We start from the raw sequence: 71,353 nt of genomic DNA on the forward strand, positions 1-71,353 counted from the left end.
AGCTGGTGTAGACATGGGGTAGCTATTTCTGGTATCCCAAAATAGCCGTGCAGTGTAAACATACCCTAATTGATCAAGTTTCTTTTTAATTCAAAGTGCTTGCAACCCCTCCCATTTTGGTGTCATCTGCAAATTTGATGCGTACAATCTCCACACTATTATCTGAGTCATTACTGAATAATTCTGAACCCAGGAGAGACCCTTGCAGGATGTGAACTATTGAGAGCTACTCTTTGAGTACAATCTTTCAATCAGTTGTGAGCTCACCTTATAATAATTTAATCCGGGCCATATGTCACTGGTTTGTCTATCAGTATGTTACATTGAACTACATCAAACTCCCTAGTAAAATCAAAGTATATTACATTTATAGTGTCTTCCCTACCCACTAGGCCAGTAACTGTTAAAGAAAAAATGTGGTTGTTTTGGCTTGATTTATTTTTAGCAAATTCATGCTGACTATTACTTATTAATTTGTTATCCTCTACATGCTTAGGTCATAGCTGTACTTATCCACACTTTGAAGGTCAATCTTCTGGCATTCGATTTAGCTGGTCTAGTAAGGACCCGCTAAATCGAATGCTGAAAGTGCCCCTGTCAACACTATTCCTATTCCTCGTGAGGAATAAGGGAAGTCGACGGGAGTGTTTCTCCAGTTGACTTCCCACTGTGGGGACAGCATCAAAGTTCAAATTAAGGTACATTGACTCCAGCCATGCAATTAACATAACTGGAGTTGCGTATCTTAATTCTAATTTATCCCCTAGTGTAGACCTAGCCTTACATATTGGTTATTAAACAATTTGTTCCAACATTGTCCCAGGTATCCAAGTTAGACTGACAGGTCTATAATGCCGACGGTCTTCTTTGCTAACCTTTTTAAGGATAAGTACTGTGTTCACCCATCTCTAGTATTCTGACACTTTGCCCATCCTCTGTGACTTCTTGCAGATAATTGCTAATGGTTTCAAGAATGCTTCATCTAGTGCTTTTAAGTACCCTAGAACAAATTTAATCAAGTTCTGCTGACTTAGATATACTGTATCTAAATATTTTTAGCCTATCATTTCCCTTTTCTGACTTGTGTTCCTTCCTGCATTGTTTCTAATATTAATTGTGTAAAGTCACCGTTACATTAATTGTGTAAAGGGTCGCCTAGCTTAACTAAGTGATTGGGCAGCAAAATGGCAAATGAAATGTAATGTTGATAAATGTAAAGTAATGCACATTGGAAAAAATAATCCCAACTATACATGCAATGTCATAGGGACTAAGTTAACTACAATGACTCAAGACAGAGATCTTGGAGGCATTGTGGATAGTTCTCTGAAAACATCCACTCAGAGGGCAGCAGCAGTCAAAAAAGCAAATAGAATGTTAGGAATCATTAAAAAGGGATAAAGAATAAGACAGAAAATATTATATTGCCTCTATATAAATCCATGGTACACCCGCTTCTTGAATACTGCATACAGATGTGGTTGCCTCATCTCAAAAAAGATCTCTTGGCATTCAAAAAGATTCAGGAAAGGGCAACAAAAATGAGTAAAGGTTTGGAATGGATCCCATATGAAGAGAGATTAAAAAGACTTGGACTTTTCAGCTTAGAAAAGAGAAGACCAAGGGGGGATATGATAGAGGTCTATAAAATCATGACTGGTGTGGAAAAAGTGAATAAGGAAAAGTTATTTACTTGTTTCCACAATATAAGAAGTAGGGGTCACCAAATGAAATGAATAGGCAGCAGGTTTTAAACAAACAAAATGAAGTTTTTCTTCACTCAGCGCACAGTCAACCTGTGGAACTCCTTGCCAGAGGATGTGATGAAGGCTAGGATTTTAACAAAGTTCAAAAAGGAGCTAGATAGATTCAGGGAGGTTAGGTCCATCAATGGTTATTAGCCAGGATGGGTAGGAATGGTGACCCTAGCCTCTGTATGTCTGGAAGTGGGTGATAGGGGAGGAATCACATGAGGACTACCTGTTGTGTTCCCTCCCTCTGGGGCATCTGGCATTGGCCACTGTCAGCAGACACGATACTGGGCTAGATGGACCTTTGGTCTGACCCAGTGTAGCCATTCTTATGTTCTTTCAGTGAAGACGGAAGCAAAATAGGCATTAAACACTTCCGCTTTTTTTATATCATCCTATTAGCTCTCTTTCCCCACTAAACAGTGGATGTACATTTTCCTTCATCTTTTCTTGCTTCTGATATATTTATAGAAAGTCTTGTTGCCTTCTATGTCTCTTGCTTGATATAATTTATTTTGTGTCTTTGCATTTCTGATATTGTCTATATATGCTTGTGCCGTGCTTTTATATCCATCCTTAGCAAAATGTTGTTCTCATAAATAATGCCTAGTACAAGACTTTCTTTCTTTCTTTCTTTCTTTCTTTCTTTCTATAAAAATGGCTAAGTTGATTCCATGACATGTCCCATATATTTTATTCTGAAGATGGTAAGATCGGTAGCAATTCTGATCTCTGATGAAGAATTCCATAGCCATTAAGAATGCTCAGTCCCCTGAACTTGTGAACTGATCCCGGTTCAGTCAACTCCTGCTCCTAGCTTAGACCAACTCCCACAAGTTGTCCAACATTTTGGCAGTGTGAACTGACTCTGCCAGTCGAGCTAGGTCTGATGGGTTTAGTGGGGACTGATGACTTACAAAGTAAAAGTGTTTTTATTTTAAATGGACACAAGTTAAAAAAACCTAGAGATAGATAGATAGAGTGTGTGGGAATAGATAGATAGATAGATACAGAGTGTGTATGGGGATAGATAGATAGAGGGGGTGGATGGGGATAGATAGATCTTTCTCCCCGCTCTCAGAATAAGACTGAGATGATTAAATGCATAAACTCTGAAAGATCTAATCTATCTTTGCTCGTGTTGGTCAATGAGTTTGTCCCACAGAGTTTCACTTTTACATAAAGTTACTTTCTGGATCTCCATATTAGCCCAAGGCTCTTGTATTCACAACAGCAACCGAGGGGACGGGGTTGGCTTCTGTGCATTTTTGCTTTTAACCTGGGAGCGACTGACTAGCCGACACCGGGAAGGAACACCCTACATTTTGGAGGCTCCTGTTGAGCGGGCAGCATCTCTGTGACGCCGCATTGTAGTCTGTTGCAGTCACCACGCTACGGGCTGATCCTTCCAGAATCTGCAGAGCCTTGTGGGTGTGAGATTCATAACAGCAGCTGTGGTCAGCTTTCTCTTTGCGATTTCTCCTTTTTCATTATGACTTTCTGGCCGCGCGCCGTTCCAGCCTTGCTAGCTTTGGGGAGCAGGCTGAGCCAAATGACACATACAAATAGGCTCTTACCAGCTTTGGTTTTCAAAAGGCCAAACCCACGGGGTTGCAAAAGAGCGCTACCAAAAGGGGAAGGGAAGTCACGTCTGTTTTAGAAAGGGTCCAGAAGCAGAATCGGGCTCCTGGGGTTCAGCAGGAAAGCGCTGGGAGGGAAGAAATCAAACAAGGTAACCATGGATGTACTACCAGGCTCAGATCTGGGCTGATTTAAAAAAAAAATTAAGTACAGTAGGAATGGCCTACTGCAGACCTAGCTATGATGTGCCCAGAGACGTACTGCCGGACAAAAATACCTAATGCAGCATTTGCCGGGCACAAAAATGAAAATACACCTCAAGTTCAACGTCTCAGACCTTCATCTTCAAGGAAGCCAGTGGTCTGAGCTTGGGATGTTTTAAATAGCCTAAAACTCAAGGATGAGGAGCATGTTTGGCAACACGGCTCCTCCAACAACAGGGGTCTTCTACAGCCAGAGTAAAGCTCGTGTGTGTGTTGGGGGTGGGGGGTGAATTTTCTTGGAGGCCAGTCCCAGACCGCGTAATCAATCATCATCAAGGCAGTTCGGAACGGGACGTAGCCCTTGGCAGATCCAGGTCACCCGTTTCAGCCTGTAGCTCCATCAGGAGGAGACGGTGGAAAAGAACTCCCACTTCTCCAGCCTGCCTCCACTCATATAAACACAGAGCCGCACGTCCATAAGAAATCAACAGCCGAAACGAACCAAAATAAACGCTCCCCTGCTTGCATAACCCTCGGGAGAGGGTGAGAAGAAGGATCGAGTCATGGATGGCAGGTGTGAGTCATGTTGCATAAGGCCTGGTCGGATGGGGCCCAGATACTACGGTGATGAGCACAGGGCAAGAAGAGCGGAGTCCCCCATATTTGAGACAGTTTGTCTGTCTGTGAGTCTGCCTGTCTGTCTCGGTTCAAGAACTCCTCCCAAATGGCAAGCGATAGGGTTGCCAAATGCGGTAGGCAGCTTCCTCTTACGATAACTTCAACCAAGGCCGGTGTTTGGTTGTGCCAGTGCAATGGGAGGGGCCTGGAATGGGATTGGTTCTCATAAAACCAGACAGAAAAGAAACAGGCAGGTGAAAAGGGCCGGCTAGGCCTGCGCCCCACCAGGACTGCTCCAGCCCCGAGGCTCCCAGCCCTCAGGTCTGTTTATGGAGGGCATGGAGAGGTTGAAGCTCCCCTCTGCCCCCGTTTCGTACAGGGACATTGCTGGTTGTTCCCCCTCATCAGGGAGCAAGGGGAAAGTGCCCAGTTTTCTGCATTCCTCACTCTGGCTGGGGAGCAAAGGAGACAGATAAACATGGACCTGTCCCAGCTGGGGAACATGCACCTCTCCCCCAGCTGTGCCTGCTGGAGCTGCAGTGGTCAGGGAGAGGTGCTTCTCACCTGGCCCCAGGCTGCTGTGCTGAGAGAGGGCCGGGGTTGTCCTCTCTCCTGGGGCAGCCTGTACCCTGAACCCCACTTCCCCAGCCCACCCCAGAGCAGTGACTGAAGTGAAGCCTGGACACTTTCATTTTATTTCCCCCAAACCCAAAAATGAATGGAGTGAAGGACCTGAGCACCACCAGGTAAATCTTCTAGCTCTGCCTACAGAGAAGTGATTTTCTGAAGGTCACCTACCACGCCAGCAGCAGGACTCAGAACTCCCGAGCCCCACTCTAATGCACTAGTCACGGGGTTGTACTGCCTCATATTGGCCGGGGCTTATAAAGGGGTGTACCGCCTGTTGAGGGGCCCCTGGTGGCCCACTATTACCCTGGTCCAACTTTGCTAATAAGAACACCTCCGGGCCAGGAGGCATTGCCCTGGTGGGGCGCAGGTGAGCCGTGGGGGCCGCGTTCTGGAATTCACGTGCAAGTCCATTCTGCTGACCCTGCTTGCAGACGCAAGGCCAGATGTCGCAATCAAGATGTTGCAACCCCGATACCATGGCATTGGGATGCCTGCACCATGCAACGAGGGTAGTTTCATGCCTGCACCATGCAACGAGGGTAGGCCTCAGCTGGAGTACTGTGTCCAGTTCTGGGCGCCACATTTCAAGAAAGATGTGGAGAAATTGGAAAGGGTACAGAGAAGAGCGACAAGAATGATTAAAGGTTTAGAGAACATGACCTATGAAGCCAGGCTTCATGAACTGGGCTTGTTTAGTTTGGAAAAAAGAAGATTAAGGGGGGACATGATAGCGGTTTTCAAATATCTAAAAGGGTGTTACAAGGAGGAAGGAGAAAATTTGTTCCTCTTGGTTTCTGAGGACAGGACAAGGAGTAATGGGCTTAAAGTGCAGCAGGGGAGGTTTAGATTGGACATTAGGAAAAAATTCCTACCTGTCAGGGTGGTCAAATATTGGAATAAATTGCCAAGGGAGGTGGTGGAATCTCCCTCTCTGGAGATATTTAAGAACAGGTTAGATAGACATCTGTCAGGGATGGTGTAGACGGAGCTTGGTCCTGCCTTGAGGGCGGGGGGCTGGACTCGATGACCTCTTGAGGTCCCTTTCAGTCCTATGATTCTATGATTCTATGATTCAGTTCGCCGTGCTTTGCACAGTCTTTTCTGCTCACTCACTTTTGTGCCCCCAGAGGTTTTGCTTTCAGCGTAGGCGTCCGACAAATCCAAGTGGAATCTACTCAGGAGCACTGCCACACACGTGGAGATGGCCCGGATAGCCTTCACGCTGGGCACACATGCTCTAGGAAACCCTCACAAAGCTTTGAAATGTAAGGCGGTGTCTCCTGCCTTTGTCAATGCCCTAAAGCAGGTGAGAGGGGAATTTGCTCCTTTCCAGCCCTTTGATAGTTTAATGCAGTGTTTCCAAATGGTGTTCCGAAGTGAAAATAAAAGTTCAGCGAGAAAATTCCATTACAATAACATATTATTTAAAAATAATAATACATATTTAAGCATTTATGAATTTTATTGAAAACAATGTTCATTTGTGTTTGCCACTATAAGTGTCCCTGTGCAATGTCAGCTTAGTCAGGCGTGCGATTGCCTGTTATATACCACCGTAGATCCCCATACTCACTCTCAGGGAGCGTGGATCACATGGGCGACTGAACACGAATATACTAGCGCCGCGTCAGGCAAAAGTCGAAGCTTCAGCTGTCAAAGCAGTTGCTTTATTTTTTGTACACATTAAATGTGATGTTTGTTTTTAAATATGTGCAAGTAAACTAAATGGTGATCTCAGGATCTTGTTTAGCATTTGTTTATTGTTATCCTTACTTATTTGTGGTCTTTTTCAGCTCCATATATAAGACTGTTCTTAGGGGTTCCGCAAAATTCTTTCGAGTTTAAAAGCGTTCCGTGGCCACATAAAATTGGGAAACCCTGGTTTAATGAGAGATTGCATATTTTAACGCATCTCAGCTACTTCATTCTTAAATCGCTTCTGAATTCCTGCACATGCCATCTGGCCCTGGGGACTTATAGCTCCTTAGGTTATCAGGCTGTTTGCAACATTTCTCCTTTTACCTTTAATCTGGCAGCTCCTCATCCTTTGACCTGTTAAAGGCAGGTATCTCCTCTGTAGTGTCCCTGGTGACAATTGAAGTGAATAATTTAGCTTCTATTGTTGTTTGGTTGGTTGTTGTTATCTCCAACTGACCTACCTCTCTTCTCACAAGTCGCCTACTTCTGAGAGTGATTCTCCAACATTCTAGTGTGGAAAATGGTGGAAATAAATTTTGACCCCAATTGTAAAGTATAACAATTAACAGGCCCTTTTGTTAGCATGGGAACTGCAACAGAACAAAACATGAATGGGAGCTTAGGTTCAAGTGATCATTGCTGAGTCACATTTATTGTGTACCAACAGAATAAAGACTAGATCAGATGCATATACTTGGTACTATAACAGGGCTAATTTCATACATTTAAAAACACTTACGAGCCAAATCATCTGGGAGGAAGAATGGAATCATAAACATGTGGAAAAGCGCGTCTAGATTGGCCACGGACGCTTTTCTGCAAAAAGTGCTTTTGCGGAGAAGCGTCCGTGCCAATCTAGACGCGATTTTCTGAAAATGCTTTTAACGGAAAACTTTTCCGTTAAAAGCATTTCCTGAAAATCATGCCAGTCTAGATGTAGCCGAGCAGCATAGTACTTCCGCAAGAAGCACTGATTTCTTACAGTAGGAAGTCAATGCTTTTGTGGAAATTCAAGCGGCCAGTGTAGACAGCTGGCAAGTTTTTCCAGAAAAGCGGCTGATTTTCCGGAAAAACTGGCCAGTCAAGACACAGCCTAACGGTATGGTTTTTCTGTAGCCATGTTGGAAGGCCTGTGCTAGGCCTGAACCAAAGCCGCCTTCTGCAGCCGGACTGAAGAGCAGCAGCCATTACCGTAAGGCCTGGAGTCACATACTCACAGTTCCATCTAAATTGTATTAAAAAGTGTCACACCAAGCTGTGAGGAGGGGACTTTGCCCTGATAGCTCCCCCACTGTCACCAGATAAAGAAACAGACCTCAAGATGGGTAAAGAAAATGTAAGTCACACCATTCTGTCTGGCAAGAAACTGCTTATCCATAGAGCATGTTGTGGAATCCTCATTCTATGATCATTGTCATTACACTTTCCTATTGTTTGTCTGTGTGATCTCTGTCTGGTTTGTAACTGTTTGTGTCTGCTGTATAATTAATTTTGCTAGGTGTAAATCAATTAAGGTGGTGGGGTATGATTGGTTAGGTCATTTTGTTATGATTTGTTAGTAAAATTATACTAAAATAATTGGTTAAGGTCTAGCTAAGCAAGACTCAGGTTTCATTATATAAACTGGGGTCCAAGAAGGAGAGCAGGAAGAAGAAGATCGGAACTAAGAGAAGCAGAAGGAAGGAAGCAAAAGGCTGGAAGAAGACCAAAGGGAGACAAGGAACCCCCAGAAGAAGAACTTTCCTCCAAAACCCAGCCTAAGATAAGAGCTGCCAGGACTCTCCTGCACAACTGAGACATGCAGCATCTAAGATCCAGAGAGACTGACCTTGCCTGGCCAACAGGGGAAGTCTGCCTGCCTTTATCAAGACTGGTGAGCATGACACTGTGTGCTTAGCATGTGTATTCTGCTTGTTTGGCAATTGTCAATCAATAGAGGATAAGGATATTACTATGTGAGGCTCTTTCAGTGGCTAAAGATCCTGCCAAACCTGCAGGAAGATGCACCCTGAACCCTAGGAATTGGGTAAGAGTGGGTGTGTAAATTCACAGGGTTGCACCTCGAGCCCTAGGAACTGGGTAAAGGTGTGTCCCTACAGTGTGGAAGGGACAGAGAAATTTGTGCAGGTAACAGAGAGCACCACGCAAGGAGGATGTTGATTACATGCAGAAGGTTCAGAGAAGAGCCATGAGAATGATGAAGGGGTTACAAATACTTGTACAAAGGAACAAATACTGGATAATGCGCTCGTCAGCCTAGCAGACAAGTGAGGTGTCGGAACTAAGGGTGTGGGGGATGCTGCTGCTGCACCCCTGGCCTCTCGGCTTTGCTCCTGGGGTCCTGGCTGCTGCTCCGTGCACCGGCTTTTCAGCTGCTGGCCCCACACGCTGGGTTCTCGGCTGCTGCCCCATGAACTAGAGGCTCTGCTGCCAGCCCCATGTGCTGGGGCCCAATGGCCACAGTCTGTAACACAGTCTTAGATTCAAGGCAGCACAGCCTAATGGATAGAAACAGTAACAAAGACGTGAGATTCAGGGTGGCACAGCCTAATGGATAGAGTCAATAACACAGATGTGAGGTTCAGGGCAGTACAGCCTAATGGATAGAGTCAATAACACAGACGCGAGGTTCAGGGTGGCACAGTCTAATGGATAGAGTCAATAACACAGACGCGAGGTTCAGGGTGGCACAGTCTAATGGATAGAGTCAGTAACACAGACGCGAGATTCAGGGTGGCACAGTCTAATGGATAGAGTCAGTAACACAGACGCGAGGTTCAGGGTGGCACAGTCTAATGGATAGAGTCAGTAACACAGACGCGAGATTCAGGGTGGCACAGTCTAATGGATAGAGTCAGTAACACAGACGCGAGATTCAGGGTGGCACAGTCTAATGGATAGAGTCAATAACACAGACGCGAGGTTCAGGGTGGCACAGTCTAATGGATAGAGTCAGTAACACAGACATGAGGTTCAGGGTGGCACAGTCTAATGGATAGAGTCAGTAACACAGAGGTGAGGTTTAGGGTGGCACAGTCTAATGGATAGAGTCAATAACACAGACGTGAGGTTCAGAGCAGCACAGCCTAATGGATAGAGTCAATAACACAGACGTGAGGTTCAGGGTGGCACAGCCTAATGGACAGAGTCAGTAACACAGACATGAGATAAAGGGAAGCACAGCCTAACGGATAGAGTCAATAACAGACGTGAGGTTCAGGGTGGCACAGCCTAATGGATAGAGTCAGTGCCTGGGGTTTCAGCTGCTGGCTCTGTGTGCCACAGCTTTGTTCTTGGTCTCAGCTGGAGATGGGGGTGGATAGTTGGGGGTGCTGATCGCCTCTACCCCTTTCTGAAATGTTCTCCCTCCACTGGCTGACACAATGCAGTGGTTAGAAGCTGCAGCTAGAAACGTTCAGGCTGGAAATAAGGCAGGCATGATTCACCATGAGTCTCATTAAGCACAGGGAGGTGGATCCCGATGAATTGTCTGTCGCTGGCAATTTACAAGTCAAGACTGGGCGGTTTTCTAGCAGACCCACTGGAGGGGCGTGTTACCACAGCTGAGACTCTGTGGCTGAGACTCAGCACTGCCCTGCAGCAATTTCTCTTGTGTTTTTATGACTTTGGGCAACGTGCTCTTCAAATTTCTTCCCCGTCCTCCTCACTTCCTTCTCACGTTTCACGGGCCACCGTGTCACTGAATCGCTACTGAGCTCGGGCTGGATTTCCTTTCTCCGAGGGACACCAGATGGATCGAGTCACCTCTCGAACCTGCCATCGAACAACAGCATGTCTGGCTTCCCCTTGCATTCTAGGAATAGGCATGTCTCTGACACTTCCTTGTGTGTGCTCGGACGCCGCAAAGCCAGGGCCACACAAGACCTAGTTCGATCGGTGTCTTCCTGCGCTGAGTCTCTGGGGCCATGTCTAGACTGTATCCTGCCGGCAGAGGGATGCAGATTAGGCAGGTCGACATTGCAAATGAGGCAGGGATTTAAATATCCCGTGCCTAATTTGCATAAAAATGGCCGCCACGTTGTGCTGACTCAGCACTTTGTCGGCAAAAGTCAGCCGTCTAGAGGGGGATCTGTCGAGAAAGAAAGCCTTTTTCGACAGATCCTGTAAATCTCCTTGCAGGAGGCATAAGGGATCTGTCGAAAAAGGCTTTCTTTCTCGACAGAGCCCCCTCGAGACTGCCGATTTTTGCCGACAAAGTGCTGAGTCGACAAAACGCGGTGGCCATTTTATGCAAATTAGGCATGGGATATTTAAATCCCTGCCTCGTTTGCAATGTCGACCTGCCTAATCTGCATCCCTCTGCCGTCAGAGGGATGCAGTCTAGACATACCCTTGGTTTTGAGAACTAGGATGGGAGCATGCTACGAACAACCACACTCTAATGCCTGTGCACAAGCCATTGTTGCGAAAGACTCTCCATAATAAGTAGCAAGAGGTTCTGATACCATTGGGTGGGAGATGAGGATTGTTGCTTTGCCTGGTACATGTGACTGTCGCGTCGTAAGTACGCCCCGTCCTGAGGCAGCGCTGCCCAGTGGTCACAGTCTGTAACACAGTCTTAGATTCAGGGCAGCCTGAATGGATAGAGTCAGTAAGCGTCAGTAATACAGCGCTAGGGTTCCTGGCAGCACAGTGTAATGGCTAGTCTCAGGGACTTGGGGCAGCAGTCCCAGTAGGCGGCCCGGGCCCACTCTACTCTACTGGGCCCCAACCCAGGGCCTTGTCAGAGGGGGATTGAACCTCCACTCGCTCAGCAGGGAATCCCACCACAACATGCTGAGCTCACTCGGGTGGGAGATACCACTTGCGTACTCTCCCGGGGTGATCCACATAGTTTCTGTGTCATCAGACTCCACAGTGCCAGCCTTCTCCTGCGGCTCCGCCAGCTCTGGCAGCTCAATATGGTCTCATGGATCTCTGGCTCCCGTCATCGGGGCTTCTGGCTGGTCCACCTCTGGTGCTCCCCGAATGGGCCCTTCCTCTCCAGCAGCAAGCCCAGACTAAGCGGAGCTGCTCCCTTTTATACTGCCCCAGACCTTGGAGCATGCCCAGTGTGGCTGGGAGGCGGGACTTCCTCCACCCACTAAGCAGTAAGCCCTCCTGGCCCAGTGCAGGGTATGCACAGTGAGCCTATAGATTTTAATTTGACTTGAAGATCTTTTTGACGTGGTGCAATCCATATTGGACAACAGTTCCACATAAGTGGGGCGGTAAGATGAAAGCACACCCACCACTTTACAGACTCCTTCCCCCAACACCCCTGCCTAGGCCACATCCCTGCTCTAGCCACATAAAGAGGCATTGTTCAGAAGGAAAACAACATGCTGCTGAGTAAGTAACACCACTTCCTGCAGTACCTGAGTCTTCCTGGAAGGTTTCCCCATCCCCATACCGGCTATGCCTTGCCCTAATTATCTGGAGAAAGTTGATAACTCATGATGACGAGGCTGCGGGTGGAGAGAGCCGGAATCTTTCATTACGATGAATCTTTAATTCCTGGAGACTTCAGGACTATCCTGGAAGGCTGGTAACCCTCGGAGGAAGAAGAAATGGAAAAGAAGATGGTCGTCAAAGGGAGCCGCAATTTGGCATCAAATAATACACTGGTTCCCGAACTTTTTTATACCGCCGACCAGCAAACCCATTCATAAACTTTTGGCAGACTGGTAACATCTTATTTACACATTTGCATATTCATTATGCAAATTAAGTCACATATTTGCATAAAGTCAAAGACCCAGCCCCCAGAGCTGCTGCAAACAGCCAGCTTCAGCTCTGGCATTCGCCGGCCATGCGCCCGGGGTATACCCCAGCCCCGGTCCTAGAGCAGCCAGCATGGGCGTGACCTGGCAGCGTGCCGCAGCCCAGCAGCCAGTGGTGCACGGCCTGGCATCGGTCTACAGAGCGGCAGTTGGGAACCACTGAAATAATAAACTCAGCCAGCAGCTGACATAGAGGATCCCTGTGCGGCGCATGGGCTGGGAAGCCTCATCCATCACTGAATGGAGCCTCCTCCGAAGGAATAATCCAGCCTATCTTCACAGCTCATGCAGCACCAGCAGCGCTGGATGAAGGGGAAAGGCCTTTGATGCCACGGGACAGGACCAGTTGTGCTCTCGATGGCAAGCAAACATATAACTCTGCACCTGGTACAACCACCTCGGGATGCTTGTTGTGCCAATCTCAATCAGAATAACGTATTCCTCTCCCTGCCACGCATGCCAACGTGATCGCCCCGTGGGGCAGACGGAGGCCATCTGGCCACTCAGTCCTCATACTGTAAAGAGCTTTGTACATTTGGGACTGGGAATAATATTTTATTTTGCTTTGCCCTCAGAAGAGCAGGGCCTGTAAAACCGCCCACGACAGACCCTACGTGGATTGCCTGCTGGAAATGGAACAAGTTCCCCCAGGATGGTAGGGCACACTGGGTGCATTGTGGTACGTGAGGGCTAAGCCTCAGCCAGCGGGCGCTCTGAGAAGAGGAAGACTCCAATAGATAAACAAATGACTTTAATCAATATGGAAACATGTTTTACTTGCTCCCATAACTTAAGAATGAAGGGTCACCAAATGAAATGATTAGGCAGCAGGTTTAGCACAAACAAAAGGAAGAACTTCTTCACGCAGCGCTTAGCCAACCTGTGGAACTCCTTGCCGGAGGATGTGGTGAAGACCAGGACTTCATAGAATCATAGAATAATAGGACTGCAAGGGACCTCGAGAGGTCATCGAGTCCAGCCCCCCGCCCTCAAGGCAGGACCAAGCTCTGTCTACACCATCCCTGACAGATGTCTATCCAACCTGTTCTTAAATATCTCCAGAGAGGGAGATTCCACCACCTCCCTTGGCAATTTATTCCAATATTTGACCACTCTGACAGTTAGGAATTTTTTCCTAATGTCCAATCTAAACCTCCCCTGCTGCACTTTAAGCCCATTACTCCTTGTCCTGTCCTCAGAAACCAAGAGGAACAAATTTTCGCCTTCCTCCTTGTGACACCCTTTTAGATATTTGAAAACCGCTATCATGTCCCCCCTTAATCTTCTTTTTTCCAAACTAAACAAGCCCAGTTCATGAAGCCTGGCTTCATAGGTCATGTTCTCTAGACCTTTAATCATTCTTGTCGCTCTTCTCTGCACCCTTTCCAATTTCTCCACATCTTTCTTGAAATGTGGCGCCCAGAACTGGACACAGTACTCCAGCTGAGGCCTAACTAGTGCAGAGTAGAGCGGCAGAATGACTTCACGAGTTTTGCTTACAACACACCTGTTGATACAACCTAGAATCATATTTGCTTTTTTTGCAACAGCATCACACTGTTGGCTCATATTCAACTTGTGGTCCACAATGACCCCTAGATCCCTTTCCGCCATGCTCCTTCCTAGACAGTCGCTTCCCATCTTGTATGTATGGAACTGATTGTTCCTTCCTAAGTGGAGCACTTTGCATTTCTCTTTATTAAACCTCAACCTGTTTACCTCTGACCATTTCTCTAACTTGCTAAGGTCATTTTGAATGATGTCCCTATCCTCCAAAGAAGTCGCAACCCCACCCAGTTTGGTATCATCTGCAAGACTTGAGCAGGGTTCAAAAAAGAACTAGATCAATTCATGGGGGATCAGTCCATCAGTGGCTATTGGGTAGGAATGGTGACCCTAGCTTCTGTTTGTCAGAGACTGGGAATGTGTGAGAGGGGTGGGATCGCTTGAGGAATCCCTGTTCTGTTCACTCCCTCTGGGGGGTCTGGCATTGGCCACTGTGGGCAGACAGGACACTGGGCCAGATGGACCTTTGGTCTGACCTATCGTGACCGTTCTGATGTTCTAACAAGACTCCTGGGCTGTGTCTAGACTGGCAAATTTTTTTGCAAAATCATTTGATTTTGCGGAAAAACTTGCCAGCTGTCTACACTGGCCGCTTGAATTTCCACAAGAACACTGACAATCTCATGTAAGATCGTCAGTGTTCTTGCGGAAATACTATGCTGCTCCCGCTCGGGCAAAAGTCTTTTTCCGAAAGACTTTTGCGCAAAAGGGCCAGTGTAGACAGCATAGTACTGTTTTCCACAAAAAAGCCCCGATCGCGAAAATGGCCATCGGGGCTTTTTTGCGGAAAACTGTGTCTAGATTGGCCACGGACGCTTTTCCGTAAAAAGTGCTCTTGCGGAAAAGCATCCTGCCAATTTAGACGTGCTTTTCCGAAAATTCTTTTAACGGAAAACTTTTCCGTTAAAAGCATTTTCGGAAAATCATGCCAGTCTAGACGTAGCCATGGTGTAGAGTGAGACAAGATGGTACCAGACACAATGACAAGACTTCGCAATGGCTCCAAGTTGCATTCTCTGGAACGCTGCTATTTACCCACATTTCTAGTGACGTTAGTGAGGGTGAAAGGTGATGGATTCCTAGGGTCTGGTGTCCCTTGTTGGTCAGGAAACTTCTCCACACAGGGCCTCAACCCAAGCCAATTCTGCGGTCAAGAAGGTTCATCAGCAGCCATGACACATAGAGTTCCTCACCTCTGTGAGGAGACTTTCCAGGCTGGGGGGAGGGGGAGGTAGTTCTAGTGATGCTGTGACCTGTCCGCGAGGAAGTGAGCTGAGAGCGCCGGCCCATGGCACATAGGCCATTCTCAACTTATGGTCTCCACTAACCTGTCTGACCTGAACCGGCACAAAAGCCTCAGATATCATTAAGAATCCCCTGGAGAAGCCAGCAGATTCAATCTAGTTGCCCGGTTCTGTGGGGAAATGAATGTCCAAGTGGTTTTTGGGGAGGATGCTTTCATAGAATCATAGAACACTAGGACTGGAAGGGACCTCAAGAGTCATCGAGTCCAGTCCCCTGCCCTCACGGCAGGACCAAGCACTGTCTAGACCATCCCTGACAGGTGTCTGTCCAACCTGCTCTTCAATATCTCCAGAGATGGGGATTCCACAACCTCCCTGGGCAATTTATCCCAGTGTTTAACCACCCTGACAGGTAGGAACTTTTTCCTAACGTCCAACCTAAACCTCCCTTGCTGCAGTTTAAGCCCATTGCTTCTTGTTCTATCCTCAGAGGCCAAGATGAAAAAGTTTTCTCCCTCCTCCTTATGACGCCCTTTTAGATACCTGAAAACGGCTCTCCTGTCCCCCCTCAATCTTCTCTTTTCTAAACTAAACAAACCCAGTTGTTTCAGCCTTCCTGCATAGGTCATGTTCTCTAGACCTTTCATCATTCGTGTTGCTCTTCTCTGGACCCTCTCCAATTTCTCCAATTTCATTTTGCTTTGGAAAGGCAGTGACAGCCCTGAATTTTAACTTTTGCTGCTTTTTTGGGGGGAGTGGGGGAATTTGGCACCGTTCCGATTGCTCTAAGTCGCTTTTTCATGAAGTTTGCCGGATTGTGTGAAGCAGAGCTGAGAACTCTGCTAAAAGTCTAATCTATGCCCACAACGAGCGAGTGCATGAGTCATTTTAATTCTTGCTCATGTTATTTCCTGGAGGGGGATGGGAGATGGTTTAATTCACGGCAGAAGAATGTAAAGGCCCCACCGCACGGAGGAAGAAGAGGGGTGGATCAGTTGATTCCCCACTGTGAGGGGCAGTGAGTAGGAAGACACACAAAAGGCTCCTCCTTCTTTGCCGGATGCACAACCCTGGTAACATCGTGCGAGTGTACATTGAGATGCTTGGTGTCTGAGTTCCCAAGGCTGCAGCCGTGTCTCATCTCAGTACCATTGCTTTCTGTGTCTCTGTGGGCAGAGGTGAGACGAGGGGAGGAAACCACAAGTGGTCTGGGCTGCAGAAGGTCACGATTGCAATACACAGGGGTCCAGGTGCAGCCTTTCTCACACACATACATACGGCTGGAGGAAGAAGAACAGGGGTTGACGGGGTTGTCGATTTCTCTCCCTCCCCTTTGTTGTGATGTCTCTTTCTCTCATGTCCTGTCTCGGTTTGTCTCACAGCTCCCTCGCTTGTCTTATTTTCTCCGCGGGTTGTTCCCTTTGGTTAGAACCTCTTGTTAGAACCACTCATTTAGTTCTGGTGCAGACCAAGCAAAAGTTGATGCAGATTTTCCCTTGAACCCAAATGGGACCATTGCCAAGGTCCCGAATTGTTTGATTAACTTTAAGGTGATTTATTATTCAGTAACTTGGCAGTTCAGGGTTCTGGCTAGGATGAGAACCATTTAAATTGCCGTCCTCAATGCCTTGAGATAGCGTTAAGGTGGAGAGCACCTACCAGTAAAACCAGGCTGTTCTTGGGGTAACAGCTCTTTGGCCATGTCTCACAAGAGATTGAGTTTCTGGTGTTCGATTTCACGGGTCTACTTAAGACCCTCTAAATCAAATGCTGACGGCAGCTCCAGTCAGCGCTGGTACTCCTGGCAGTCGCGAGGAGTAAGGGAAACCAACGGGAGTGTTTACTCCCATTGGCCTCCCTCTTTGAAGACGGCGCCAAGAGAAGCCGACTCCAGCTACACATTTTACATAACCGGAGTTGCGTCCCTTACCCAACCTGCCACATCTCGTGTAGGCCTGGCCTCTGTCTCATCCCAGGAGCAGGAGCCATTCAGATTTTCATGAGAAAAGATTATCTAGGCAAGTTCCTGCATGATTTTGCAGGATCAAAGAGTTCAGAGGAAGTGCAGCTAAAAAAGCTGGGCCAACTTCCTCCTTGATCTATGCTCAACTGAACTCAGTGGCACTAAACTGGAGAAGAATTTGATCCAAGAACCTTTGGTTATCGCCGGTTACCGCTTGGTGACTGGTATTGCCACCATTGTCACAGTCTTTGGATGGGGGAAGAAGATTTCAGTATAGATCTGGGCATCGTGAGATTGGCTTTATTCCTATTTCTGCCGCCGTGTCTCTCTTGGCTTGTCACACAACCACTCTATGATTGAGTTTCCCCATCTTTAAAATGGGGATAATAATTAGAGGTGGCAGGGGAAACACAATTCCCGTCAAAAATGGTGGGGAAAACCAACATGTTCAGGATTGGGGGAGTTTTTTTATTTAAATGGCGAAAAAAAATCCATGTTGTCACGAAAGCCATTTGGCTGATTTGCTTTCGGTGCTTTATCCCCAGCATCTTATGCCCGAAAAAGCTGATCAGGTTGATGGGAAATTCCAGTGACAGAAGGGTTAGGTGAGCGAGGGGAGCAAAGACGATGTAGAGTGGGGTGGGGAACTTCGTTTGCTGACCCACAGAAAAATCAGTCGGGGGCCGCACACTAGTGAGAAGCAAAAAAAAAAAGTAAATCCACACTGATGGGGCCCCCGTCTGAGGAAGAAGAAAGACACCCCCACATTCCTCTCCCACACCAGAGCCTAGGGGGGCCCAGGCTAGTAGATTTTGTGGGCTCCAGCCCCATACAGGGGTTGTGGGGGGGGGGGGGCTGGAGCACCAGCATTTACTCCCCAATGCAGAGGGGGGGAGCCCTGAGACTTGGGGGTCACATCTAGGCAATCTGCCTTAGGTTTCCCACCCCTAATTAGACACGCAAGGCGGAGGAGTCTTGACTATCAGGGCCCCGTGGACTGAATACTGGATTTCTGAGCAAGGAGCCGGCTGTCTATTTAACCTCTCTGGACACACCCACCTTCGCTAGTAGGAACATTTGGGGCTTGGTTTTTAAACAGGCGTGCAACTGCCCGCATCTCTTTAACGTGCCCGTGTAACTGCCCCCAGCCAGGGAACTGTGTGTGCAGGTAACTACGTGTGCCCTTCCCAGGACGCAACAGTCACCATGCCCCATGGCACACACAGTCCTGCCCCAGCCTTGCTCAAAGATCAGGCCACTAGACCGTCCGTGTTTGGGGGGGCGGGAATATTGTGAACGATATATTCGTGCAGCGCCTTGCGCAATGCGGCCTGCGTTGCTTTGCTCTTCGAGGATGTAAATGGTAAATAGGAAGGGTGCCAATGCTGATTACACGTACTGTGTCCGACTCCATTTTCCAGAGGCAGGCATGGTAAAAGTAGGGTCCCTTCTCTGTGGGATCAGCCTACACACTATAATCTTCCCTCCCTCCCACTCCCAAACAATCACTGTCTCTTTCGCCCTTCTATCTGGACAGCTGGAGTGGTCCAGGGTGCGTCTAGACTGCAGGGGGGTTTTTCAGAAAAATGGCCGTTTTTCTGAAAAAACTTCACTTACGCCCACCTGCTATTGCGTTCTTTCAAAAGAAAATCGAAAGAACGCAGGGGTTTTTCCAACATCGGCAAACCTCATTCTACGAGGAAGAACTCTTTTTCTGAAAGAGCTCTTTTGGAAAAAAGCATGTGTGGATGCAGAAGAGGGAGATTTTTCGAAAGAAGAGGCCTCCAGGAAAAAGCATAGGTGCCCTGGTGGCCGTTTTATCCACAGTAATCACAGCTGAAATGCAAGGGAGCGTCCATTCAGTGTAGATGCTCTCTTTCAAAAAAGCAGATCACTTTTTCCATGCGCTTTGGCAGTATGGACGCTCTTTTTTGGAAGACTTTTTTAGGAAGATCTCTTCCAAAAAAGCTTCTTTCGAAAGAAGCTTGCAGTCTGGATGTACCCCCAAAGTGAACAAATTGTTCCCATCCTTTTTCCGCCCCCACTTTGCAGTGTTGTCTTCAAGTCATCATTGTCAAGTCCAAGTCAAATCTCTAGTCACTACAGTTCAAGTCTCAAGTCGAGTCTCGAGTCCCTAAAGTCACTTTTGAGTCAAGTCCCAAGACGAGTCTCAAGTCTTAATTTAAAAAATGTCAAGTCACTTTTGTACAAGCCATCAATATCGGCATTTTCGGACAATTTTTTCACCAAGTCGATTTAACAAAATTAGCAAGTCTCAAGTCACAAACTATGAACCCAAGTCGAGTCACCTCGGTGACTTAAGTCATACTCGAGTTCAAGTCGTGGGACTCGAGTTAACAACTCTTCCACTTTGTCTAGTGGTCTGTACAGACAGATTCTCTCTTGGCTTCCAGTCTAGGCTACGGTTGATGGTCTGGTTTTAGGCATCCTTTTTGCAGGAGTAGATTTGGGAGCCACCGATCAGTCCTACAATGATACGTTCATGGCACACAGGGTCCACTGGTGGATGCTAGCCACGGTAGTTGGAGACTCAGCTCCGTGCTCTATGTGTCTACAAACCTCTGGTGGCCGAGAGTGGGGACAGGCCAACAGGGGATGGATCGCTTAGTAACTGCCCTCTAACGCATCTGGCCTCGGTCACTGCTGGAAACAGGGTACGAGGCTAGAAGGACTGTTGGTTTGACCCGGTATGGCCGTGCTCTTTATCACATGACTGATGGAAGAGAGAAATCCAGAGCCAGGAGAACCCAGGCATTTCTGAGCTCAGGCAGTGGTCGGACTGGATTGTGAGATCATACTGCACCGGGCGTGCCAGCTGCCCGCAGGATGGCCTGGCTGTGTGAGCCAAAGGCAGCCTGCCAACCCTCCCTTCCCTTTGCATGCCCTTCACTTTCCCCAGCCTGCTTCCAAACCATGTGCATGCCTTTTCGGGGATGGTGATGTAGGCTTAATTCTTGGCGAAGAAGGAGCAAAACCAAACATTTGGTCTCAGGGACTGGCACCGGAAGGCTAGGAGGCCTGAATCCAGCAGGGGCTGCATGCCGCATCACCTGTGCCTCAGTTTCTCTCTCCTTCGATGAGGATAATGGTACTTTACCCACCTTCGGGAAGGGTCTCGATTACTCTCAGCAACCACGGAGATGCAACGTATTATTATTAAACTCAGTGTGCTGACAAATCTGTGATGGTCCTGAGGAACGGGCATCGCATTGTGACAGGAACGGGGCAAACACCACAGTGCCAACCCCACCTCGCACAACATGCAATCTAAAGAGAAAAGAAGGCCTATTGCCCCAATGGTTTCTCCATGCTCTCAGAGAAGGTGGGAGCATAGATGCCTCCACCGCCATATCACCTTGCCTCTCCGAAAGCATGAGGGTAAAGCAGGAAGAGGCAGGTGGATAGATCAGGTGTTATCAACATTCCCTGCTGTGGAAAGGCCGGGGTGAAACATTCCAGATCAGAATGTTATAAACCAGCCAATGTGCAGGGGAGTTTGGATGCGTTATGACATTGGCAATAGGATACTTTTGCTTTGCAGAGAGCGATGAAACCCTAGCTCCCAGCAGCAGCTACACCTCGTCTTATCCTCTGGCTTCTGGGTGGCCCAGGTGAAACCAGCTATCTTAGTCGCGTGCCCGATATCGACATTGCAATCAGCCTTCTGGCAAGCAGGCCAACAGAGAGGCCAAGAATTGACGGGACCAGGGATGGGTTGTGGTTCCTCTTCCTGGTCACAGCTGACACACATTGTTATCGTAAGTGGCTCCAGAAAGCCAGAGCCACCGGTGTGGGTGGGCTAATTAGTGAATGCAATGGCCCATCCCCTCTGGGGAGCTGGGATCAAATTCTGGCTTGCAGTGGGAGATGAAGACTTGGAGGTTTCGAAAAGTACCAGCGGGAGCTAATGCATCCCGGTATTGGCCATCGCTGGACTTCTGGAACTCAGGAGATGCCCAGGACTTGAGCGGCAGGGTATGTGGCCAAGGTGGAGGTGTATTCCTAGATACTCGCATGGGGGGAGGGATAGCTCAGTGGTTTGAGCATTGGCCTCCTAAACCCAAGGTTGTGAGCTTGATCCCTGATGAGGCTGTTTAGGGATCTGGGGTAATTTTGTCAGGGATGATACTTGGTCCTGCTGTGAAGGCAGGGGACTGTACTCAAGGTCCCTTCCAGCTCTACAGGATAGGTATCTATTATATTTGAAATCTACTCGGTGCTTCCTGCCACTAAGCCTGAATCTAACTAGAGCTGTCAGCTGCTGAACTTTAGAACAATGGCTCTTTTAAAGGTGGGAGCTCATTCATGCAAACCGGAGAGAAGAAATGGCAGGAGGCAGGGGCGGATGAGAGTTTTGCGGGGCCCAGGGCAGCACAATTTCACGCATGTGCCGCGGCCACGGCCGACAGGTAGTAGCGCGTGCGCGGGGCCTAGTGAAGCGCGGGGCCCGCCCTATATCCGCCGCTGGCAGGAGGGAACAAAGCGAACGAGGAAAAAGCTGCTCAAAGCAGTGACTTGAGCAACAAGTCAATAGACCCAGCGGCCCGGCCCAAAACTGACTCAAGCCCAGTATAAACTGGGCTCTAGTCCTCTGCGAGCTGAGTTTGCCCGATCCAGAATGCCCAGGTCCCAAATCCTCACCACGCCCTTTTCAGAAATGGCATTTCGACCTAAGGCGGGCTATGGTTTGAAGGCTAGAATGCTTTTTGTACAGGGCCAGGCGCGTTCATTGTAGAATCATGGAATCAGAGGGTTGGAAGAGACGTCAGGAGTCATTGAGTCCAGCCCCCTGCCCAAAGCAGGACCAGCCCCAGCTGAAGGCACTCAACAACAAAGGCAGGCGTAGAAAGCAGCGAGACTCACCATAGAAGTCCAGCCTCGGTGCTGACAGAGTTCTTTTAACGTAATTCGGTCTCTACATCAGCACGCTAAGCTACAGGCCAGGTTGTGAATTCCTTGCTCAAAGAGATGAGCAGTAACCCATGCGAGGAGATCTGTGGAAGTCAATGGAGTCTGGAGGTGCTCAGCTACTTCCTGGATCCAAGCCATAGTTCTGACCAGGCAGTCCTCCTCTGGCGCCGTCTGTGAAATAAAAATAGGCTGGAGAACAGGTGCTGGAAATACCAGGCCGGATCAAGGCCTGGCTGGAAGCTGCAGCTAGACAAATTCCGACTCGAAATAAGGCGTGCGGTTTTCACAATTATGTAATTGCTCTTTGGGACAATGTGCCAAGCGTCACGGTGCACTTTCCAGCACTGCAAGTTTTTCGAATCAAGACAGGATGGTTTCTAAGACATCTGCTCTAGTTTCACCAGTGCGATGGGCTTGGAAGCTGAAATTAAGTTCTAGGTCCTGTGTTGTAAAGGAGCACAAACTAGGGGATCACAGTCATCCATTGTGGCCTTAAATATCTGTGCATTTATGAAAGCACCCAGCACCCATTCTTGGCCTCCTGCAAAAAGCCAGATCACAGAGACAGGAGGAGGATTCTACAGGGAGGACAGGCCTGGCCAATCTCCGGGTGTTGAAACAGGATGGAAACATAGCAAACTTTCCCCTGCAATCTAGAGCAACAGTCACATCATCCATGGGCACTTCCCACCCTGCCATTTCCAGGAACGGAGCTGAATCACTCCCCCAACAGGCAGCTGCCAAAATCTTTAGCAACAGACCAGAATCGGCCTGATTGGGAAGCCTCCTGGCCACACTTGCATGGCTGGAGTTTTTCATTTTTTTTAAAGCCTTCTCAGTAGATTGAAAAGTGAATGCAGACAACACACTTTTCAGATATTAAGACCATGGCGAAGTAGCGTTGCCTGGTGTCTGGTTTTGAACTGAGCAGTCTGGTATTTCAGCTTTCTGTCCGGGAAGCAAACTGAGAAAATCCCGGACATAGAAATGTCCGGTATTTTCTAATTACGTTTTTATTATTATCAGGAGTATCAGTACGAAGTTGCCTATTGCCTGGCTGGTAGACACGCTCACGCTGCCAGGCAGTACCCAGCTACGCAGTACAGGAGGGGGTGGGATGGAATCCCCGGGGCCAAACACGTCTGTGAGCTCTGCCAGGACCATGTGCGGGACGGGCAGCACCCTGGGATCTGAGTGCACCCGGGCCAGCCCTGCTCCCCCCGACCCACTCCTGGCCAGCCCTGCTTCCTGCCAGCCAGTTCTGCCCCCCCAGCCCGATATCTCCCGGCCAGCCCTGCTCCCCCTGACCCACTCCTGGCCAGCCCTGCTTCCCGCTGCCAGCCCTGCTCCCCCCGACCCACTCCTGGCCAGCCCTGCTTCCTGCCAGCCGGTTCCGCCCCCCCACCCCGATATCTCCCAGCCAGCCCTGCTCCCCCTGACCCACTACTGACCAACCCTGCTTCCTGCTGGCTGGTTCCCCCCCCGATATCTCCCGGCCAGCCCTGCTCCCCCCGGCCCACTCCTGGCCAGCCCTGCTTCCTGCCAGCCGGTTCTGTCCCCCCACCCCGATATCTCCCAGCCAGCCCTGCTCCCCCTGACCCACTACTGACCAACCCTGCTTCCTGCTGGCTGGTTCCCCCCCCCCCGATATCTCCCGGCCAGCCCTGCTTCCTGCCAGCCGGTTCTGCCCCCCCACCCCGATATCTCCCAGCCAGCCCTGCTCCCCCCCTGACCAACCCTGCTTCCTGCTGGCTGGTTCTCCCCCCCACCCCCGCCCCCGCCCCCGCCCGATATCTCCCGGCCAGCCCTGCTTCCTGCCATCCGGTTCCACCCCCCTCCCCCCGATATCTCTCCGCCAGCCCCACTCCCCCCAACACTCTCCCGGCCAGCCCTGCTTACCGCTGGCCATTCCCCCCACCCCACCCACTCGATCTCCCCTGGCCAGCCCCATGCCCCCGACTCCCTCCCGGCCAACCCTGCTCCCCAATCGCCAGTTCCCCATCAGCCAGCCCCACTCCCCCCAATCCCCTCATCTGAGACCAAGTATGTCCAGTATTTTTTTTCAAACCATCTGGTAACCCTATGGCTAAATCTCAATCTCACTGCATCAACTGAAGGAGGTGACATTTTACCTCTTCTCCAGATGGGTAAATAAAGGGAGAAGTTAAGAGCCACATTTTTAAATTAGGGGAGATTGCCTCTCTTCTAGAACTGGAAGGGACCTTGAAAGGTTGAGTCCAGTCACCTGCTTTTACAGCAGGACCAAGTACCATCCTTGCCAATTTTTTTTTTTTTTTTTTTGCCCCAAATGGCCTCCACAAGGATTGAACTCACAACCCTGGGATTAGTAGGCCAATGCTCAAACCACTGAGCTATCCCTCCCCCTGTGTCTGCTCTGCACTTTTCCAATGTGTCTGCCCCGCACTGGCCCTTGAAGGGTCAAAACCCAGCCTGGGAGAGGGCTGGAGAGGTGGAGGCAGGTGGCAGCCAATCAGGGCCCAGTGGGGGCGGTATAAATAGAGCCTCCTGGGGGGGAGAGGAGTCATTGACTCACTCTCCGGCTGGGTGTGGAGCAGGAGGGACCTGGCTGCCAGGGGAGCTGGAGGCCTCCTGCCTTAGAGCAGGGCTGGGGCAGGCAGGCAGGCAGGGCTGGGGAGCTCTGGCCAGGCAAGCTCCCAGGCTTCAAGGCCTGAGGGGACTGGGGCTGTGGGGAGGCAGCCAGGGCAGGAGAAGGCAGCAGGTCCCCACCCCTGGCCGGTGGGGCGTGGCCGTGTCAGGCTGGCGTGTGCCCCTGAGGCGGGGCTGGATGGTGACTGGCCGTGGGTCACTGAGGCGAGGTGGGCCTAGGACTGGGGGTTCCCTGAGGGGGAGGACCCGGAGTGTGGGGCCCTGTGGCAGGGCAGTACCCAGAGGGGAACACGCCGCGGGCCGGGAGGGACGTGGGTCCTCACACAGAGGTGGAGGAAATGAGGTACCAGCGGGGGAGATGCCAGCCCAAAGGGGGCGCCCCAGAGCTGAAACACTACTTCCCTGCGTGTCCAGCAGGAGGCGCCCGTGGCAGGGAGGCCTGCTCTGTTTGGGTTGTCCACCTGAGAGACTGAGGGCCTGGCTTTCGGAGGTGCTGAGCTCCACTTGAGTTGGTGGGTCTTCTGCAGCACTGAGAAGTAGGCCCAGGTGTCCCAAACAGGCACCCAAAATTAGCAGGCACTTGGGCATGAATGATTTGTTGAAGGGGGTTTGTGGTGGAACCCGGGCTGGGACCTGAAGTCTTTACTCCCAATCTGCCGCTTCATCTATGTTGAATATCCAGCTTAAGCAAAAGCACACCCATCTTTTCATGTGGCTAATAGCCATTGATGGACCTAACCTCCATTAACGTATCTGGTTCTTTTTTGAACCCTATTGAAGTCCTAGCCTTCACCACTTCCTCTGGCAAGGAGTTCCACAGGTTGATTGTGCACTGCAGGAACAAAAACTTTCTTTTGTTTGTTTTCCCTCCCTCTGGGGTACCTGGCATTGGCCACTTTCAGCAGACAGGACACTGGGTAGATGGACCTTTGGTCTGACCCAGTGTGGCCGTTCTTATGTTGGCTGTTTGAGAGAGAGAAGGGAGAGAGGGCAGGGGGCTGCCAGCCAATGTACTTCTCGGGGACCATCAAGGTATTCCTCAGTACGCAGAAGGCCTTTGATCTCTGCAAAGACGACTATGCAGGGCAGTCAGGCAAGTTGGACAGCAAAACTCACGTAAACTAATATTTGCCCTTGCTAAGGTTGCAACACAAAGGCAAAGGCAGATAGATCATTTCAGGACTTGGTGTCCTAATCTCCCCCTACTCCAGCCTGTGAAATCACACAAGGAACCAGGTTCTGGGAGGTGAAAGTTTGGGGTGGAAACATGGAGAGAGATGGAGCAGCTCTGGCCGCGTGGAGCTGTGCAAAGCACCTTGCATCTGCCATGGCAGACCCAGGATGGGAGGTCTCAGAGACCAAAGATGGGAAAACTGTGCAGAAATTTTGATTCTCTCTACCAAATATTCCTTGGTATATACTGGCTGTACCTAGGTGTTTGGCTCCCTTCTTTGCCCGTCCTTCCAGCATGCAAACTCTCAAGGGAAGAGCTGAAGAATCCATGGCTATGTCTACACTGGCATGAATTTCCAGAAATGCTTAAAACAGAATAGTTTTCATTATAAGTATTTCCAGAAAAAGAGCGTCTACACGGGCAGGCTGCTTTTCCGGAAAAGCGTCTGTGGCCAATGTAGACGCGCTTTTCCGGAAAAGAGCCCCAATCGTCATTTCCGCGATCAGGGCTTTTTTCCGGAAAAGACTACTGGGCTGTCTACACTGGCCCTTTTCCGGAACAGTGTTCCGGAATAAGGACTTATGCCTGAGCGGGAGTAGAATAGTTTTTCCAGAATAGCGGCTGATTTTGTACAGATCAATGTCGTTGCTTTTCCGGAAATTCAAGGGCCAGTGTAGACAGCTCGCAGCTTATTCCAGAAAAGTGGCTGATTTTCCGGAATAAGTGGCCCAGTGTAGACACAGCCCTTGTGTTGTTTTCAGTAACCAAAGATCTGAGTATCTTAACACACACACACAAACACGAACTTGCACAGGGACGAAGGCTCCGCTGAAATCCATATGAATGGCTGTGTTTTTACCGGCAGGAAGAGTCTGAGCACAGCGAAAAATGTAGCTGACAGTCTAGGCTTCACCTGCATTTAACTGACGATTCAGGAAACAGAGCAGTGTGGAAAACCTTCTGTGCCATAGAAAGGATTGCTTGCTTTCAAGCTTTTTTAATCTCTATCCTTCCTTGGAAACTTTGGCTTTATTCAATAAAACTGAAGCATGTTTGGGAGGCAGATTTCATAGGGGATTTATCGGTCCACAGAAGAAGACAATCAGGGTACATCTACGCAGCAGCGTTATTTCAGAATCACTGACGTGATTCCAAAATAACATAGTGCGTGTCTACACTACAAGCCTTTATTTTGAAATAATGTCGAGCGGGAGGACTCCTGTAATGCTCATTTCATGAGGAATAAGGGAAGTCAAAGGAAAGGTGTTTTTCTTTCGACTTCCTGCTGTGCAGACAGCGCCAAAAGCCGAATTAAACTATTTCGACTTCAGCTCCGCAACTGATGTAGGTCAAGTTGTGTATCTTAATTTGACTTTAGCCCTGCTGTGTGAGCGCACCTCACAGAGCGTAGTAATAGGCTGGGAAAACGGCATGTAACATCAGGTCAGTGCAAAAGGTGTTTCCTGGGCACACTCGATCAAGTCAGGGTCACTTCTGCAATACAACATGTGCGAGGTTGAAACCCCTTTTGATTAAGAAAAGCAAATGCAAAGCCGGTTAAGCAAAAAGTCCGAAGACACCCACCTCACCCATGAGCAGCCTTGAGCATGAGTTGCATCTATGAAACTTGCGATTCCTTTGTCGGTCACATTCAAGTGATATCAGGGGATGGAACGTTTTGCGGAGCCAGCTTGGTTCCTAGCACAAAATGCGTTAGGTTACCTCAGGGTTGAATTTGATCGGGAGCTCCCCAGAGTGTTAACTGTGTGTAACTCTCTGTCGGTTCCATGTATGTTGCATGTCCCACACTGTGTCTGAGCCACAAATGACAGAAATGTGTTCTAGTGCTCAGCTCAGGGAATTAGCTCTTTGGTTCAAACTTCAGTGGGCTTTCGGGGAAGGCTCAGCTGGGGAAGGCGAACCCCAGCTCCACCCCCTTCCACCTGCGGCTCCGCCCCTGGAGCCAAGCCCCGCCCACCCCAGCCCAATCCTTCCTGGTCACCCAGAGGGCCAGGCTGCCATGCTGCCATCCTGGTCTCGGCCCCAGCTCCAGCCCTTCCTGGTGGGCACGGAGCAGGACTGCTGCACCGCAGCCCCAGCCTTCCCGAGGGCTGGGGTGTGTAGGCAATTTTGGGAAGGCTGTGCCTTCCTTTGCCTGCATTACCTGCTGTCCATGGGCTTTGGATCCAGCCCATACCGTGCCTTCTCGGTGGCGAAACATGGCACGGTATGCAGCAGTCAAATCTGAGGTCATAATCAAAAATGGCTTAGACTAATGACACCAAGGAAACTAAAACTGCATCATCTTTTTCATTAACACACTGCTTTGTTTACTGTATGCTGGGAGATGGGATACTGGGAAATTATATTTTGTCAGATCCCGGCCAGATTTGCATCCTTTGCAAAATTATATATTGTGTAGACAGAGGCTCCATGAAGAAAAGGTCTAAGATTAATTGCAGTGTGGAATTCCTTTACAAGTTTGACACTGTCAACCTGGACTTGAATAAGGATATTAACTGGTTAATACACTACAAAGCCAATTCCCCCTGCCTTTGACATTTGCATTTTCACATCAATAGCTATGAATGGTAGTTATCCAGCCTACTTGATTAGCTTCATTAACATGGTCTCTACAATTGACAGGTAACTGCTTTTGCAGTTTTATATATCTTGGATTCTGCTATTTCCACTCCAATTCATCTGCGGAAGTAGGTTTTACTCAGAAAAGCTCATAATTCTATATGTTCTTGTTAGTCTTTAAGGCCATGTCTACACTAGGACATTATTTTGAAATTACTAAATTTGACTTAATAATTCCTGATTTAATAAAAATCAAACTAGAACAGGTACAGCAAGTGTACAAGCACGTGAAAACGCGCGTGCACACATTAGAAACTGGACGAAAAGTTGCCATGTCATCCACTGCCACAGATGGTTTCTTCAGCATGGAAACTACCAAAACTTCCTTAAAATATGCAGGAATGTTTCCAGGTTGCAAAACCAGAATCACTCTGCCCAGACTCATTACATTCAAAGTAGGAAAATATCCCTTTGGCATAGGCTTCAAGGCCTAAAAGCCAAGCTGATCTCTAGCATAACTTCTCTGAAGTCAGGGGAAATACACCAAGGCATTAAGTTTGGCCCAGTACTGAAAACCACAGGCAAATAAAGCCGATCCCTGGGATTGAATTGATCCAATATACACAATTTGCACTTAAAACGATCAGCTTCTTATTAAATTAGATACATTAAATATTCACCTACATCATTTTAAGAGCAGGTTGGACAGACATCTATCAGGGATGATCTAGACAGTGCTTGGTCCTGCCCTGAGGGTGGGAGACGGGACTTGATGACCTCTCGAGGGCCCTTCCAATTCTCGGATTCTATGGTTCTATGACTGGAAGTTTATGGAGAGGAAACCAGTGATGATTTTCTGAGATGTCAGGATTCAGAGGTCCCCCTATCATATATATAATAGCCCAGTGTCTGAGAGTCTGTAACGCTGAAATGCTGGCTGTTCCCTCCAGGCGGCGCTGTTACTGAAATGCTGGCTGTTCCCTCCAGGTGGCGCTGTTACTGAAATGCTGGCTGTTCCCTCCAGGCAGCGCTGTTACTGAAATGCTGGCTGTTCCCTCCAGGCGGCACTATTGCTGAAATGCTGGCTGTTCCCTCTGGGGGGCGCTGTGGCTGAAATGCTGGCTGTTCCCTCCAGGCAGCGCTGTTACTGAAATGCTGGCTGTTCCCTCCAGGCAGCGCTGTTACTGAAATGCTGGCTGTTCCCTCCAGGCGGCACTATTGCTGAAATGCTGGCTGTTCCCTCTGGGGGGCGCTGTGGCTGAAATGCTGGCTGTTCCCTCCAGGCAGCGCTGTGGCTGAAATGCTGGCTGTTCCCTCCAGGCAGCGCTGTTACTGAAATGCTGGCTGTTCCCTCCAGGTGGCGCTGTTACTGAAATGCTGGCTGTTCTCTCCAGGCGGCGCTGTTACTGAAATGCTGGCTGTTCTCTCCAGGCGGCGCTGTTACTGAAATGCTGGCTGTTCCCTCCAGGCGGTGCTGTTACTGAAATGCTGGCTGTTCCCTCCAGGCGGCGCTGTTACTGAAATGCTGGCTGTTCCCTCCAGGTGGCGCTGTTACTGAAATGCTGGCTGTTCCCTCCAGGCGGCGCTGTTACTGAAATGCTGGCTGTTCCCTCTGGGTGGTCCGTGCTTCATGGGGAGTGCGGGGCCCAAACGCAGCAGCCCAGCTGAGCGGCGCAGAAGTCAGCCTAGTGCCACGGCAGGAGGCGAAGGGGGCGGGGCAGTGATGTTCACGGCCAGGGGGTGGGACCTGGAGCCGCTATCACGCTGCACATCACTGCCCCACCCCCCTTCGCCTCCTGCCGTGGCACTCAGCTGACTTCTGTGCTGCTTATCCAGGCCGCCGCGTGGGAGCAAGTGGCACAAGCGGCCGTTTGGGCTCCGTGCTCCTCATGCAGCACGGGGAAGGTGGCGCCCAAATGGCCATTTTGTCCCCCGAGTGAGAGGCAGGAGGGGGAGGAGAAGAGAAAGAGAGAGAGACAGAGAGAGAGGCAGGAGGCGGAGGAGAGCTGAGAGAGAGAGGGGGAGGCAGTAGGAGAGGGAGAGAGAGAGAGAGAGAGAAAGACGGAGCGAGTGACCGGAGGCTCAGGAGAGAAGACCGACGCGGAGGAGAGACCTGACAATCCCGTCTTATGACGGGCTAATTGGCTAGTATACTATATAACTGCCTAGATCCTTCAGCTTCGAACTTATTCATTCCTGGAGTGTTTTCCCATTCACATTTGACTTCTCACTGGAACCTGGCTTTTCTAGCTGCTCTTTGTACTGTTGCCTAGTGGTTAGGGTCACAGATAAGGATTCAGGACCACACACACACACACAGAGCTCTTTTACTAAGTGTTTCACCCTTGCTCCCATTCTAAGAGGCAGCAAGACTTTTCCTTGTGACTTCTTCCCACATAAGAGACTAGGGGTTTGTTCCTCAGTTTCCAGTTCCTGTTTCACCCCGTTACACAGTGCCTTTTTTGTTACAAATCTAGGCCAAGCATTCCTAAAGGGCCTTGTGATTTCCACACCTTTCACATCCGACCGAGCCTGTGTCTGCGAAGGCAAGCCGTCCGGCACCTTCTGGAGACCAGCACAGGCCTCAAGTGGGGCCTGTCAAATCATGAGCCACTTCTGAAAACGCAGGCCACATCTGTTACGGCCGCTAGCCGAAAAACACAAAACCGACGAGGCTGCTGCTCCCAGGCAGATGCAGGAGTAGCATGGGAATTTTGCTTTTTCCTTTCTCCACTTTTTGTCCAGGCAGAGGCTTTGAAACCCAGCCTCGAGCCTGATCTTCAAAAGGTCAGTTTTAGCCACTGTGTCTAAAAAAGGGTCCAGTGTGCTTTGTGTTATAAAAAGAAGCCACACACGCAAACGCACACACAGATTCACTGTTCTGTTGGTGTCTGGGCCAGCCACAAAAGGCCTCCTCAAAGGGATGTCCCTATGTCACTTGACTCGTGTTTCGTACGGTTCTATAAATCAATCAAAGCCGCTGGCTGCTCTAGCTCAGACAGTTAAACTCCAAAGCAACAACTTTCATCACTCAATGTGAGTGTCAGGGACCGGCTGCCCCCGCCTGTCGAGGGTCATCGCGGCTGTAGGGAAGGTGAATGCCCAGAAGTATATTGCGTTTGCTGGTCCTTTCAGTCGAGGGTCCACATAATGATCGCTGGAGTGCGGGTCTGTCATCAGCCCTCGCTGGGTAGGACTCGAACGCCCAGCCGGTTTGGCTGAGAAGGGTTGGTTCTGACTCAGACGTCTTTGCTTTTCCAGCCAGGTTGGGGACAGTCCACGAGGAGAAGAGCTGTAGCTGCTTGTTCCTATCCATGACTGAGTTTCTGTTGCCTAGGTGGCAGAGCTGACGGCCTCCACGGCCCTGAGGCAAGGTAGGCTCCGGCTCCGTGCTGCTGGAAGGGGTGTGGCCTCATGTGGAAGGGGCGGGGCCAGATCAGCCCGAATTTTTCCTGTCCCGAATCAGGCTGAAAACTCAACCTTTCAAAAACTTTTGTGAGCTGTAAAATCTGCGGGGGTTTTTTTTTTTTCCATTTTCAACTATTTTTAAAAAATAGGGGCATGATCAGTGCAGGCAGCTGAGCACCCCGGGCCTTCAAGTCCCAAGAGAGTTGTCTCCTTCCTCCCCGTCGACAAGTCTGTTCATAGGCACCAACTCCATCGTTGCTCTGGGGCTCAACCACCCACCTAAAAAAAATAGGGGATGATCAGCATTCATAGGGCCAAATGAATCTTTTGTGGACACCCAGACCTGAACCCCACTCAGCTTTCACTCTACCCTGAGGCCCTGTTCTCTTTCAGCATCTTCCTCCTAAATCCCCGCCAGCTACTCGCACGGGCAGGGGGGGATATGAAGAGGAGCCCCCCTGGCAAAACCAAAATTCAGCACCTGTGTTCTGCTGAATGAAAGGGCCGGAGCGACGGGCCTGCAGAACGAAGGAGAAGGCACCAAACGCTGGATGAAAAGGACAGGGCTGTCTTCTTGATTCCGGCACGGACAGGCATGTGCACACAGAGCTGTCTGAGAAATACCTTCCCCATCCTGTGGACATTTTTTAGATTTCTGGGAAGTTTTTCCTGTCCCGAATCAGGCTGAAAACTCAACCTTTCTAAAACTTTTGTGAAATGTAAAATCGGTGGGTTTTTTTTCCATTTTCAACTATTTTTAAAAAATAGAGGCATGATCAGTAAATAAAAAGTCATTTTCAGCCTGAAGACTTTTGGTTAAAAATGTCAACACAGGGGCACTTGGACAATGCTGAAACTTTCCCCAAGCTGTTACAAAATGACTCGAACCCACCCTTACCTCCGGAAAGCGGCTGTTTAGAGGAGCGGAGACACGGAGCGGGTGAGATCATATTTTTTATTGTACCTGCTTCTGTTGGTGAAAGTGACACGTTTCTCGAGCTTACACAGAGCTCTTCTTCAAGTCAGGGAGAGGCATTCAGACTGTCAAACAGCTAAATACAAGGAACAGATTGTTAACCAAAGCAACCAATACATGTTGCAAGAGCCCAATCAAGGTGAAGTGGGCAGATAATTCCTCTAGTGTCAAAGGAAGGTTACTAGGTTGTAGATCATTTGTCATGTCATAAATACAGTTTCTCTGCTCAATCCATGATTTTTTGCCTCTAGCAAAGTTATGAATTTAAGCTCCCCAATTCATCTTTTGAAGGGGTGGCGCACATTTCTTGTGAGGTCAAGAACTGAGAGATCACTGGGGGGGGGGGGGTGTGATGGTTTTATGAAAAGTGTTAGCGGATGGGCAACAGGGTGTTTTTGCCTCGTATCATTTTTGTGTGAGTGCATTCAAGACCCTGACAACTGTCTCTTTTCACCCGTTGGCATTACAGATGGGCGGGGGAGGGAACTTTCCATCATGGGAGATGGCTAGTAATAAGGCCCAAGAGCACTAGTGACTTCTGATGACTGATAAATGGTCCATTTAGCCTCCTTTTCTTCTTCCTTCTAGCATGGTGGCCAGCTGGAAGCTGTCTTCATTCTGCCTGTGTCAAGTGGACAAAAGTGACGTCAATGGTGGAACACTGCTGAACTCATCTGGAGGCCCACCAGGGATATATTTGCTCCGCTGTTGCTGGTTGATCAGCTATTCAAGAGAAATTAACCAATTAAAATAGCTCTTGGCCAATAGCTGCAGATTCGCTCTGTGTGCATCCCCAGGGGTATCACGCAAGAAGTGCCAACCAGAGCCACCCAGACCCCAGTTTTGATCCCATAAATACCCTCGCACACCCAGTCAGACAGTGGTGCTACATTAGTAGCAAAGGAATGAGGCCCTCACAGGGAGAGTGCTCTCGTGTTCCACGAGCGTGGTCCACCACGGTTTGGTTTCCAACTCAGTCGCAATGGACAGCTCTTCCAAAGTCCTGCAGCCCACAATGCTCCCTGGCAGGAACCGCCCACAAATTCCAGCGGTCAGGAAGTTCCGTCCTCCACATGGACCGTGTGCCTGGTTCTCTTCTCGCTTATGCTGGTGTAAATGGGGCGTAACACCACCCGAAGTCCATGAAGTGGAGCCAGGCCAGTTCACACCAGCTGAGGAACAACTGGCTTGTGTTCTAGAGCATCCTTCAAGGTGGCACCATCCCGCTCCCAGCTAAGTGTAGCACAGACCCCCCAGCTCTTCTCGGAGCCACCCCGCCCTGCCCGGAATGATGGATGTGACACCGCAATGCCCTTGTTTAAGGCAGAGCTCTGCTTATAGCTCCCTTTCCCCACACCTGGCCGTTGGCAGGGGCGCCATTTGAGATTTTGGTAGGCGAGGGCTGACCTGTGCATGCCATGATGAGGGAGGGGGAAGAGCGAGAGCATGGGTGGGAGCAGACTGAGGACAGCGACTTCAGCAGTGTTACTGAGCATGCTCAGTACAAGCCAAGCAGCAAACTGGAGGAGGACCAATTGTATTCACCCTCCCCGCCCCATATATCATAAGAACATAGGAACGGCCGTACTGGGTCAGAGCGAAGGTCCATCTAGCCTAGTATCCTGTCTGCCCACTGTGGCCAATGCCAGATGCCCCAGAGGGAGGGAACACACCAGGTAATCCTCACGTGATCCCTCTCATGTCACCCATTTCCAGACAAACAGAGGCTGGGGACACCATTCCTACCCATCCGGGCTCATAGCCATTGATGGACCTAACCTCCATGAATGTATCTAGTTCCTTTTTGAACCCTGTTAAAGTTCTGATCTTCACCACATCCTCCGGCAAGGAGTTCCCCAGGTTGACTGTGCGCTGAGTGAAGAAAAACTTCCTTTTGTTTGTTTTAAACCTTCTGCCTATTCATTTCATTTGGTGACCCCTAGTTCTTATACTGTGGGAATAAGTAAATAACTTTTCCTTATTCATTTTTTCCACACCGGTCATGATTTTATAGACCTCTAGCATATCCCCCTTTAGTCTCCTCTCTTGTAAGCTGAAAAGTCCCAGTCTTTTCATATGGGTTCCGTTCCAAACCCCTCATCATTTTTGTCACCCTTTTCTGAATCTTTTCCAATGCCAAGAGATCTTTTTTGAGATGAGGTGACCACATCTGTACACTGTATTCAAGATGTGGGTGTACCATGGTTTTATATAGAGTCACCTGTATATATCACCTCTTTCTAGGGCTACTAAAGCACTGAAAAACTACAGGGTGTGTTTTTTTTTTGGGGGGGGGGAATAAGGTTAGCTATCAGCTGACAGGAGCACTGTATCTAATTCCTATATAAAAGAAAGAAAATGTAAAAAAATATTAGATCAACTTAACTCTAATATTAACATTCTGACAACCTGTGTCAAGTCATTTAAGGGACACTGGTTAGCCTTAAAATTTGAATATATATTGGAACCCTGTTATAGTCTGGGCCTTTCCTCTATCCCCTGGCAAAGAGTTCCGCAGGTTGACTGTGAAGAAATAATTTGTTTTAAATCTGCCACCTATACATGTAATTGGGTGAGCTTCTTGTGTTATGTTAGTGAAGGAGTAAATAGCATTTCTTTATTCTGGTTTTCCACACCATTCATGATTTTCTAGACCTCTAACATATCCCCTTTTACCCGTTAGTCATTTCTTTTCCAACCTGAAAAGTCCCTGTCTTGTTAATCTCTCCTCATATGAAAGCTGTTCCTTACCCCCCATCATTTCTGTTGCCCTTTCTGTGCCTTTTCCAAATCCAATATACATTTTTTAGATGGGGTGACCAGATCTGCATACAGTATTCAAGATGTGGGCGTACCATGACTTTATATAAAGGGAATATGGTATTTTCCTTGTTATTAACTATTCATTTCCTAATGATTCCCAATATTCTGTTAGGGTATATCTACACTACCCTCCTAATTCGAACTAGGAGGGTAATGTAGGCATACCGCACTTGCAAATGAAGCCCAGGATTTGAATTTCCCGGGCTTCATTTGCATAAGCTGGGCGCCGCCATTTTTAAATCCCTGCTGGTTCGAACCCCGTGCCGCGCGGCTACACGCGGCACGAACTAGGTAGTTCGAACTAGGCTTCCTAGTTGGAACTACCGTTACTCCTCATGGAACGAAGCCTAGTTCGAACTACCTAGTTCGTGCCGCGTGTAGCCGCGCGGCACGGGGTTCGAACCAGCAGGGATTTAAAAATGGCGGCGCCCCGCTTATGCAAATGAAGCCCGGGAAATTCAAATCCCGGGCTTCATTTGCAAGTGCGGTATGCCTACATTACCCCGCTAGTTCGAATTAGTGGGGTAGTGTAGACATACCCTTAGTTTTCTAGTTTTTAGACTGCTGCTGCACACTGAGCAGATATTTTCAGGGAGCTATCCACAATGATTCCAAGATCTCTTTCTGGAATGGTAAGAGTTAATTTAGACCCCATCTTTTTTATTTGTATAGTTGGGATTCTATTTTGCCATGTTCATTACTTTATATTTATCAACCCTGAATTCCATCTGCCCTCGTGTTGCCCAGTTTTGTGCGATTCCTTTGTGACACTTTGCAGGCAGCTTTGGACTTAACTATTTTAAGTTGTTTTGTATCATGTTGCCACCTCACTGTTGGCCTATTTTTCAAGAACGTTTATGAGAAGTTTAACAGAAGTTGTCCAAATGCAAATTCCAGCAACACAACCACCTTTGCTATTCCCTTCTATTCCCCCCTCCAAGTACGTGGCCATGTTTTCATGATGATCTAATGATCCTTCAGTGACTGGAATGCCCAGCCTTTTGTTACTCTTAATCACCTGTCTCCCTTTGTTTATAAACCAACTCCCTGCCCCAAAGGCAAAGCTGCAAGCAGCTCAAACTCTGTTGCATTTAAAAGAGCCTGCAGCTTTAAGCAGACCTCAAGTATAAAATCCAGTGGTTCCAATTTGGGGGGGGGCTACTGTTCCCTCTAGCCCCCCCATAAATGCTGCCCTTGGCTGTTGGTAGCACTGTTCATTGCTATGCGGCTAAAACTAGTAGCAGGACCGTATGCAGGAATTTCTGGGGCAGGTGTTTTTTTTTTTTGTAAATGTGGACTGCAATTTTTTGAAATATAAAGAGTTCGAAATAGTCGTGCAATGAGTGTGCACAATGAAAACTTGGAGTGGAAACAATGATTGGTAAAATGGTTTTGTTATAACATATGAATATCACACTCCCCCCTCACACTCACTCCCCCACATTCACACCCTTGGTACACACACCCCTGCGTATGGGCATGAGTCCTGCAGGCATCCTGTCTGGGCTACAGCTTGTGCTCTGAGACCCAGCCTGACAGTGTGAGCCCCTCAAGGCCCAGGCTCGGAGACTTGCTGTGAAGTCTAGTGCGGATGTATCCTAAGACACTTTTGAAAATTTCACCCAGTGTTGAATTCCTCTCTGTTTTGCTGAGCAGACTGGGGGTTATGTGTCTGCTGAGATGACTGACTTCTGACACACAGAATGGGAAGTGACTGTCTAGGAAGGAGCCCTGCAGAAAGGGATCTAGGGGTCAGAGTGGACCACAAGCTAAATATGAGTCAGCAGTGTGACGCTGTTGCAAAATAAGCAACCAGGATTCTGGGAGGCATTCACAGGAGTGCTGTGAGCAAGACACGAGAAGTCATTCTTCTGCTGTACTCTGCGCTGACGAGGCCTCAACTGGAGTATTGTGTCCAGTTCAGGAAAGAGGTGGACAAATTGGAGAAAGTGTAGAGAAGAACAACAAAAACGATTAAAAGTCTAAAAAAGACTGGTGAGAGCAGACTGAAAGAATTGGGTTTATTTAGTTTACAAAAGAGAAGACGAAGAGGGGACATGATTCCAGCTTTCAAGTACGTAAGGAGGGCCTTGTTGCAAGGAGGAGGGAGAAAAATTGTTCTTGACCTCTGATGGTCGGACAAGAAGCAAAGGGCTTAATTTGCAGCAAGGGACATTGGGGTTGGACACGAGGAAAAATTTCCTAACTGTCAGGGTGGTTAAACACTGGAATAAATTGCCTTGGGACGTTGTGGAATCCGCATCTGTGGAGATATTTAAGAGCAGACACCTGTCAGGGATGATCTAGATGGTACTTTGTCCTGCGGTGAGGGCAGGGGACTGGACTGGATGACCTCACGAGGTCCCTTCCAGTTCTAGCGTTCTGTGAGTCTATGATTCTGTACAAACTTATCTGAGTTTACTGTTGGGGAGGCGTGTCAGGGACTCCCTCCCCATCCTGCACCCCTGGAGCAGCAAGAACAGACTCCGCTAGCCAGTAGAACAGAGAGGGTTTATTGCTCCTCCAGGATACAGCACGGCACAGATGTGATGTGGTTACAGAAGTCAGGGCCAGGATGCCTCAGACCCCTTGGGTTAGGGGTCCATCGCCCCTTCAGCACTCAGCTTAGTCTGTTCCCTTCATGTTGCCCAGCCAGAAACAGCCCGGCTCCTCGACCCTGCCTCCGAGCCAGGTGTTCGTCTCCGCCTCCCTCCCTTTGTCTCTCCCCTTGGGAAGAGCTTTGCTAACTGCTCAGGTTGGGGCTAGGTGTCTGGGCCAATCCACATGTGGGTTCTCTTGTTCTCTTGTTCGTTCCTCCTCCCTTCCTGTGTGGCCGTGTATTCCCCTGTTGCATGTTGTGCACATCCGAGAGCGTGGGCTTGCTGGGACAGGGCCTGCTTCTGCAGGGCTTGATCCCTAATTAGAGCCCTGAAATGTCATAACGAGGCTACCCATAGCCACAACCGTACCGAGAATCTCTTGTTGTCTTGCACGCTGCTCCGAGGCTGTGGATTTGGCTGAATGTGCTTTTTTAAGGGTACTTGTGAGGTGGAGGAATGTGCCCCACCAGGCCCTGAAGGGGATAATATGGGTGTGAGGGCCAAGGAGAGCACCTGGCTGTATCCAGAGGGAGAGCCAGGCCTAACTGAACAAGGAGCAGGAGGGAGCTGGATGAGAAGGCCAGGAAGGTTGCAGCAGAACGGGTTTGCAGCCAGGGAAAGAGTCTGCAATCACCGTCCTGGACGGGGGCAGATGACCATTTTGCAGGGCCCCGGGCAGCATAATTCTGCGGGGCCCCCCCTTTGCATGCGCGGGGCTTTCTGAAGCGCGGGGCCCGGGGCGGTCGCCCCATTCGCCCTGCCCTATATCCGCCCCTGGTCCTGGACTGAAACACCTCTAGGGATGGAGATTCCACCCCTCCCTCGGGAACCCGTCCCAGCGCTTCCCCCGCTCCTAGGGAAATCGTTTTTCCTAATCTCCAACCTAGACCTCCCCCACTGCAACTTGAGCCCATTGCTCCTTGTTCTGCCATCTGCCACCACTGAGAACAGCCTCTCCCCAGCCTCTCTGGAACCCCCCTTCAGGGAGTTGAAGGCTGCTCTCAAATCCCCCCCGCCCCCCCCCCCCCACACACTCATAGACTCATAGACTTTAAGGTCAGAAGGGACCATTCTGATCATCTAGTCTGACCCCCTGCACAGTGCAGGCCACAGAATCTCACCCACTCACTCCTGGAATAATCCTCTCACCGATAGCTCAGATATTGAAGTCCTCAAATGATGGTTTAAAGACCCCAAGATGCAGAGAATCCTCCAGCTGTGATCTGTGCCCCATGCTACAGAGGAAGGCGAAAAACCTCCAGGGCCTCTGCCAATCTGCCCTGGAGAAAAATTCCTTCCCAACCCCAAATATACACTCTTCTCTTCTGCAGACTAAACAAGCCCAAATCCCTCAGCCTCTCCTCGTATGTTTTGTGCTCCAGCCCCCGAATCATTTTGGTTGCCCTCCACTGGACCCTCTCCAATGCGCCCACATCCTTTCTGTAGTGGGGGGCCCCATTCACAAATTGGGTAATTATATTCTGCTGGCTTGAAAAAACCCACCCTTTTCTAACATCACATAGCCAGATAGTCTTCGCCTCCCATCTACAAAACTGACCCATGTTTTCCCTGGCACAGAATAGGAGCCATCTTACCCCCCAGAGGTGGCTGAATTTCAGTCATGGGCCCATGACTGGCGTGGTCAGCCCCATGCACTGCAAAAACTCCCCAGGAAGGCCCCTAAATCCATGAACCTGCCCTGAACATCGTGAGACGTTTGAAACGTCGGCAGTGGTGGCTTCTTTTTATTTGTCTTCTGTTTCTCGGGCGCCTTTCGATTGCAGTCGGGAGGCGTTTCCACACTTTCCACCCCCACGCCGGGCTAGAGACACACATGTTAACAAAAATTAAAATGGAAGCCGAGGGGACTCCAACAAACAACCCCTCACGGAGGTGGCCCCCGACTGAGGAGAAAGACCCTCCCCACATTCCCCTCACACGCCAGAGCCTAGGGGGGCCCAGCTAGTCAATTTTGTGCGGGAAAAACCTTCCAGCTGCACTTTACTGCCCCGCCGAGGGGAGGGGGAGCAGCAGCGTGTGGCGCCGCTTCCTCTCCCCGCCAGGCAGAGCCAGTGGGTCGGAGCTGGCTCCGGCCTTCCGGACTCCAGCCCACAAAGCTCAGGGCTCCTACGACAGGCAGCCGGCACTGGTGCTCCAGCCCCATAGGGAGAGCTGTGGGGGTGGGGGAGGCACAGAGCTGGAGCACCAGTGTGGGGTCCCCAATGCTGGGGGGGGGGATCCCAGAGCTTCGGGGGCCTGATCCAGGCAAGCCAGAGGCTGCATTCAGCCCCCAGGCCTTAGATTCCCCACTCCAGCTCTCCAATGTCCCCAGAAAGGTCTTGCCTGCTTGTTGTCGGGCAGTGGCTAAGTACTGAGTTGAACCAGGATGCTCTCCCACGGATAAAAACAGCAGCGTGGGGGCCGTGCAGGCTGGCTGCCCACGTACGTACCCAGAGGGGCATGAGGGATTATACTGGCACTGCGCTGCCATGGCCAGGCTGCGATTTGTAGGCACCGTTTAGGGCAGAGCTAGTGGGTGGATATCTCCCCAAGCGGAGCATGACACCTCCCGTCCGCCGTGTAGGCCCAGCGCCCACAGTCCCTCCTCTGCCGCGTGTGACCCACCACCACGATCACCGCTGTGTGCTAGCCAAGCCAGGGACACACTGTGTCAGCATACCTCTGGGGCTGCTGTAGGCATCGATCATTTCTCATAGATGGGCAACAGGAGGGGCAGCGTCTCGTAAGGGACAGAGGATGGAGCCAGGCGCTCCATTCATGGCTCTGCACAGACCCACGTCCCTTTCCCATCTCTGGTTTCCCAGCTCTAAACTGGGGGTGATCGTGCCCCCCACAGATGTGAAAGTTAACACTGGACAAGTGCTGTGCACTTTCTCGCTTCCGCCGCGTTCGTCTTTTTCAGCAAAAACGAGGGGTCCTTGTGGCACCTTAAAGACTGACAGGCGCTCGTCTTTTTTCCCTTCTGCTCGAAGTGTAGGCACAACTGTACCATTTCTAGTTCGGTACAAATCAAAAGCCAGGAACAATAAATAAACTACAAATCAAGTACGAGCGTCCCTTGAGACCAGAAGCGAATCTTTGACAGGTTTGGAGAATTCAGGACAACCCTTTAGACGTGTTCCTATTCTCCAGCCCCTCCATTTCCAGACACGGAAGTGGGTTAATTTATTTCAAACCAGAGGTGAGCGAGAGACGGAGATTTATATCTGCATCTGGGTCAGCATTTGGAACCAGGTTTCTAGATCAGCCGATGGTAGATATAGAGGGCCCATTGGCAACATTTAGATGCAGATACACATTGCTAACTCTACCAAGGGGGAGCGTTTAGGGTCTGAACCGCTGTGCCAAAGGGCTCCCTTTTCCATGTGTACAAAGGATCCCAGAGTTCGTGTGATTCTAGCTGCCTGCCCAGTGCTAGGACTGGATTGCTGGGGGAATAACAACTTCCCGTTTATTGGTAGAACTGACGTACTAGGAAGTGCTCACCTCCGTCCATCAGGCATACAAAGGGAAGAGCCCCGAGCAAAGCAGGTTTGCAGCCGGCTTAGCCACACTGCAATGCATTCCTGTACATTTCCAGGTTCAAGTGCAGTTTATTTTCATTTGCTGCGTGGTCAGCTGGACGTCTCGGGCCTTGCTGATGGCACCGTCTCGCCTTCCCGCGGCTGCTCTGGGAACTGGAATCCGAGCACGGGAACAGGCACAGCTCCCAAACAGAGAAGCTGGGGGCGTTGAGGGGAACGTGTTTCTTCTTCCCCCCAGAATGAACTTCCAAAGCAAAATGGGAGGTTCTAGCCAGAGTTATAGTTCGATCTGAGATGGGAAAACTAATGTTCCTGCAATCTCTTCCAATTTTCCGCAGTGTCCCAAGGAAGTTACTGAAAGGTTAGTCTTAAAAAACAACAAATGGCACAATTTGTTGTTTTTTAAGTCTATCCTGTACAGACTAACTCGGCTACCCCCTGAAGCTTCTGAAAGGTTAGTGTCTCTCCAGAAAAGAAGAAAGGGAATTCAGGTACAGACAGATCCAGTCCAGCTAAAGAGCTACCCTGATTCACAGCTGCAGAATTTCTGACCCAGATATTCCCTCTGGACTTGTTAAGATGGAGATGGTTTTGTTTTCGGTGCACGACTCAAGTTACTTTGCCGTTGACTTTGAGGGAAAGAGGATCTAACAGACAAAGGGCCTAGTCGATATGGACATCGAGCTGATCAGAAGCTTTTCCTTGTGTCGTTAGGGTGGGACCCATGCTGCTAGGAAAACCAAGGCAGGGCAGCTGTGGGTACTCACCTGAAATGTGTCTAGACCCTTAAGCAGACAATGAAGCACAAAAGATGTGGCATCACCCAAGAAGCGGCAGCAGAGGGACTCTATCTGCGGTTCCATGGAATTCTCTCCCAGGTGTCTGGCTGGTAGGTCTTACCCACTAGCCCAGGGTCTAACTGATTGCCATAGTTGGGGTCAGGAAGAAATGTTCCCTAGGTCAGATTGTCAGAAACCTTGGGTTGTTTTTTCCCCCTTTCCTCTGTAGCATGGGGAAAAGGTCACTTGCAGGCTTACACGAGTGCGAATGTTGGATTCTCAGCCACAGGCAAACTTTAAACCCTGATTTGAGGATGTCAGCGACTCAGCCGGAGGTTCGGGGTCCATTCCAGGACCCAGTGAGGTTCTGTGGCTAGCAATGTGCTGGAGGCCAGATTAGGTGATCGCAATGGTCCCTTCAGACCTAAGTCTGAGTCTAGTCTGTGATTGTCACCCAAACGTGTTAAAGATCCCAAGATCCATCCTAGAAACCTGGGGTAGAGCAAATGTTGGGTTTGGCCCTGCAGACAAAGGTGCATGTCTAATTTGGGGCCACACTTCCACATTTGGATCTTCTTGGGAGGATCCTGGCTCCCACTGAAGTCTATGGAGTCCTGATGGCACCAGGATCTTCTCATATATCTCCAGTGACAGGGTCGGGGACTGGATGGGGTGACACACTTGGCGGAACACTGTAAGCCTAAAAAATGACAAGAAAACACTCGGCATCTAATCTGCAGGGCACTGTCTCTTTGGACTTGAACTCAGCAGGTGGCTTTGTGCATGTGGAACACCAACAGGTGGGTCTGAACTTGGGACCTTTGGAGCTCAGTACATGCATTCTACCACTTGAGCTAAAAGCTAGCTGCCTCGCTGCTAAGACCGTAAAGCAAACTCATTGGTCTTGCTGTAAGGCCATGGCTGCACTAGGAAACGATTTGGAAATGACTAAATTCGACTTAACAACTCCTGATTTAACAAAATCGAAATGGCGCGTCCACACTACGGGGAAGCCTCGAAATGAGTCCGTGAATGTGGACGCACGACCTCGGACTTAGAGTCCCAGGAAGCACTGGGGAGTCATTCGTTCGAATGACTCTGGGGACTCGTTATTTCGAAATAGCAGTACCGGTGTGTCCACACGACCGCTATTTCGAAACAACTATTTCAAAATTAGCGTTCTCCCTCAAGGAAAGGAGGAGTCCAGATTTCAACCTAAGCGGCCCGTTATTTCGAAATAACGGGCTTGGGAACGTGGATGTTCCGCTTATACATTCAACCTAAGGGGGTTATTGAGAAATAAAGCCCCAAGGTAGACCAGAGCCTAGGCACCACCCCATGGGACAGTGACACACACCCAGTCTGTGTGTGGCTTACACATGCACCTTGTCTTTTGTGTTTTCCCCCCGCTAGTCCCCAACTAAATAATGCGGTAATGGCGCCCGCACACAGTTGTTTCCATTGCATTCCTTAGCTCGTTGCCACCTGCTGCATTTTCAAGGCAACCTCTTAGAACAGGGGATTAAGCGTCAAGTGAATCCCTGGATTCTCTCCAAAGTTTTGCCCTCAGTCAGGCTTTGCTGTGCTATGCTTCCTTTTCCTGCCAGTAAAATGCAGATAATTGTTCTCTCTCTCGCTCTCGCGCGCTCTCTCTCTCAGAGATATGGTGATGACTCATTAACCACTTGTAAAGTGCTTAGAATTCCTCTGTTTGTAGGGAATAGAGAAGTGTAAAGCGTTGGTAATGATCAACCGTAAATGCTCCATGCCTTAGTTTACCCAACTGTGCAATGAGGATGGACTCGGCTCCTACTTCCTGGAGTACGGAAAGGCTTAGTCAATGTTGGATGCTTTGCTATGCTTGGAAGAATGTGCCAGAGAACTGCAGAGTAAGATTCATCATTTTTAAAAGGTCTCCCGGTGGATGGAATTTGCAAGAATCGGAGTTTCCCTATTTTTGGTGCACTTTTCATCTTGTTCCCAGTTGGCTCTTTCCTGGCAAGGGCAGGCCAGAGAGCCATGAAATCCCCAGGGAGGCTGACTTCTCGCTGCTCTCCAGGTATGGCACACACAGCTGCAACCGAGTTTTGCCATCCTGTCGTCTACATTGTGGGGCCAGGGAAATTAATCTCGAAGAGAGAATGAGATGAGTCAATATCCAAGCTCAGCTTCAGTGACATGCAGCCCCCTGCAAGCCAGCCTCACATTGAAAAGCCCGGTTTTTATTTGCAGTTGTCTTTAAATTTGCCCACCAGATCTGGAACTGAAACCGTCAATTCATTTCACGTCAGATCTCATAACAGCAATAAGGCCCCTGGGATAAGACAAAGGTTTCACTCCCTGAGTCACTGGGCTTCTCAACATTTGGCCTGGTTAACAGGGAATTAAACACTACCTGTTGATTCAGCAAATGAAGTGAGAAACTTTCTAATGGCTTATCGCACCCTTCATTCCTTGTCTTTTCTGGAGAGACACTAAACTTCCAGTAACTTCCCTGGGACACTGGAGAAAATTGGAAGAGTTTTCAGGAACATTGGTTTTCCCATCTGGCTAGACCCTCCCGTTTTTCAACTCTTTCCATTTTGAGAGTAGAGAGATGCTCTCATGAATCCAGTTCCTTGGCCTACAACCCCCAAACCCGGATCTCAAATGATTTCATTTTTGTGGCCACCAGAGTGGTTTTCATAAACCACAAGGTTGGTAAATTCCATCTTAGGCCCAGAAGAAAGAGAATCCACCATGCACCAGTGCAGTGTTACACATGGAAGGGTAGATAGTTCATCCATGGCTTATCTCCTGCAGTCAACTTATTCTTCTGCTTAGGTTATTCCATGCTCTGAGAGTCTGATCTGAAGACCATTGGACTCAATTGAAGTCTTTCCACTGGCTTCAATGAGTTTTAGGCCTTGGATTAATATAGCTGGAAGTGTCAAAATGATCCTAAATGACCCATTTAGTGTTTGTTCCAACCATCTTTTTGATGAAGGACATCAGGATGATATAAATATCTGTGAAGAAATATAGCCATCAGAATTTACCAAGCCTCCTTCTAAGTTACGCTAAAGAATCATAGAATCATAGAATAATAGAACTGGAAGGGACCTCGAGAGGTCATCGAGTCCAGCCCCCCGCCCTCAAGGCAGGATCAAGCTCCGTCTACACCATCCCTGACAGATGTCTATCTAACCTGTTCCTAAATATCTCCAGAGAGGGAGATTCCACCACCTCCCTTGGCAATTTATTCCAATATTTGACCACCCTGACAGTTAGGAATTTTTTCCTAATGTCCAATCTAAACCTCCCCTGCTGCACTTTAAGCCCATTATTCCTTGTCCTGTCCTCAGAAACCAAGAGGAACAAATTTTCTCCTTCCTCCTTGTGACACCCTTTTAGATATTTGAAAACCGCTATCATGTCCCCCCTTAATCTTCTTTTTTCCAAACTAAACAAGCCCAGTTCATGAAGCCTGGCTTCATAGGTCATGTTCTCTAAACCTTTAATCATTCTTGTCGCTCTTCTCTGTACCCTTTCCAATTTCTCCACATCTTTCTTGAAATGTGGCGCCCAGAACTGGACACAGTACTCCAGCTGAGGCCTAACTAGTGCAGAGTAGAGCGGCAGAATGACTTCACGAGTTTTGCTTACAACACACCTGTTGATACAACCTAGAATCATATTTGCTTTTTTTGCAACAGCCTCACACTGTTGACTCATATTCAACTTGTGGTCCACTATGACCCCTAGATCCCTTTCCGCCATGCTCCTTCCTAGACAGTCGCTTCCCATCTTGTATGTATGGACATTATGTAAAGCGACATTACGCGGCTCCAGCCATGGAAACTGGTTTGAAAGCAAGGACAAATGTAATGTGTGTCCAGTTTCAGATCACTGTGGACTGCCGAAGTCATGTAAAGCAGCTGTACGCCTGACTTACTCATAGGTTTTGTACTGGTTTTCCTGTTCAATAAATGTGCGATGTATAAGCACACACACCAGTAGTTACAATGCAGAGAGAGGGGGTGTATGGGGATAGATAGATAGATAGATAGATAGATAGATAGATAGATAGATAGATAGATAGATAGATAGATAGATAGATAGATAGATAGATAGATAGATAGATAGATAGATAGATAGATTATGTGGGGATGGATGGATATATAGATAAACAGACAGAGAGTGTGTGGGGAAAGAGAAAGAAAGAAAGAAAGAAAGAAAGAAAGAAAGAAAGAAAGAAAGAAAGAAAGAAAGAAAGAAAGAAAGAAAGAAAGAAAGAAAGAAAGAAAGAAAGAAAGAAAGAAAGAAAGAAAGAAGTTCTGTAAACCTCATTCCACGAGGAGTAAGGGATGTTTCAGAATAGCGGGTTATTTCGAAATAAGATCAAAACAATATACGCAATTTGTGTAGCTCAAATCACGTAGCTTAGGTTGACCTACGGTACAGTGTCGACACCACCCCTTGTGCCCATGTTCTGGGCCAAGGTCCAAAGAAAGGGACTGATCTGCAGAGTTCACTTCCTCCTCTGAATATTGAATCCCTCCCCACTTCCTGCTCCATTCCAGCCCTGGCAAACTCATCTTGGTTTGATGATTGAAGGGTTCAGTAGGCATTGGAAGCCTTCCAGTGGTCTCGGGACGAGCCCCTTGCTGGCTCCGGGCATGCACCATGACAAAGATGACGCTCCTCTGTACCACCACACTCTAGCTTGGGGAATGGTGTGTGGGCTTGAATGTATCTGTGAATACAGCCATCGCCACCCACCAGACCAAAGCCTGCTGAAATGTGTTCCTTCTGCCAGATCTTCATCCACCCACCTGCCGACAGCTCACTTTTCAGTACCCGTCTCTGGTCTGGATGTCGGTTGGACTTTTGTTTTTTATGGGTTGCCCGGCATGGCGCAGCCCTTGGGACATGAAATCGTCTCTCCTTCGACAGCAAAGTCCCTGCGATGTTGTTTGCGCAGAATAAATAATAAAGCCTGAACGGCTGTGCTTTGGGCTGCAGGGTCTGCTGTCTTTAAATGACCCACGCCGCAGGTCTCCTGGTTAAAAGGAAGGGCCAGTCTCCGAGGAGGGATTTGAAGAGGTTCTATTTCACAGCACGCGCACAGAGAGAATTTAGATAAAGCCACAGGATCAGGCCTGGCCTTTGGGCAAGGCGAGCGAGGCGGTTGCCATGGGCCCTGTACATTCAGGGCCCTGTGCGGCCCAGCTCCCGACCCCACCCACCCAACCGCTCACTCACTGCCCTGACTGGAAGCTGCATGGCCGTGGGCCCTGCAAACTCTTTGGCCAGGCCTGCATAGGATATCGTTGCGACGGGGCTGCAGTGTAACACGACTTCCTTTCTTAGACTGCACACCACACAAGAACCCGACCAGAAAAAAGGGACAAAGCAGGCTGCTCTGCCTCCTAGCCAGCAAGCAGGGCCTGGACATCACTCGCTCTTAAAACAAGAGCTCGTCGTGTTAACATCCTTTTCAATACACCACAGAATGTAGGGCGAGGAGTCCAGCTGGAGCTAGCAATGGGAAGACAGCAGGAGCATGGTGAGCAAGACGCGAGAAGTCGTTCTTCCACTCTGCTCTGCGCTGATTAAGTCTCAGCTGGAGTCTTGGGTCCAGTTCTGGGCACCACGTTTCAAGAAAGATGTGGAGAAATTGGAGAGGGTCCAGAGAAGAGCAATAAAAATGATGAAAGGTCTAGAAAACATGAGCTAGGAGGGAAGCCTGAAAGAACTGGTCTTGTTTAGTTTGGAAAAGAGAAGACGAGGGGGGACATGAGAGCAGCTTTCATGTACCTAAAAGGGTGTTAGAAGGAGAAGCGGGAAAAATTGTTCTCCTTGGCCTCTGAGGCTAGGACAAGAAGCAATAGGCTTAAATTGCAGCAAGGGAGGATGAAGTTGGACATTAGGAAAAACTTCCTACCTGTCAGGGTGGTTAAACACTTGAATAAATTGGCTAGGGGGGTTGTGGAATCTCCATCACTGGAGATATTTAAGAGCAGGGTAGATAGACATCTATCAGGGATGATTTATATGCTTGGTCCTGCAGTGAGGGCAGAGGGCTGGATTTGATGACTAAATCGAGATCCCCCTCAGGAGACAGACATGTGCCAAGCGAGCCAACCCAAACAGCTCCACGTTAGAACCCACAGTGACAAAAACTAATTTGCATCAATTATGTGTCAAATAATGTTGAACTCTAGAAACATTTAGGAAAATCTCAACCTGTTCCTGGGTGCTTGATCAAACCAACACGCGGTAAAAATTCCTCAAATGACTGATTTGTTATGAATGATTTATCTGGAGCTTTCTGATTAGTCTTATTGGAACTTGCCTTGCCCACCTTAAGATGTTCTGAGACAAGATGAAAGTACTGAAACGTCTATTGCCTTCCTGCTGAGGTGCCACTGTGGGAGTGGAAGAGAGAAAGATGGCTCGGTTTTTAGTAAAATCTATGGTTTATGTAAAGCATCTGATTCAAAACCAATTCTCACAGTAGCCCGTTTACAGACTGAAATAGTAGGCTGCATTCAAAATAGACTCCAAGCTCAGTGAAAAGGAAACGCTGATGAAAATCACGACTCAAACACCCTGGTATCATTTAATTGCATGTATTTTATTTGTTAGATTTAAATGGTGCCTCTCAAGCAGGAAATTCACCAGAGAGCCCCTGTGTTTCTTACGTCCAATGCAAAGCCTATGGGTGAAATCCAGGATGCGCTGAAGTCCGTCGATGTTTTGCCACTTTTCGCCATGGGGCCAGGATTTCATCCTGTGTATTGTGGTATAAGCATTAAAAGTGCAAACCTGAGTAAATAAATGTGTATTACTTAATCCAATGTGGAGTGTCTGCACAGAATGCAAGGCGGGGCAAAGACATTTCTCCACATGGACAGCACTCACTCACGTGCCCACTTCAAACGCCTTCTTCCCCACCTGCTGAAACAAAAAACAGGACTATGCAGCACTTTAAAGACTCACAGGATGGTTTATTAGGTGATGAGCTTTCGTGGACCAGACCAAATTGTGGAAGAAAATTGGCATGACCATATATACCAAAGGGATACAATCAAAAGAAGTGAACCCATATAAAATTGACAAATCAGATTTTAGAACAGAGGGGGGGCGAGGGAGGGAGGTTAGTGTCTACAAGATAATGATATTAGGGCTAATAATTGGGGGAAGCTATCTTTGTAATGGGTAAGATAATTAGCATCTTTGTTAAGGCCCATTCGTAAAGTGTCAAATTTAAGCATGAATGACAGTTCTGAGGCTTCATTCATGCCAATTTTCTTCCACAATTTGATCTGAGGAAGCGGGTCTGGCCCACCAAAGCTCATCACCTAATAAACCATCTTGTTAGTCTTTAAAGTGCTGCATAGTCCTGTCTTTTGTTTCAGCAAGACCAGGCTAACACGGCTACATCGCTGTTACTATTCTTCCCCACCTGTGAGGCCTGGGAATAGAAACTGGGTCTACAGCCTGCCTTAAAGACCATAAACTTCACATTTATCAGGCGAGGAGAGTAGGGGTCCACTCAGCCCGAGTTTGCAGGCCACCAATGCTGTATGAAAGATGTCTCTATAAACTGCTCCCCTTTATTTGGGTTTCGCACTCGTGTCTTTCCAGTCTGGTATCTCGGCAGCCATTTCAGTTTCTGAAAACCATTTCAAACAGCAGGCGTTAGACACACCAGCTAACAGCGAAGAGCCACAAAGGGTATTGTTGCTCTGTGTGTCTGCGTGAGAGTTGTCTGTGTACATGCGGGCAAGCACACGGCTGTGTCGTTCGACTCCCTCGTGACCTCTGAGGGTACGTGTACACTGCACACTTATTTCAAAATAAGGGTATGTCCACACTACAAAGTTAATTCGAACTAACGGAGCGCTTAGTTCGAACTAGGTAAACCTCATTCCACGAGGACTAAGCCTAGTTCGAACTTACTAGTTCGAATTAAGGGGTGTATAGCCCCTTAATTTGAACTAGTGGGAGGCTAGCCCTCTCCAGCTTTCCCTGGTGGCCACTCTGGCCAACACCAGGGAAACTCTATTGCCCCCCTCCCAGCCCCGCACTCCTTAAAGGGGCACAGGCTGGCTACGGTGCCCGTGCCAGGTGCAAACCTGCCAGCACCCAGCTAGTAGACCCTGCACCTGGCACGGCTTGAGCCAGCCACCACGACCGGGACCACAAGAGGCGGGCACCCGCCTGGTCTAATGCGGACATCGTGGACCTCGTCCACGACCTCCGCACTAGGCACAGGAAAGTGGCCGTCTAGGGCAGGAGAGCTGCCACCCAGGAGCAGGTGTGCATGAAAATCAAGGTGGTCCACTGAGACCCCCGACCCTGAGCCCTGAGCTTACAGTGGCCGTACTGGGTCAGACCAAAGGTCCATCTAGCCCAGTAGCCTGTCTGCCGACAGCGGCCAACCCTAGGAACCCTGGAGGGGATGGACCGAAGACAGTGACCAAGCCATTTGTCTCGTGCTATCCCTCTCCAGCCTTCCACAAACTTTGGGCAGGGACACCACTCCTACTCCCTGGCTAATACCACTCCATGGACCCAACCTCCATGACTTTATCTCACTTCTCTTTAAACTCTGTTCTAGTTCTAGCCTTCACAGCCCCTGCAGCAAGGAGTTCCACAGGTTGACTCTTTGCTTTGTGAAGATCAACTTTCTGTTACTAGTTTGAAGCCTGCTACCCATTCCTTTCCTTTGGTGTCCTCTAGTCCTTCTATTATGGGAACTAATGAAGAACTTTTCATGATGCACCCTCTCCACCCCACTCATGCTTTTATAGACCTCTATCCCCCCTCAGTCTCCTCTTTTCTAAACTGAAAAGTCCCAGTCTCTTTAGCCTCTCTTCATATGGGACCTCTTCCAAACCTCTGATCATTTTAGTTGCCCTCCCCTCTCCCACCCTCTCTCTTCCCCTCTCCCACCTCCTTTTCCCAGTCTCCCCCAGTTTTGTTCAATAAAGAGAGATTCTATTTTTGACCACACGTTTTCTTTATTTTGTACATCAGGAAGGGGGGCTAGGGAAGGGTAAGTGGAAGGAGGTGAGGGAGGAATGGGGTACGAGCCCCCGATGGGGAGGACTGGGCTGGCTCTGCGGGCTTCTGGGGGTGGAAGCTCTCCTGCAGCTCTCCCCAGATGGCAGCCCCTCTCCCCAGATGGCAGCCTGCGGCAAGTGCAGCCGGTCTGATGGCCGAGTGCTGTGATGTGCCCAGTGTGGGCACTCCGGGCACTCCAAGACAGGACTGCTTTGCAAGCAGGGCACCCCTGAGAACTGTCTGTCTGGGGTGGGGGTCGGGTCCCTTTAAGCACAGCCCTCGGCTAGCCTGAGACAGCATCTCCACGCTCTAAGTCCTCCTCTTATGCCCTGCCGGCACTGCTTCCGGCCATCCTTAATCCCGGTTCAGGGTCCACTTAATGTGGACATGCTAGTTCGAATTAGCAAAACGCTAATTGGAACTAGTTTTTTAGTCTGGATGCGTTAGTTCGAATTACCTTAGTTCGAATTAACTAATTCGAACTAAGTTAGTTCGAATTAGCGCTGTAGTGTAGACATACCCTAAGTTATTCTGGAATAGCGATGAAAAGTCCTGAGGCACCTTAGGGCATGGCTACACTAGCCACCCTTGTTTGAACTAGGGTGGCTAATGTAGTCATTCGAATTTGCAAATGAAGCCTGGGATTAAAATATCCTGGGCTTCATTTGCATGTTCCCGGGCGCCGCCATTTTTAAATGCCTGGTCATTCGAACTACCTGCCCGCGGCTACTCGCGGCATGGGCTAGGTAGTTCGAATTAACACTCTTAATTCGAACTACCGTTACTCTTCCTGCAATGAGATATTTAAATCCCGGGCTTCATTTGCAAGTTCGAATGACTACATTAGCCACCCTACTTCGAACTAGGGTGGCTAGTGTAGACATACCCTTAGAGAGTAACAGATTTATTGGATCATAAGCTTTCATGGTCAAAGACCCACTTTGTCACATGCATCTGATGAAGTGGGTCTTTGCCTACAAAAGCTTATGCTCCAAAAAATCTGTCTATAATGTGACATGGGGCTTTTGTCACTTTTGCAGATTCAAACTAATACAGCTAGTTATTCCCTCTGATACTAGTCTGGAATAGTTATTTGGAAATAGCTTATTTCAAAATAGCACTTCTACACTGCAGAGAAACCTCAAAATTAGTCTGAGGCAGGCTCCCCTAATGTAGACATGTTCTCTCGATTTAGAGCCCCAGGAGGCACTGGGGAGGAATAACTTAGAACGGCCCCGGGGAGAGGCTATTTCAAAATAGCAGCAGTGGAGCATCTACACACGCTAGTTATCTTGAAATAACGGTGCAGTGTAGACACACTCTTAGCAGCTCTGCAGTTGCTGAGGAAGAAGGAAACATTCAGGGGTGTTTATAAACATTTATACTTCCTCTCCAGTGTCCCCACATAGGCGATCCAGATCTGTATTTGCCTGTCAAGCAAGGGATTGCTGGCTTCACAGCTGTATTTTGCTCTCTCTCTGCTGGGAGTCAGATCTCACACGGAAGGGGTCCTGTTACACTGGAGTTCCAGAACAGAGAAGTCACTTTGAAGGTACAAAAATCATGAGGGGGCTGGAGCACATGACCTCCAAGGAGAGGCTGAGGGATTTGGGCTTGTTGAGTCTGCAGAAGAGAAGAGTGAGGGGGGATTTGAGAGCAGCCTTCAACTCCCTGAAGGGAGGTTCCAAAGAGGATGGAGAGAAGCTGTTCTCAGTGGGGGCAGGTGGCAGAACAAGGAGCAATGGGCTCAAGTTGCAGTGGGGGAGGTCTAGGTTGGAGATGAGGAAAAACGATTTCCCTAGGAGCGGGGGAAGCGCTGGGCTGGGTTCCCTAGGGAGGGGGTGGAATCTCCATCCCTAGAGGTGTTTAAGTCCCGGCTTGACACAGCCCTGGCTGGGCTGATTGAGTTGGGGTCTGTCCTGCTTTGGGCAGGGGGCCGGACGCGATGACTCCTGAGATCTCTGCCAGTCCCAGGATTCTATGTTTCTACTCTAGCCCAGCAGTTTTTAAACAACAGGTCACAACCCAGCACTGGGCAGTGGGGTGTTGGGAGCTAGGTCTCCATGCTGCAGGGGGATCAGGTGAGCAGTGGGTGGGGGGGCTCAGGCAGCTCCCTGCCTGGCCTGGCACCACAGACTGAGCTGTGCCCCAGAAGCAGCCCCAGAAGGCCCGGCTCCTAGGTGGGGGGGAGCACAGGGCTCCACGCACTGCCCCTGCCCCCAGCATTAGCTCCGCACTCCCATTGGCTGGGAACCTACTGCCGGCTGCTTCTGGGGCAGCCTGGTCTGTGGTGCCAGGAGAGGCAGGAAGCTGACTTAGCCCCCGCACTGCACCGCTGACTGGGAGCCGCTCAAAGTAAGCCCTTCCTGCCCCCCCAAAGCCAGAGCCCCTTCCTACACTCCAAAGCTCCCATCCTGAGCCCCACCCTGGAGCCCACACTCCAGTCACATGATGCTGGGTCACAGCATCAATCATTTTCTTCAACTGGCTCGTGGGAAAAAAAAGTTTGCAAACGGCTGGGCTGGCCCAACAGCTGAGAACCCTCACACAGCTGTAAAAAGTGCTCAGCCTGTGCTAAGAGCCATAAACTGATCAAATACGCTAGAGTATCTGAGTCACTGTCTATTTCAATGAAGTGGTTGGAGGTCTGACTCCTGTATTACAGCATCCTCCTTGTGTTCAGTTAGCCAAGAGCCTGTCTGGATTTCCATGCACTGATCAAACTGAGTTTTAAAATATCGTTTTACTTACGGGAAGGAGATCTGAGCCACGGGACTCAACAACACTTCACCACGTGCTTAGCTTTAAGGACGTGCTTCTTCTTGACTTCAGAGGGACTTAAAGGGTGCTTGTGTTAAGCCTAGGAGATTTGCTGAAAAGGGCTCAAGTTAAGTGCTGCATAAAGTGATGCATGTGACAAAGTGTTTTGCTGATTAGGGGCTCATGTAAGCCACAGGAACATGGATCCAGTCTTCATTTATTCCCATCCTCATAGTGCCATTCGAATGAAATCAACACGTCTAGGGTCCAGTCCCAGTATCAGGCCCACGATCAACTCCGCCCCTTCCAAAATCATGAGATGGGCTTAAAAATCATGTTGATTTAAAAGTAATCCATCTGGGGGAGTGTCCTTTTGTAATTTGCCTTTGGGCCTTTGCCCATCCTGTTTGCCAGTTTTTCTCTACGGCCACAAGGCCTAGGCATTTTTTTTTCTAATGAAAGCTGAGTTCCTCGTATAATCCCCTGGCTCAAAGAGTTGGAAGATGAAGGAAAAAGCCAATGTGGTGAGAACTGTCAACACTGCCTGAGTCACTTGTCTTACATGGGTTGTCGCCCAAAACCTAAGAGACCTATTCACATGAGCAAAGTTATTCATGTACCTCAGGCCATGTGCTTGTGTTGAGCCTATGAGATTTGCTGAATGGGCTCAAGTTAAGTGCTGCGTAAAGTGATGCATGTGACAAGGTGATGCATGTTTTTCCCAGACATATGTTGGGAAACTAACACAGCGAGGCACAGGCTCTCCAATAAGTTTCTGGACTGCATTGGAGACAACTTTTCTGTTTCAGAAGGTTGAAAAAGCTGCCAGAGGGGAAGCTGTTCTGGATTTGGTTTTAACAAATAGGGAGGAACTAGTTGAGAACTTGAAAGTGGAAGACAGTATAGGGGACAGTGATCACGAAATAATAGAGTTCATATCTTAAGGAAAGGTAGAAGGGAGACCAGCACAATTGAGGTAATGGATTTCAGGAAGGCAGATTTTGATAAGCTCAGAGAACTTGTAGGTAAGGTCCCATGGGAAGCAAGACTGAAGGGAAAAACAACTGAGGAGAGTTGGAAGTATTTCAAAGGGACGTTGTTAAGGGCCCAAAAGCAAACAATTCCGCTGTGTAGGAAAGATAGAAAATATGGCAAAAGACCAGCTTGGCTTAACAAGGAGATCTTGCATGATCTCAAAATAAAAAAGGAGTCATATAAAAAATGGAAACTAGGACAAATAACAAAGAATGAATACAGGCAAGCAACACGGGAATGCAGGGGCAAGATTAGAAAGGCAAAGGCACAAAATGAGATCAAACTAGCTACAGGCATAAAGGGAAACAAGAAGACCTTTTATAAATACATTAAAAGCAAGAGGAAGACCAAGGACAGGGTAGGCCCACTGCTTAGTGAGGAGGGAGAAGCAGTAACAGGAAACTTGGAAATGGCAGAGATGCTCAATGACTTCTTTGTTTCGGTCTTCACCGAGAAGTCTGGAGGTGTGCCTAACGTAGTGAATACAAGCAGAGAGAGGGTAAGTTTAGAAGATAGGATACACAAAGAACAAGTTAAAAATCACTTAGGAAAGTTAGATGTCAGCAAGTCACCAGGTCCTGATGAAATGCATCCCAGGATACTCAAGGAGGAGGTATCTGAGCCTTTAGCTATGATCTTTGAAAAATCATGGCAGACAGGGGAGATTCCAGAAGACTGGAAAAGGGCAAATATTGTGCCCATCTATAAAAAGGGGAATAAGAACAACCCAGGAAACTATAGACTGGTCAGTTTAACGTCTGTCCCAGGGAAGGTAATGGAGCAGGTAATTAAGGAAATCATATGCAAACACTTGGAAGGTAATAAAGTAATAGGGAATAGCCAGCATGGGTTTGTGAAGAACAAGTCATGCCAAACTAATCTGATAGCTTTCGTTGATAGGATAACAAGCCTTGTGGATAAGGGAGAAGCGGTGGATGTCATATACCTAGACTTTAGTAAGGCATTTGATACGGTCTCGCATGATATTCTTATTGATAAACTAGGCAAATATAACTTAGATAGGGCCACGATAAGGTGGGTGCATAATTGGCTGGATAACCGTAGTCAGAGAGTTGTTGTTAATGGTGCTAAATCCTGCTGGAAAGGGATAACCAGTGGAGTTCCGCAAGGGTCTGTTTTGGGACCCGTACTGTTCAATATCTTCATCAATGATGTAGATATTGGGATAGAGAGTACGCTTATTAAGTTTGCAGATGATACCAAACTGGGTGGGGTTGCGACTTCTTTGGAGGATAGGGACATAATTCAAAATGACCTTAGCAAGTTAGAGAAATGGTCAGAGGTAAACAGGATGAGGTTTAATAAAGAGAAATGCAAAGTGCTCCACTTAGGAAGGAACAATCAGTTCCATACATACAAGATGGGAAGCGACTGTCTAGGAAGGAGCATGGCGGAAAGGGATCTAGGGGTCATAGTGGATCACAAGTTGAATATGAGTCAACAGTGTGAGGCTGTTGCAAAAAAAGCAAATATGATTCTAGGTTGAATCAACAGGTGTGTTGTAAGCAAAACTCGTGAAGTCATTCTGCCGCTCTACTCTGCACTAGTTAGGCCTCAGCTGGAGTACGGTGTCCAGTTCTGGGCGCCACATTTCAAGAAAGACGTGGAGAAATTGGAAAGGGTACAGAGAAGAGCGACAAGAATGATTAAAGGTCTAGAGAACATGAGCTATGAAGCCAGGCTTCATGAACTGGGCTTGTTTAGTTTGGAAAAAAGAAGATTAAGGGGGGACATGATAGCGGCTTTCAAATATCTAAAAGGGTGTCACAAGGAGGAAGGAGAAAATTTGTTCCTCTTGGTTTCTGAGGACAGGACAAGGAGTAATGGGCTTAAAGTGCAGCAGGGGAGATTTAGATTGGACATTAGGAAAAAATTCCTAACTGTCAGGGTGGTCAAATATTGGAATAAATTGCCAAGGGAGGTGGTAGAATCTCCCTCTCTGGAGATATTTAAGAACAGGTTAGATAGAAATCTGTCAGGGATGGTGTAGACGGAGCTTGGTCCTGCCTTGAGGGCAGGGGGCTGGACTCGATGACCTCTCGAGGTCCCTTCCAGTCCTATTATTCTATGATTCTATTCCTTGATCTTGCAGGGTTTGATTTAGTGGGTCTAGTAAAGACCAATTAAATCGAGTTCTGAGGGAGCCCCCATCAACCACAATACTCCTTGCTGCCATAAGGAGTATAGGAAGTTGATGGGAGAGTTTCCCCATCAACCTCCCCAAATGGGGCTGCCCCAGAATATCGATACAAGGTACATCGACTCCAACGACACAATTCAGTCGAGTATCTTTCATCGATTTTCTCTGCCTGTGTACACCTGTCCTAAGGGTTTTATTGCCAGGGCCTAACAAATAGAAAGTTGTAGTAATCCCAGGAAGAAACAACTTCATAAACTTTTGCATTTCACGGGAGCAGAGGGGAGGAAGTATCCTTTCACTAAATTAAATATCAGAGGGGCAGCCTTGCGAGTTGGTATCTTTAAAAACAATGAGTCCGGTGACATCTTAAAGACTAACAGATTTATTTGGGCATAAACTTGCATGGGTCAATGCATTTGATGCAGCTGATGAAGTGGGTTTGTACCTCGAAAGCTAATCCCCAAATTAATCCGTTAGGGTATGTCTACACTACCCTGCTAGTTCGAACTAGCGGGGGTAATGTAGTCATCCGCAGTTGCAAATGAAGCCCGGGATTTGAATTTCCCGGGCTTCATTTGCATGAAGCCGGCCGGCGCCATTTTTAAATGCTGGCTAGTTCGAACCCCGTGCCGCGCGAGGAACGAGGTGTATAGCTAGTTTGGATTAGGAAGCCTAATCCGAACTAGCTACTCCGTGCCGCGTGTAGCCGCGCTGCACGGGGTTCGAACTAGCCGGCATTTAAAAATGGCGCCGGCCGGCTTCATGCAAATGAAGCCCGGGAAATTCAAATCCCGGGCTTCATTTGCAACTGCGGATGACTACATTACCCCCGCTAGTTCGAACTAGCGGGGTAGTGTAGACATACCCTTAGTCTTTAAGGGTGCATTGAGTCTTGCACCGTTATTGTGAGATAACCAGCATTATTTCGAAATAGCAATGTGAGCATCTATACAGCCATTCCGTTATTTCGAAGTAATTTTGAAATAATGGGCAGCTTATTCTGAAATCTGTAAACCTCATTCCATGAGGAATAATGTCTATTCTAAAATAGCTATTTCGAAATAATGTGTGTAGCTGCTCCACTGCTGCTATTTCGAAATAGCTCCTCACCAGGGCCGTTCAAAGTTATTCCTCCATAGTGCGTCCTGGGGCTCTAAATCCAGATAGCATATCGAGATAAGGGAGTTTGCCTCGGACTAATTTTGAGGCTTCCCTGAAGTGTGAATGTGCTATTTCAAAATAAGCTATTTCAGAATCACTATTCTGGAGTTGCTTATTTCGAAATAGCCAGGCCATGTAGATGTACCCTAGGGTGCCATAGGACTCCCAAGGTACCTGAATGTATTTCTTCTGATCCCTTTCTCTTTCCATGTATAAAAAGTATCTGTCTAGACATATGTGTTTGTCTTGTAAGCCCTACTCTTTTAAGTCATTCCTGAAGTGCTTGAGTAAATATTCAGAAGGCTCAAGGCAATAAAAGAACGTCATGACTTTTTTTCAAGCAGCCTGCTCCTTTCACTCCCACATTAGGCTTTCAAAAACAACAAAAAAAAAAGTCATATGACCTACATCTTTATCTGCTCCAGTCTGAAGGCTGCTATATATAGGTTTTGGTTATGAATGTTTTTTCCTATGAAAAGGTCAGTGCCTGTACATGTACACTTGTGTGAAACCTGGCTTATTAAAAAGCAAGCAGATGGATCTGTAAAAAAAAAAGTCATTTAATAATGCGGCGGCTGCGAAAGGCCTCCTCACCTCGCTTTCTGTGAAAAAGGAGAAGAGGTTTGCCATGTAGTTAAATCATTTTTCCTTTCCTCCAGCTACCCCCTCTGCCTCTCCCACATGCATTATTTCTCTTCACACTCAGCACCCCTCTACTTAGATGGTCCACCACAGACACCTCCTTTCCAACACCCACCGCTCTGGAAAATCTGGAGGTGGTGGGAAGAGTCGAAGTCTGATATTCCACACCAATCCTAGCACATGCTCAGCACGCCTGGTCCAGCCGATCACTGAGCGTCCTCAACTCCTGGTGACTTCAAGAGGGGGGTCGGGGTGCCCTGCACCGCCTAGAGACGGCTCAGCCCATCACAGGCTCAGGTTCTCCCAGCGTGAGCTCCGTCGTCAGGAACAGAAATCCCGTTCGGTTTAGGCCGGCGGTTTTCCAACGTTTTGTCTCCTGACCCAGTTGAAGACAACGGTTGATGCCACGACCCCACATCACGTGACCGGAGTACGGGTTCCAGGGTGGGGCTGAGGGTGGAGCTTTGGGATGTCGGAGGGGCTCCAGCTTTGGGGGGGTCACAGCTGGGGCAGGAGGGGCTGACCTTGAGGGGCTCCCAAACAGTGGTGCAGTGGGGGCGCTAAGGCAGCTTCCTGCCTTTCCTGGCACCACAGACCAGGCTGCGCCCAGAAGCAGGCTCCCAACCAATGGAGGCATGGGGAGGTGCCCTCTGCTGCTGCCCTGGGGTGTGGAGCACACAAAATCTACTAGGCCTGGCCCTTCTAGGCTCTGGTATATGAGGGGAATGTGGGGAGTGTATTTATCCTTCTCCGTCGGGGGCCACAGAGATGGTTTTTCCCCCTCTTCTCACTTGGGTGCGGCCCCCAACTGATTTTTCCGTGGGTGCGTGGCCCCTGACCCGAAAAATGTTCCCCGCCCCTGTTCTGCACCCACGACTGCACATGTGGAGGCCTGCTGGGTGCAGAGCGGTCCCTCCCTTTGCCTCCCCAGATATTCCACGGTGCGTATTTCGTTGACTGTGAAGCAGTCGAGACACGTTCACCAGGAAAGACTTCGAGACGAGCCTTTAGTTTTACAATTCCCCCCCCAGCTGTGTGATGGAATTTTAACCTCCTAGGCCTGTCCTGGGAAGGGACAGATAACCCGAGGGACAAAACCCTGCCTCGCCTACTGCTCTTGCCACTTACCCGAGGAAAGAAAAAAAAAAGGGTTGAGTTTGCAAGTTCTTCCAGCCTGAAAATGAAACCCCTCCTCCGCTCCCCTGACGCCTTTGATCTCAACACCCCCACGCGTAACCTCCACATGTAGGCATCAGTTTCTTTTCCCGTTGTGCAGCCTCTAGGTAGGGGAAAACAAAGCCCCAAGCTGCCCTAATTGCAGGGCTCAGCTTTCCAGACCCCCTCAGACACGTACCACCATGGTCCCGCAGGAGCTGGGACAGATGTTGTGGGTCATGCAGCCAACCACCCATCTGCCTGTAGAGGACTTCTACAGTGTACTCTCCCGGTCCATCTAGGCTGTCCTAGATCTCGCCAGGGAACGCTGGTTGATATTCATAGGGATCTTTCTGCGTAGCTACCCTCCTCTTCCCGTGTGCCTCTCCTACCATCTTGCTTTGGGGGTGGACTTCTGGGTCCCGGCCCTGGGGCTTGTGGAACCAAGTTGTACAAGCCAGAAGTCGGCAGGGTACAAGAAACTTAACCTTGCAAATGGGTGCACTCCACTAACATCCCACCCTGTGTCCAAAGGTGGCCAATGTTATCTGCCCACAGGAACCTGCCAAACATGCAAAGCTAGCGCATCACTTAAATCCTGGCAGGGCTTCAAGGAGATGCAAATAGGGGTGACAGCCTCTTTTGGGGGTTGATTTCTCCCCCCCCCCCACACACACACACCAATGAATTTGATTCAGTATCCGATGGGCTCTTTAGACACAGGCTGCATGGCGTCATTATGATGCAGGAAGGAAAGGGAGTGAAATGAAGAGACTAATAATACTTAAAAAACCCAAACACAACCCACAACCCCATAATCTTTAAAAAACCGATATAGGACGAGGAGTCCAGCCTGAAACATGCAGCCGGGGTGTGCGTGTGGAAGGCCAGTGGCTTTCTTGGATGGTTTTTTTTATTGTTTGCAGTGAAATCAACAAACGAGTTAGGAAGGCAAGAAAACAAGGTCTGCTCAGCTGACATGTTGTGTCACTTGGCTGATTGGTCTTATTGTGTGTGTGCTACTGATGGAAGTGACCCACTCCAGCCAGGTCTACACCAGCAGAGAAAATTGATGCAAGATACGCAATTCCAGCTACATGGGTTGTGTACCTGGAATTGTCGTACCTTGAACTGAGTTCTGGGGTGACCCCACAGCAGGAGGTCAATGAGAGAGCCACTCTCATTGACTTCCCTTACTCCTTGTGATAACAAGGAGTACCAGCACCAACGAGGGCACCCTCAGCATTTGATTTAGCGGGTCTTTACTAGACCCGTTAAATCAAACCCTGAAAGATCGATCGCTGGAGCACGATCCTCCAGCAAGTGGAGATATGGCCTCAGCAACCTTTTGTGTTCTGGGCTGGGCTGACCCCCACATGCCCTGCTCCACTCCCACTGTCCAGAGTATTGAAGAAGCATTGGAAGAGAGAGCATCTAATTGCACCCTAGCGCTTGATGGGTCGAAATGGCACCCATTCGATTCTAAACCCCCTTCCGCTGGCACTCAGGATGTGTCTGAGCTGCTCTGTGTCTGAATGAGGGTATGTCTACACTACCCTCCTAGTTCGAACTAGGAGGGTAATGTATGCATACCGCACTTGCTAATGAAGCCCGGGATTTGAATTTCCCGGGCTTCATTAGCATAAGCGGGGAGCCGCCATTTTTAAATCCCCGCTGCTTCGAACCCCGTGTAGCGCGGCTACACGGGGCTCGAACTAGGTAGTTCGGACTAGGGTGCCTATTCCGAACTACCGGTACACCTCGTTTCACGAGGAGTACCGGTAGTTCGGAATAGGACCCTAGTCCGAACTACCTAGTTCGAGCCCCGTGTAGCCGCGCTACACGGGGTTCGAAGCAGCGGGGATTTAAAAATGGCGGCTCCCCGCTTATGCTAATGAAGCCCGGGAAATTCAAATCCCGGGCTTCATTAGCAAGTGCGGTATGCATACATTACCCCGCTAGTTCGAACTAGCGGGGTAGTGTAGACATACCCTGAGACTGGAAGCACCTCGGGGCACAAATCCTGCTTCCTAGTTTGGATCAACACCAACAAGTGCTCAGCCAGCATTAGCATTAAAACCCTGCACCCCAGAATGCCAGAGCTACAGACACCAGACTGAAAGGTTTCTTTTTGTCTGTGGAGGGTGATTGACATCGGGGAGGGATAGAGGGTTCCAAACTTTGTTGTGACACACAGCGATGACTACACAGCCCCAAAAGGGGGGGCAGAACCCTGAGCCCCACTGCCCCAGAAAAAGCCAAAGCCCAAAGGGGCTTGTAACCTAGCCCTGCTGCCCCCAGTTGAAATCCTGGGGCTTCAGCCCTGAGCAGCGGAGCTGGGGTTTTGGCTCTGGGCCCTAGCAACTCTAATCCAGCCCTGGTGGCCCCATTAAACTGGGGTCACAACCAGTGTTCCCTCTAATCTTTTCCATCCATGTGCAGAATAATTTTACGTGCACTGAGGCATGTGCGAATGTGCACCACCACTCGAACCAAACCACTGAGCGGTGGGTGCTCTGCTAATCAGCGGGGCATGATTTGAGTCTCTCCTCAGTAGTCACACAAGCGCCCCGTTTACAGGGGGCACCGGTAGAGGAAAAAGCCACGGGAAGGATTCTGCATGTGGACTGAGGATCGGATGTTTGTGCTAAAAGATGCAGCTGTGTTGTGCCAGAGGCTGGAGGAGACGATCCCAGTGGTCTCTTTTAGCTTTGGAATCAATGGCACCAGATACAGCTGGGACCCACTGGTGAATCCTTAGCCCCTGTGTCTGAGCGGCATCGGAGGCTGTGTGTGGAATCCTTGTGTCAGTCCCCTGCTGGTGTAAATCGGCAGCGAGGAGGTAACCCGAGCTAAGGGTCTGGCCCGTGAGTTGAGGAGCAAGGGTCTGTAATTTACTCCCCCGCCCACACCAGGGTGACGGTGCCTCTCGGAGCCAAGATCCTACGGTCGGAGGGTGAGAATCTGAAGCACAGGTCCCCCCAGTGCCGTGGCACCTGCCGGCCTGAGCTCCAGCCCCATGTGAATGGGGGAAAGTGAACCCGCTCCGGCCACGGGGGCGGGGAGCGGATGGGGAGGGAATGGTTGTACTAATACCAAGAAAAAAGAAGAGTGCAGCAGCTGCCTGAGTCAGATATTTATAATGATCTCTCCCCACACGCGGCAGGAAGTGAAACCGAGGTCCCCGCCAAGCCGCCTTCTCCTTCCCCCCCTCGGCAGCCCCCAAGCTAAGCACAGCACGGGCTGAGTGTGTGGTTCCATCACCCCGTCCCTGCAGCCCGAGGTGAGACATCTTGTCTTCAGCCAGCGCTGTGACGATGCTGCGAGTCTGTCCGGTCCCTCCCCGGCTTCCCATGCCTTCCTGTCCTGCAAAGGCCTGGCCGGAAAACCTGGTAGAGGTTGCTGGCCCCCTACAACTCCATTCTGCCGAGAGAAGACCGTGCCTGGGGCCAGTGGGCCTGACAGGAAACATTCCCAAACACCTTCATGTGATCTGCCGGAAACTATTTGCTTACGTGTCTCCCCCCTGCTCCCAGGGCTTGAGAAACTCAAGGGCAACAGCCACCCCATCCGCGGGGCCTGTCTCCCTAGCACATGACAACCTTCCATCGACGCATAGGGCCATACATGAGCCAGGGCCAAAGCATAGAGCCCTCCCAACGCAACATGGCTCCAGTCACCCAGTCTCTCCAATGCAGCACTCCCGTTCCTTCCATCCCTTTGGCGTCAAATCGCCTCCCTCCCCAACAGCTAGCCACAATGCCAGGGCAACCAAGATCAAAAGGATTATTTCACCCATCCACCCAGTCCATTCTGGCCTTCCTCCCCAAGCCTCACCTCCACTACACACAGAATGGGAAGCGACTGTCTAGGAAGGAGCCCTGCAGAAAGGGATCTAGGGGTCAGAATGGACCACAAGCTAAATATGAGTCAGCAGAGTGATACTGTTGCAAAAAAAGAAAAAAAAAAAGAAGCAAATATCATTCCAAGATGCATTAGCAGAAGTGTCGTAAGCAAGACCCGAGAAGTCGTTCTTCCGCTCTCCTCTGCGCTGGTTAGGCCTCAGTTGGAGTATTGGGTCCAGTTCTGGGCCCCACATTTCAAGAAAGATGTGGAGACATTGGAGAGGGTCCAGAGAAGAGCGATAAAAATGATGGCAGGTCTAGAGAACAAGAGCTAGGAGGGAAGACTGAAAGAACTGGGCTTGTTTAGTGTGGAAAAGAGAAGACTGACAGGGGATAGGAGAGCGGTTTTCAGGTACCTAAAAGGGTGTCACAAGGATGAGGGAGAAAAATTGTTCTCAATATCTGAGGACAGGACAAGAAGCAAGGGGCTTAAACTGCAGCAAGGGAAGCTTAGGTTGGACATTAGGAAAAACTTTGTGTCTGAGTGGTGAAACACTGGAATCAATTGCCTGGGGGGGTTGTGGAATCTCCGTCACTGGAGAGATTTCTGAGCAGGTTGGAGAGACACCTGTCAGGGATGAGAGGGTGCTGGGTCCTGCTGAGAGGGCAGGGGACTGGACTCGATGACCTCGCAAAGTCCCTTCCAGTTCTGGTGTTCTAGGAGTCCATGATTGTAGCAGTGAGACTGGAGCGGGGAAAGCTGCCCACAACCTCCCTGCCATCCCTGACTCAGTAGGCCTCTTGGTGGGAGCCATTCTCCTGCCCGGTGACTTAGCATGGAGATGGCAAGCAACCTCCCCTAGACACCCGCCCGCCATTTCTATGACGCCCAAACAGAGCCAGGAATCCCCCAAGCCTGCCGCTGACATTGATTCTCTCCCAACAGCAGGATGGCACAGCCAGCCGATGCGTCCCGTGGAAGCCGCTGCCAAGTTCCCTTTCAGTCGAGTAATATTAAAGCCCGACACTCATTCAGCGCCCCTTGTCCAGGTGATTTCCACACGCATGGCAAGCCAATTAGAGGATGACATAAGGCAAGCAGTCCCTTCTAGCACCGGTCACGGCCTCTGTTTAACAGGACATGACAATGCAGACCATGGAAACGAAGGCGGGGGACAAATTCCTGGCCATGAGATCGATTCGGAGCTGGAATTTCATCATTGCGGGAAATTGTCTGATGCTGGATAACCAAAGTGCTAGAGTCACCACAGTAATTCAGGGAAACTACACTGGGGAAGTTAGGAAGTGGGTAAACAGCTAATCGTGTAGTCGATAGAATTTAGTAATGTTCCTGCTCTTTTTTTTCCAGCTGTGTGCAGAATAAATTTTGTGCCGTGCACTGAGACATGTGCAGAAGTGCGCCACCAGTAAAAAACACCTGCTGCCAGTGGTGGGTGCTCTGCTAATAAGCTAGGCAGCATTTAAATCTCTCCTGGGTGGCCCCCCAACTTCTTAGCTTACAAGCAACACAGCTCTCAAGTAGTTAGAGGGGGTGGATGGGTGTTAGCTCTGTCTCCCACCCCTACACTGCAGCGCTCTTAATGGATATTTAAAACTGTCCCTCTGAGATCCCAACGAGACTGCAAATGCACCTTCTCCTTGGGGGATCTAATTGCTCGCTGAGTGTTATTTCTGTATCAGCCTATTTGGGATGGTCACAGTAAATCTACACCATTGGCAAACGGGCAGGACGGCAGGGGCGGAGGATGGGCTGGATTCAGACCCTAGGCCGGTTCCTTGGCATGAGGACAGCTTGGAAGATGTGTTTATAGGGCTTGGACCATGGCAGGGTGACCCTGCATCTCATTAGCTTGATCTGCACGGCCTCGACTGAAGCATTTTTATGACCGCTCACCACGCCAATAAAAATGTCCGCTAGATTGTACTTGGCAGCCACACATGCCTGTCCAGAACCAGAGGGCAAAAGCTTTGTTCAAGGACACGCTCTGCGAGGGTGAGGACCTAGGTTGAGTTGAAAGGGCCAGGGGAGACTTTGCCAGCCCCTCGATTCCTCTTACTCCGCATATGTAACGCAAGGGATCGGGGTGTCGTTGTACTACACACAGGCCCTCGAGTCCCAGGCCACTTCCCGACTTGGAGGCCCCTCGCCATAGTCAAAATAAAAAATGACGATGCATGAACACAAAACAAGGCACCAGAAAGAGTGAAACAGACGTTAAATATTTGTTTATTTAACAAATGTTTTTCTAGACCAAAAAATTAGCAAGTATCTAAATGTGAGGCCTAGGCCAAATGGTTCCTCCCCTGATTGGCCCTGACTACTCATAGCCCAGGGCCCTAAGGCGGGGGTGGGCAATAATTTTTGCGGGGGGGGGGCCACTTAATGAATTTTGCTATTGGATCATGGTCAGGCTGCAGCCCCTGGAAGGAGCGGAGCCTGGGGCAGATAGAGGTTGCCAGGTGTCCGGTTTTGGCCCAGAAAGTCTGGTATTTGCGGCCTCTGTAAAATGTCTGGTATTTACTGTTCTTCTCAGATGGAAAAGGCTGCTTGGGACATTACCCCACTGCTGTGTCTGGCAGGGGCGGGGGGATTTAAAGTCGCAGTGCCTTTTTTTTTTTTTTTTTTGGCTCAACAACTTTGGTCCCTGTTTTTTTTTTTGCTCCACCGATTTTTTCCCCGCCATGTTTGGTGTTTTTTTCTAACATATCTGGCAACCCTAGAGGCGGAAGGGTCGGGGCTGGGGACTAGCTTCCCCCCAGAGTTGTCTGAGTCTGGAGGCTTTGAAGTAAAAACACAACAAAGGGCTCACGGCTTCTGGCCCTGCCGCTACCATGTTGCCTGGCAGCTGCTTGGGATTGCTGCAGCTCTTGAAAAGGCTGCGCCGTGATCGTGAGCCATGATCTATTTAAATAGGATCCTGCTGTCTTAGCCACCACCTGGAAATTTGGTGGCATGCGCAGAAGGATATAAATAGAAAGTGGCCAGATGAAGCCCCTGGGCCGGATCGTCCCCAGCCCTGCCCTAATAGCTTCCAACCTGACTAGTCAAGGCAGGTCCAGGAAGGGTAAATGAGTTGTCCCATCTCACACTGGAAATCTATAGTAGAACCAGGACTCACGCGGACTGCCTGAGTTTCCCTCCTATGCCATGGCCATGGACTCACACTTCCTGGCTTGAGTCAGCAGGCTCCAGCCTTCTGCAGAGACTTCAGTGGCTTGGGACTGACGTGGCTACAACACGGCAAACACCCTCCCCCAAGCACGTTTGCTTCAACGTCGCTCTTCCGCTAGTGTCAGGAGTCAGGGCTGCGGCAGAGCCAGGCGCCAGGCACACTAACTAGCCAGGCCGTCCTGTTGGGCTCTCTAACGAGAGCTCTAACAAGCACTCTAACGAGCGTGTCCGGCCTGTCGCAGGCTGCCTGACTGGCTTCCAAGCTAGCTTGCTGCAAAGAGGCTGCAGTTGAGACTTTTGGGCCTGCCGGTTCCCAGCCTCTGGTCTGAAACCCGTTCCTACTGCTTTGCACACGCCATGTAACCCAGCCTGGACCTTCAGCTCCAACTCCTGGCTTCTCACATTATCGGCACACCTCTCCAGTTCTGACTTGGGCTCCTACTCCTCGCTATTGACTCCTGCTCTAACCACCAGGCCTGACTCCTGCTTTAAGCATGGCCTGGTCTCTTACCATTAGAGTACCAAACACAACGGCAACTGCACGAGGGCAGCAGATCCAGAAAAGGAAACTGGCCATCAAGGGTAGGTCTAGACTACCAAAACACCCTGCAGCGGTGCATGTCAGACCCTGTGACTCAGACTTGTGGCGTGCACACTACAGCGCTAAAAACAGCAGTGTAGACGGCTTTCCTTGGGCTCTTAGATCCACTTTCTTCCCTGGGTTTCAATGCCCTACCTCCAGCCAGAGTCAGTACATCTGTGCTGCTGTTTTTAGGCCTCAGGGGCCAGTCTGAGCCAATTGACAAAGTGCCTGAAACTAACTGCTGCTTTTTTTATTTTTATTTTTTTTATTTTTGCAGTAGAGATGTAACCCACACAGCTCGTGTGGGTCACTGCCCCATGGAGTGGCACTTAGACCACTTACAGTGAGTGCTAAGAACAAGGGAGTTCTACAGCCTACGTTGAGGGCCATCTGGTTTTATAGCTCAAGCTGTAGAGCCTTCTACACCAAGGTCCCAGGTTCAAATCTGTCCTGTGGCAGTTATATAGCCATCCCCAAAGATACTTGTATGAGTCCAATTCCAGAGGGCAATTAACTAATTAGTTTGGAAAAGAGGAGACTGAGAGGGGACATGAGAGCAGTTGTCAAGTACCTAAAAGGGTGTTATAAGAAGGAGGGAGAAAAATTGTTCCCCTTGGCCTCTGAGGACAGGACAAGAAGCAATGGGCTTAAATTGCAGCAAGGGAGGTTGAGGTTGGACATTAGGAAAAAATTCCTACCTGTAGGGGTAGTGAAACACTGGAATAAATTGCCTAGGGGGATTGTGGAATCTCCATCACTGGAGATATTGAAGCGCAGGTTAGACAGACACCTGTCAGGGATGGTCTAGATCAGTGGTTCCCAAACTTTTCGGCATCACTCCCCCTTTTTGATTTTTGAGAAACCCTCACACACACATACTCAAAATAGCAGCAAAACTTGTTGAGCAAAAAAAAAAAAAAAAGTTGCCCTTTTAAGAGCAGAGCAGGCATTGCCCTTTTAAGGCTGCCACTTTGAAGTCTGCCCCAGCCACCCTGAGCTGGGAAAAACAGAAAATACTGAATGGACTGGGCTCTTTCTTGGGCGGGGAGGGATTGATGGGGGAGGCTGGGTTGCCTCAGGACCCCCCTTGAATTTCTTCACACGCCCCCCAGTTTGGGATTCCATGGTCTAGATGATGCTTAGTCCTGCTGTGTGTACAAGGGATTGGACTCAATGACCTTGCAAGGTCCCTTCCATGATCTGGGGGTTTCATTCTAGTTCTGCTCAAATGGAAAGCAAATTGATTCATTTGTTTTTAATGACCTACCGTGCAATAGTGACTAAGCAAAGCACTTATGTTTGGGGCTGCTGAGTTTCACATTGACAGTGTCACTTTAATTCCCTACTTTTTTTATCTCTGATGATATTACCTTTCTTGACTGTTTCCAACACCAGTCAGCAAAAAGCATGGGTTTTTTTTCACCTTCCCTGAGCAGCACACAGGGAATGTGCCTCTGGCAAACTCACCCAATCATCCCAAAGTGCCAGACCCTGGCGTGTTTCAGCCCCTAACAGGAATGAAGCAAAACCACCGTGTGTATATGGGGATTCTCCCCTCATATACAGCCAGCCATGACCTCAGCTAGGCCAACAGGAGTCAAAGGAAGCCACATGCATTATGTGAATGGTCACTCTTCATTGATTTGCGGGAAGATCTCTGGTATCAATTCTAACCTCAGTACTACAAGGAAATAAAGGACTCCACAGAGGAAGTGTCTAGGCCACTGCTACTCAGATCGCAGTGATTCACGAGCCAGATTAGAGGGCACGGATTCATCGTTTCCTTTCCCGTAATACTCTGTATTCCAGTGGTGAGCAACCTATGGCCCATGGCCTGCATGCGGCCCATCAGTGTAATCTGATTAGGGCTGTGAGACATTTTGCTGATGTTGACCATCCATAGGCACTGCCCCCTGCAGCTTCCAGTGGCTGCCTGCAGGCAAAGGAGCCACAGGAACATGCTGGCTGCCGCTTCCCACAGGTCCCATTGGCCGGGAACAGAGAATCATGGCCACTGGGAGCCATGGGGGCAGTCAATATCAACACGTTGTCTTCCGGCCTGCAATCAGATTACCCTGATAAACCACGTGCAGCCCGTGGGCCGCAGATTGTCCACCACTGATCTGTTCAATCACACAGTGTTTTAATATCACGTGCTGCAAAAAACCACTCCCGTTGGCTTTCCTTACTCCATGCAAAGAGAGGAGTACTGCTCGCCAATGGGGGGCACCCTCTGAGTTTGATTTAGCGAGTCTTAAGTAGACTCACTAAATCAAACTCTGAAAGATTGATTGTGGCAGTGGCGATCTTCCGTGTAGTGAAGACAAGCCCTCAGTAATAAAGAGTATTACTGAGCTAGGCAGGCAAGTGTAGGATTTCCTTTGGCAGTCCCTCGATAGGATTTGCAGGCTCAGACATCACATATCCATCCCCATCAATTAAGGAATGCGGCGTTCCTATGGAGAGCTGTATTTTGCACTTATATATTTGGGAAACAAAATTCCCACCCTGGTAAAAACTGTTGATATAATTAAATACACATTCCACTATAGATGTCTACAGATTTCTAGTTAGGTAGTAATTGTCATATTAATTGCTGTATAAATGACTAAGTTTGAAAGGTTTAATTCAGCTGCTATTGTACATGGCACATGGTGTATAGTGGTGTAGCTGCACTGACGATTGTTCATAGATTACAAGGTCCCAAGGAACCACTGTGACCATCTGTATAATACAGGCCATACATTGTTCCCAAAGTAATTCTTAGAGCAGATCTTTTGGAAAAACAGCTAGTCTTGATGTAAAAATTGCCAGTGATGGAAAGTCCACCGTCATTATTTTTGCTGCTAAACATTTGCGGCTCCGAGTCTGAATTTGTCTAGCTTCCGCTTCCAGCAATTGGATCATATTATTTATTTCTTTCCTGGAGTGAAGAGCTCATGGTTAAATATTTGTTCCCCATGTTGGTACCGATTTTAATCAAGTTACCCTTAGCCCTCTTTTCGTTAAGCTGAAGAGATTGCTCATTTTTGTGCCTCTACTCTCTGAACCCACTCCGAAGCGATTTACTGACTTCCTTTTAGATGTGCGGGCATCAGACCTGGACATAGTATTCCAGCAGCAGTTGCAGCAGTGGAGGTAAAATAACCTCTCTGCTTCTGCTCCAGATTCTCTGTGTGTGCAGCCCGGGATCTCATGTTCAGCTGATCATCCACCACAACCCTCACATTTTTTTCAAGGCCACTTTGTCCCAGAATAGAACCGCCCCCATCAGAAAAG

General features: G+C 49.2%; 3 long non-coding RNA genes across 3 annotated transcripts; 1 reads left to right on the top strand and 2 right to left on the bottom strand.

Annotated features, from left to right (window-relative positions):
- Window positions 1–10,784: 10,784 nt before the first annotated feature.
- Window positions 10,785–27,977, bottom strand: LOC112545641 (uncharacterized). The gene is made up of 4 exons (XR_003089177.2): window positions 27,936–27,977; window positions 27,356–27,469; window positions 21,922–22,140; window positions 10,785–12,035 (listed from the first exon to the last, which is right to left on the bottom strand). It is a non-coding gene; the product is annotated as an uncharacterized LOC112545641 (long non-coding RNA).
- Window positions 26,753–35,679, top strand: LOC112545642 (uncharacterized). The gene is made up of 3 exons (XR_012906330.1): window positions 26,753–31,728; window positions 32,156–32,702; window positions 33,327–35,679. It is a non-coding gene; the product is annotated as an uncharacterized LOC112545642 (long non-coding RNA).
- LOC142830819 (uncharacterized) lies at window positions 31,911–43,910 on the bottom strand. Its single transcript, XR_012906331.1, has 3 exons — window positions 41,669–43,910; window positions 32,727–32,814; window positions 31,911–32,041 (listed from the first exon to the last, which is right to left on the bottom strand). It is a non-coding gene; the product is annotated as an uncharacterized LOC142830819 (long non-coding RNA).
- Between the last annotated feature and the right edge of the window lie 27,443 nt (window positions 43,911–71,353).

This window comes from Pelodiscus sinensis, chromosome 10 (assembly GCF_049634645.1).
Source record: "Pelodiscus sinensis isolate JC-2024 chromosome 10, ASM4963464v1, whole genome shotgun sequence".
Lineage (NCBI taxonomy): Eukaryota > Metazoa > Chordata > Testudines > Trionychidae > Pelodiscus > Pelodiscus sinensis.